Genomic DNA, 72,089 nt, shown 5'->3' with positions numbered 1-72,089 from the left:
TCATCACAGCAGATTCTTTACTGAGAGTGTGAGCCCAACTTTGTAGCTTACAGTATAGACATTTATTGTGTACCCTTGAAAGTGATAGCAGTTTCAAATTAGGCCTATGGCTCTAAAAATGTGAGGTCATCAGTATCCTAATTTCATGTATAAAATTTATATAATAATTACTATTACTGTTTCTATTAATAGTAATAATAATAGTAATTACTATTACTATTACTATTATTTCTTGTTTACACAGTCAGACAGGTGTTATTGACTGGTTTGTTTTATCCAGACATCAAGTCCTTCCCAAGGACTTGGGATGCCATAATTTTATTATCAGTATTGCTGTTATTATTATAGATAGCTTCACAAAATATAGGCTGCTTTCAGTAAAGTTGTTTTTTGTAGTTGGCTGATGGTGATTTCTGTGGCCCCTATGGTGTTGAGGTGCTCTTCAAATTGTTTTGGAATTGCACCTAGGGCGCCAATTACTACTGGGATTATTTTGGTCTTCTTCTGCCACAGCCTTTCAATTTCAATTTGTAGATCTTTGTATTTTGTTATTTTTTCTATTTCTTTTTCTTCTATTCTGCTATCACCTAGTATTGCTATGTCGATTATTTCAACTTTTCTTTCTTCTCGACTACAGTTATATCTGGTGTATTGTGTGGCAGATGTTTGTTTGTAGTTGAAAGTCCCATAATATTTTTGCATCTTCATTTCCTACAACTTTTTCCATTTTATGGTCCCACAGGTAGCTTGTATTTTTTGCAGATGTTCCAGTGTATCATCCCTGCTACCTTGTCATGACTTTGTTTGTAGTCAGTCTTCTTCCTCTTCTTCTCCTCCTCCTCGGCAACCAACAAGAATAAACAACAGGTCCCTACCCAAAAGAAACTCAAAACTTATGCGGGGGGCACTGGGTGGGGGGGAGGATCCTGGAATGTCTGTTTTCTATCTCAGTCCTTAAGGGAGGCCTAGGCTGGCCACACAATTAGTTGCAGGAAAGTCAGAGTATGTCAGAGGTCTTAAACTCTATACATTGGAGGACAGAAGTCTGATATATTGTTAGGGGTGTAGTGAGATTGGAGGGCATCTATGTTCAATAAATGAACCAGCTTCCCCCCCCAATATTTGTGTGTGGCACCCCAAGGCTACTTGAAGACACGCTATGGGGTAAGGAGTTTGTTTTAATCTGGCTTCTGCACCCCACTTTCCTTCTGGACAGGGGAGAGGAACTGGCTTCTGGTCCTGCTCAGACTGTGGCTCCTGTGCCCTTCTCTCTTTTCTCAGGCTGCTGCTCTCTGGGGCTCAGCTCACCCTAGATGTGTGTTATGATACTTTGCACCTGTGGCTGGGTTGCCTGACTGGTGTGGGTGAGAGGCACACCTGTTAGGCTTTTGAACTCTGTCCTGGCCCTGATTAGGGTGGGCAGCTCTGGGGGTGCAGGCCACCTGTAGGCAGCCACCAAAAGGGGCCAGCCTTTGGGCCAGGGACTGAGGGCTCAGGCCAATTTACTGTTTTGGACTCCTTCCCTATGGTACCAGGCTTTCTGTTATTGCCCAGCTACTTACAGCTCTGTGTCAGGGCTCTGGTATAGGTGGGGAAGTAGGGGGCATTTCTGGGGGTTCTGGAGTGGCTATTATAATAGTAGTGGGGAACAGAAGATTTGGTGTTGGTAGGTCAGCAGGCCATTACAGGGGAAGCGAGACCAGAAATTTAATAACTGTTTTCCCATCCAGCTGTCCTGTCAGCTCTCAGGCCACAGTGAGTAGTTCCAACCACCCTCAGAACCTGATCTTGCTCCTTTGCAATGCCAAGTCGGTTCAAAATAAGACTAAAATAATCCATGATTCGATTATAAAGAAAGGAGCCGACTTGGCTTGTATAACTAAGACCTGGTTAGTGGAGGCTAGATTGGGTATTCTATTGGTGTACCAAGCACCCTGTTGCCCTATGGCAGGGGTGGGGAACCTTGGCCCTCCAGCTGTTGTTGAACTACAACTCCCATCATCCCCAGCCACAATTACTGGGGATGGTGGGAGTTGTAGTTCAAAAACAGCTGGAGGGCCAAGGTTCCCCACTCCTGCCCTATGGAGTCCCTAAATGAGCTGACAGAGCTTGTTGCGGAGTTGGTGTTGGAATCACCCAGGCTTTTGGTGTTGGGTGACTTCAATGTTCACTGCAGGGCTGGCTTATCTGGTGCAGCTCAGGAGTTCATAGCGCCCATGACAACTATGGGCCTATCCCAATTGGTCATGGGTTTCAGCAGTGTTACACTGCTGGTAACACTCTTGATTTGGGATTTTTGCTCAGATCAGGATGGTGTTCCATGGGTGGAGACTCCTAGAGTGTCTCCATTGTCGTGGACGGACCACCATTTGGTTAAGGTTGGTTTCCCGGCCACAACCCACCTCTTCAGGGTTGCAGGACCTATTGGAATGACCGCCCTGAGCCATTTTTGGAAGGGCAGTATATAAATTGAATGAATGAATGAATGAATGGTTTGCCGAAGTAGGCTATTGTGTCCTATAGCATTCTAAGAGGCCTTGGAGGGTTTTAGAGTTGGTTCTGCTGGTGATTCTGTTGATGCCCTGGTAGAGACCTGGAACAGGGAGCTTACCAGGGCAATTGACACTAAGCATCTTCTCTGTTCCACTTCTGCATTCCAAAGACCCTAAGCGTCTTTTCCCTTCCACTTCACAATTGGCCCCATGTTACACTGAACAGCTATGGGAACTGGTGGCAAGGGAGAAGACTAGAGTGTAAGTGGAGGAAGACTCGATTTGAACCTGATAAGATATGACATAAAGCCCATCTGAAGGCTTATTCTGTGGCAATACGTGCAGCGAAGAAGCAATTCTATTCTGCATGTATTGTATCCGCAAGTTCACGTCCAGCAGAATTGTTCAGAGTTGTGAAGGGACTGACTCAGGTTCCCTCCTCTCTGAACATAGATTTGTCATCATCCCGCCATGATGCTTTTAACAACTTCTTTGCAGATAAAGTCTCTCACTTTCAAGCTGACTTGGACTCAACGGTTATGGCGGGGTCGATTACAGAGGTAACCTCTCTAAATGCCAGCCTATGGGCAGTAATGGACTGAATAAGGGATAATAAATTGAAACTGAATCCAAACAAGATGGAGGTACTCATGGTAGGGTGTTATCATGTTCAAGGGACATGATAGATCTTCCTGTTCTGGATGGGGTTGCGTTCCTCCCCAAAGAAACAGGTACATAGCTTGAGAGTGCTTCTGGACTGAGGCCTCACTCTGATTACTCAGGTTGAGGTTATGGCCAGGACCGTGTTCCATCAACTTTGGTTGATATGACAGCTGCATCCATTCCTTAAAGACAATGATCTTGGAACTGTGGTGCACTCTCTGGTAACTTCTAGGCTTGACTACTGCAATGCGCTCTATGTCGGGCTGCCTTTGTATGTAGTTCGGAAATTTCAGTTGGTCCAAAATGCAGCAGCTAGACTGGTCTCTGAGGTTTATCAGGGAGACCATCTTAAAACAACTGCATTGGCTGCCAATAGGTTTCTGGACAAAATACAAAGTGCTGGTAATTGTTGGGAGTTGTAATTTTTATCCCCTTGTAAATTAGCAGAGCACTAAATAAGCTACCCACTCCAGTTACAGAGTAGAATGCAGAGTTTAGTTGTTGCAGCTATTTAGAGAAGACACATGGAGATTCTTGCAAAACCAAATACTAAGTATTTATTGGTGAAGTACACTTTGTGATAGGAAAGACCTAATCCTAATCTATAGAACTACATAATGAATAGTTAGGAAGAGGGAGATGTTTCCATCTGCTCTCTAAGAGGAAAGGAAGGGGATCACAGGAAAACCTGAGGAGTCTAATCAGGAGTCATAGAGTAGAGACAGGTAGAACAGTTAGGGAGACCCTTACTAACTATCTCTTCTCCCAATGCCCCTAGTAGTCATTAGGATAGTTGGTGCAAAAGGTCGATGCACTGGAACTCCATCTCCAACAGCCCTAACTGGCTTAGGGCCAAGTTATCTGGGAGAGCACCTTCTTCTGGCTGATCCCCACTGCACATTCAGGTCATTGAGAGAGGTCCATCTCGAGATGCTGCCAGCTCCTCTGGTGGCAACTTGGGAGAGGGCATTCTCTGTAGTCACTCCTGGGAGGTAGAATGCACTCCCTATAGACATTAGTGCTTTGACATTTTTACCAGCCTTTAGAAAGAGCCCTTAAGACACATTTTTTAGCATGGCTTTTAGTAATTGTTGAATGTTTTAAATTGTTTGTTTTAATAGCTGTTTTCTTCTTTTGTTATTGTATTTGTTTGTGTGAATCGCCTTTGGAGTCAGGAAGTATATAGATAAATGGATAAAAGAAAGAAAGAAAGAAAGAAAATTAGGTGCTGCAAAAAAATTTACATTGTATTTTTTGGTGGCGGCAGCAGGAGCACCACTCCGAAGCCTTTGTCTGTCGTTCCTCCTCCTGCACTTGCCTTCACTGGCTCACCTCCATGCTGTTCCCAGTTCTCACCAACCTCCACCCCACTCGCCAACTTGCTCAGGCAGGCTCAGAACCTGCCCTCTCCTGCTTGCTCCTACTCCTATCAAGCAGCTGCCACCCACCTATCAGCTGCTTTGAGCACAGGCTAAAGGCCCCTCCTCTATCCCAGCTGCACTTGCTGCTCGGTTCACCTATGGGGCAAACCTCAGATATACTGCAGAGCTCCTAGCTAGCAGCAACAAGGTGCCCGGCTCCCCCAATTTTCCCAGTGGGTTCATGCTCATGGGACACCAGTGGCTCCACCCCTGTATATTGTGCCAGCCTTCACGAGGAATCAGTGCTCAAGTATAATTTCTCTAGGTCCAGTTCAGTTCAAATTTATATTCTGCTTTTCCACTACCACATCCTCAAAGCAGCTTACAAGATTTAAAAATTCAATGGCCGACATCTTGACCAAGTGTGTACCCATAGCCTGAGAATAAGTGTCCCTGTTGTAGACAGTTTCTTGAGCTCTGTAATGCCTATCACTCAAGGAATGATTTGCACCAGTCTCTCTACCCCACCAAAAACAAAACATGTCCCTGAGGATTATACAGTCCTCAAGGACATTTTTACAGGTGGCACAGGGCATTTCCAAGGGAAGGAGAAATCAGTGAAAATGCCCCCACCGTCTTGTAACCCAAGGTTCAGAACCCCTACTTCACATAATTCACAGCCCTGAGTGTTCAGCATTGCCTTCTCATGCCAGTGCTGTATACAAGGAAATCAGGCATGTGACCAATAAGCATGATGGCATAGGGAATATGACTAACCAGCATATTCACATTTGTCCCCCTCATGCACTGGTGTCCTTGTGTGTTTGAGAAAGCATTATGAAAAATGAGGACATGGCTGTAATAATCTTTCCTCTAAGGCGTACCTGAGCCTAAGCCCATGCATGGCAGCTCTCGCGACAGTTCGCAAGCAGCTGCCAGATAGCCATGGGTACAGGCAAGAAAATGGTGGTGTTGGCAGCAGCTGGCCAGCCGGCGGAGAAAGAGGCAAGCGGGCGAGAAAACTATGGTGGCGGATGGGCAGCGGAGAGGGCAGTGCAGCCTCTCTCTCCAGCCCGCCTGCCAACCAAAAGGAAAGATGGGCGGAAGAAGGCAGCCAGCCAGTGGGGAGGGGGCAGGTGAAACCGGCAGGCGGGCGGTGGAGAGGGTGACACACTCTTTCTTCAGCCTGCTTGCCAGCTAAAAGGAAGGATGGCCTGGCTGCCAGAAGTGGTGGGGAAGAGAAGCTGCGGCCAGGCCGGCCGGCCCCCAGGAGAAACGGGGCAAGGAGAAATGGGGCGGGGGTGGGGGGAGAATGAAAAGAAGATGGCAGGGGGAGAGACAGGGAGAACTAGAGGCATAGATACTCTGTGCCAGGTCAGCTAGTATGGAAATAATTGTGTATTGCTATTGCTCTTTTAAAGCTGAGACACTAGGTTATACCATAGTATGATGGTACTGGTTACTGGTTTAAGACATAATGTAGATTATTACTTAATCTTAAAAAAAAGTCAGTTGAACATCTTCTGTCAATTTAAAAGACCCACACAATTTTTCATGTGCTTTATTTTTCAGGAACAACCTATCACAAATCAGCTATACAAAACCAAATACATGAACATAATGTATAGTATGATATTAGAACAGAAAAATCAGGAAATTAAAAACCTGAAGATCCCATTTCTTGTTGGATATCAAAATGAACAAAGTTACAAAAGAAATGGCTATACCCGTGGGCCTTGTTACCCACAGGGGTTCTGTTCTGCTCTACAGTCATGGATAACGAAACTGCGGATAATGAGTTGAGTGAATGGAAAAGTGGAGGGTTAGGTTCCTGGAAGACCAAAAGAAAAGTCTGAAAAGGTCTCCAGCAATTCCCCCCCTCCAAACCCCAATTTGGCCCATTTTCCACAGAAAATCATGGGTGTGTGTGTGTGTGTGTGTGTGTGTGTGTATTTAAATGGAAGAGCCACAAAATGGCCCCTTTAACCAAAATGGTGGCTGGAAATGACCTCAGAGGTCATTTTCAGCCACCTAGGAACTGAGGATAAGTGGATCTTAACCCTTTGTTTACCCTGTATACTGAGGTTGGGTCTCTACTGCCCAACCACAGATATGCAAAACCACAGGTGTTGGGACCACATTTGATGAGGTCAACCTGTACACAACCTGTAAGGTACAGACATTGCTTTCTTCAAGAAGACCATATGCATCATATGTAGGTACAACCATCAAACTCCTCCACAGGGCTATATGTACAGGCTATTTATGCACTGGTCAGGAGTACCCTGTGCATAAAGCCCTAGTAAGGAGCAGGACTGCTCGACACAGGTGGTATGTCTAAGTCTCCTGTTGCAAGAAGTGTTCTCTGTATTGCAGTGTTCATGCACCTTGTCAATGACTGGTAGAAAAATGCTCTCACTGAGTTCTGTGAGGATTCCTTCCCAGTCACTGCTAAATGTTGCCCCTTCTATACATACAAGTACAAACCTTTATTTTTATATATCATAATGATTCAAGTTAAGCACTTGACATCTTATTGACGTCATGAGAGAGATTTAAGCACATGCTTCACTTTAAGTGGACTGTGCTGCTCTATGTTCTGATGCAACCTCTGCAAAAGTTCAGAATGTTAATTTGTTTGCCTTTGGGGCAAAGAGTAGTGAGATTGACATTGGGAGGGGAACCACTGAAAGCAAGGAGAAGGGACGGGTTACTAAGACACTTTTGGCTTCCTCCAATATGTTTCACTGAAATTAAAATGCTGAAGGGCTACAAGACTTTCAATTAAAGCCAAAATAAATGCAGCCCTTAGGTTAGCAACATTATTACAGCCAGCATTGATTAAAGTATCCATGATATAAGAAAATTATGCTGAAATACAAGTTGCTTGGGTACGAAGTGACTGCCAAGCAAGCCAAATTAAATGCTCTATGATCAGGGCCAAATAAATCATTTGTCCAAAAGGCAAACTATTACAGTGCATTATTTGTGGCATGTATTCTTACTTCTATGAAACAAGATGGCGTCTTGTCAAAACTGTGGGGCGGGGGATGTAGAGCATAAATAAGAGCCGCCTTAAGGGGAAATGCAAAGAGATTCATTTGCTCAAGTCGCCAATCCTGCCCCCCATTCTACCTCCTCCTCCTATCCTAACCAGTGATGCAAATGGCTATTCCAGAGGGCTATGCCTCATAATAAATCCCTCCCCGCATAAATCCAGTTGCAATATGAATCATATCTAGAATAATGGACTTTATTCTGTTGCCTTAGTTCTAAGCAGATAGTTTTATTATGAGCAAGGTGCAATTGGCTCTATTTACATTTCAACTGCTGACCTAGGAATTGATGCTTTTTTTTTAAACCCTCCAATTTTGCAGTATGCTTCCGAACACTCACAGCAGAGGTTGAGAAATGAGAGGTAGGGTTTTGTGCTTTGGGGTGTGTGTGTGTGTGTGTGTGTGTGTGTGTGTGTGTTTCATTTTCCTTGCCTCCCTGCCATTATTGCTGCTCATCACATTTGTATGTAAAGAGTACTCAGGATTATCCCACTTATCCTCACAGGGCTGATCTGAGGCCACAAAATAGTTGGCTGAGGCTATGCAATGAGTTTTTATTAAGGAAAGATTTGTACTCTACTGCCCATGGGCATGGAAATTTCATTTCATTATCATGGTTCTACTGCTGATAGACAAATGGTCTATGAAATTGCCTAGCCCTTTTAAAGAGCTTTCTGAGGCCCAGCTCTAATGTTACAGTTGCAGTGTGCACACTGCTGCTCCATATTCTGTCCCGAACTACACAAGGAATGAGGCATCATCACATGGGTGGGTGTGATGAGATGCTTCCTTCCCACATCACTGGGGCTCACCAGTGTGAGTGGTAAGAATTTGATCCTATGATATTATAAAAGGGGAAGAAAACAGTGACGAGAGAGAGCATCTTGAGCTCTTTGAAGGGCAGGATATAAATGTAATAAGTAAACAAACATAAATAAGTGGTGTGTCTTTACAAACATTATCAGAGTGGAATAAGTTGGACCTGCACCAGTGTGACTCCTGGTCTGCAAATATAATCCTTGGACTGGAGAGGATCTAAACTGGAAGCCAGAATCACATCTTGCTATCAAAGGGTTGCCAGAACCTAAGGGGTATACTCGTGGGTCAAATGGGCCGTAAGCCAGAATTTGGCTTTTTATCAAACATTCTATAAGTGAATAATGCACTGTGTGTCCTAAACTTAATTCCAGTCAATGGCATTGGATCACCCATGACCATATTCACCCATCACACATTCTAATGTTTGGAGAGGAAAACAATTTCTCTCTCTGCCCCATTCACAGTTTTACTTAACACCACATTTATAATGTTACTTCTTCTCATGCTCCCAGTGTTCTCTTGCTTCTTTTAGTCAGCTGGTTAAGCAGTTGAGTAACCTACAGACAGAGCTTGAATAGCTAGTACATCTCATATGCTTTGACATTGTGTTACTGCCACTCCCTTTGGTCATTTGCCTGCTTTTCCTCCTATCTCCTTGTCTGCAGGGAGTGATGGGAGGTGAGTCAACGGAAGGTTCATGGTGCAACTAACATGCAAAAAGAGTTCAGGAAAAAAAGATATTTTTACAAGATGAGTACAATATAGAGCATTTTGGAACCTTGAAAGAAGTTGCTAAAACCAAAATTCCCACTGTAGCCATTATTTGTCTAAAAATTAAACCTCTTTTGGATTATGTTCATTTCATACTCAGAAAATGGGTCAGGTAAAGTAGTGTCTAACGGAGAGGCAGATTGTACCTCAAATGAATACATATGTTCCATAATTTGTTCTGCTAGATTGCAACAGCACAACGAATTGTAATTATTATTTTATCTATATACCATTTTCCAACCCCCCCCCCAAAATGTTTTCAAAGGTTTGCTTAGCAACTCAATGAAAACTCAGAAGTCCAGAATGGAAATCCTGTGTTAGTAGTTTCTAGAGTGAGAATCTATTTCTGTCTGGCTTATTATTTATCCACAGGGGGTCACTAGAGAACAGTGAAATTTCAGCAAAGGTTGCTATCTCTTGGCTGATAATTGTTCACAAGTTACCTAGAGCCTACTTTTATGCTGACTGCAAAATGCCTCTGGTAGGGAGATAGCTTCAGCCTTGTGGTCAAGTTTACACTTGTATGCAAGACATGCCCTAGCCTGTCATCTAAAAAAAAAAGTTAGAACGGCCTATTTTTTATTTTATTCTTTGCCTAAACTTTCAAATAAGGCTGATTGTGCCATCATGGGTGGGGTGGAGTATTGCATCAATACTAACTTTAAACTTATAACATTTATCATCTAAGTTCCTGGGGGAAAGAGAGAGGAGGTGGCCAGGGAGACTATATCTCCCTGGCCAAAAGGGAGAAATATATGCATTAAAGCATGACTGTTAAATGATTTGGACTACATGGGATGCAAAACAAAAAAATAAAATAAAAAGAACAGTGGGAGAATACATACACACACACACACACTGCATTTTGCAACCATAGGTTTGCAGTCGCAACCCGGAATGTATCTTTCTCATAAACTGAAGATTGCTAGAGCACTGGGTTAGGACATCTTGTTCATGTATAGTTTTGGTTACGCACATGGACACATGGCAATTGTTTGCTCCATTATACAAATGGGATTGAGTGTACACATGATCCTGGCTGCTACTGCAAACACTCCACATCCCTAATCTGAGGCTAGTTTGGAACCAGAGTCCATTATTTTATCCCATCAGTTATTTGGCTTGCTCTGTGCTGTTGTGAGGGAGAATTTTTGTTTTGCATTTTAAGGGAAAGCAGTAAAAATGTTGCATTTCCAGACTTTTTTTTAGCAATCAGGGCAAATTTGGACTAGAAAAATAGGAAGCTGCTGTATACCGAGTCAGACCATTGGTCTATCTAGCTCAGGATTATCTACACAGACTGGCAGTGGCTTCTCCAAAGTTGCAGGCAGGAATCTTTCTCAGCCCTATCTTGGAGAAGCCAGAGAGGGAACTTGAAACCTTCTGCCCTTCCCAGAGCGGCTCCATCTCGAGGGGAATATCTTACAGTGCCCACATGTGGTCTCCCATTCAAATGCAACCAGGGTGGACCCTGCTTAGCTACGGGGACAAGTCATGCTTGCTACCACAAGACCAGCTCTCCTCTACATGTGCACTTTAGCTTTCTGTGTATCTTAACAATATTGATACCACAACCAATAAGTAATTGAGGCCCAGCTGCCTTTATATATTAATATAAACTAGTGGGCCCGGGCACAGAGCATCTGTGCCTCTAGCTGGCCTGCCGCTGCCGCACTGGCCGGGCCCGCCGCCTCACCTCCGCGGCCGGGCCCGCCTGGCTCCCCGGCCATGGCCGCCGCCGCTGTTCTCCTGGGTGTGCCAGGACCAATCAGGCGCCCCCGCAGCCCAGCCAATCAGCTGGGCTGCCAGGACGCATTTTTCCTGGGCACACCCAGGAGAAATATATATATATAGATATTGTTTGACATGAACCAATAGCAATAAACTCATCAGTAGTCAGGCCAACTTCATTCAAATAGATAAACAGATGTGTGTGTGTGGGGTGGGGGTTGTGTGTGTGGTTGTGTAAATACAGTTGTCCTTCACCAACCGCGAGGGTTCCGTTCCCGGAAATCCTCGCGGTTGGCGAATTTGGGGTAGATGAGCCATTGAAACCAATAGCAAACAGAGGGTTAGGGGAATCACAGTCCTGGAAAGATCAAAAAGATCTGCGATTGGGAAAACCGTGATTGGTGAGGGACAACTGTATCACCTAAAAACACAATTGCCAGTTCCCACAGTCAGTATCCTGCTAGAGTGAGACACAGAAAACATCAGGAAATTTGCTTCAGAAAAATGCGGTATCAGAGATATTTAGCCTTCCTCCATCCCTTACCAAAGCCAGTTCTTAGGCCTTAGTGGATCCTCTGGCCTGGTTCCTGTCAACAGTCCCTTGTTCCTTCCAATTAAGAACATAAGAACAGCCCTGCTGGATAGGGCTCAAGGCCTATCAGGTCCAGGATCCTGTTTCACACAGTGGCCCACCAGATACCTCTTGCTTGTGGGCTTTCCAGAAGCAAGAGCATGCCCTCTCTCTTGCCATTGCTGGTGTGCAACTGGTATTTAGATGCATCTTGTCTCTGTGGCTGGAGATGGTCTATAACCACCAGACTAGTAGCCATTGATAGATCTGTCCTCCATGAATTTGTCTAAGCCCATTTTAAAGCCACCCAAGCTAGTGGCAATTACCACATCCCATGGCAGAGAATTCCATATGCCCTGTGTGGAAAAGTGCTTCCTTTTGTTGGTCCTACATATCCCAACCTTCAGTTTCATGGGATGCCCCCTGGTGCTAGTCTTGTGAGAGAGGGAGAAAATTTTCTCTGTCTACTCTGTCTATTCCATGAATAATTTTATACACCTCAGTCATGTCTCCCTGTAGTCGCTTCTTTTCCAAACTAAAGAGCCCCAGTAGTTGTAGCCTGGCCTAGGGGTGTGCATGAAACCAGCTGGCCCGGTTTGGTTCATGTCTGAACTGGACCAGGCTAGCTCAGCCCCCCCCCCATCGAAACCCCCAGTTCGGTGGTGGTGGTGGGGGTTTGCAAACATTATTTTTAAAAAAATTCACTTATCCCCTCCAGGTGGGCTTCTCAGAGGCCAAGGGGGGCGTTCTGTGGAGGTTCCCCCTCCCCACTGGCCTCCATTATGCCTTAAATTGCCTGGCTCAGGCAGTTAGTCTTCTGCCCTTTCCAGGCCTTTCTCCCATTGCAGCAGCCATTTTGGAGGCTGTCACACATGCACTATGGGCCCCTGTGTGGCCGGGTCATGACCACACAGGGGTCCATGCAATAATTCCTCCAAGAAAATTATTGAAGTGAGGTAGTATTCACTTTCTCCTTGTGCTGTGTGTCTCCTTTATAACAGGGTCCGCTTGTGTGCCTCCCCACAGAGTTAACTGCCAAACTCCTTCAAAATCTGTTCACAAATTTCTGTTCGCAAAGCTCTGCTGGTGTGCCTCTTGACTTCACAAGAGCTCCTTACAAACTGAGGAACTCAGGAATGCGGCCCCACCCACAAGCTGTGCGATTCACCTGCAGCTAATTCTCACCCCTTGGCTCTCAGGCACAATTGAAACTGAAACTGCTGCCTTGTCAAACACACAGTTGCAGCTGGCTATTCCCCAGCAGATCATTAAAAACAAGGCCACATTGCCAGCTTGCAAAAGAAATAACCAGTGATTGTGTCTTTTTTCTTCACATGGTCAGGCAGCAAAGGTCAAGCCATGCTGGGGCTATCGATGGGTTCCACCCCTTTACTACTGTTCTCTGCTCTCTATCAGATCCCACCCTCCATCCCCACCCATTTTTCAAGGGTTTGTAGCAACAGGCCACACCTTAGAAATCTCAGGTTTTTGCAGGCAGATCTGGCAACCTTACATATATCAAAATGCAGGTACACAATTGCCAGCTAAACTCAACAGTCCTGATACCATGCTTCAGAAATCTTTCTGATCTGATAAGGAGTCCTGGAAATTCCTACTATTGCTGATGATAAGATCACATTTGTCTGGGAAAAGGTAGTATTTTGACATTTCCCTTTTTATAACTAACTGCACAGCAGTTTCTACAAGATGTTTCAATTGCTCAGGGAAAACATTACATTTAAACTATCCTTAACCACGTGACTATTCTGCCACCTAGCTTCCAAGGTCAGGAACAGAAAGCCAAGATATGATCCCTTTTAAAGTAAAGTTGTTAAAACACTGTTAATTTGGTTAGAATTTAAAGGATGAATCTGTGGGGCTATCAAACCAACACAAATAGAGTATACATCGTTATTTATATGGATAGTCTTAAAATAAATTTGAAATTAAATATTCCTCAGAAAGTGCTTTGCTAACTAATCAGATTCCAGGGACCATTGATTCTGGTTAGGACTGAGGACCAGTTCCAAAGCTACAGTCATACATGCATCCAGGGCGAATGCTGATATACTCTCAAATTTGGCCACTTGTAATCTGAAGTTTAACATTTTGTCGTGAATATATTTATATATGAATAGCTGAGTCAATTTCAGTATTATAATAGGAGGTTTTGAATGTACTTGAGATATACAGCAATGTTTACATTCTCGTGGCAAAGATTGAGTTTCACCTGATTAGGCCCTTTTTAGCCTACTTTCCAGCAGGCTTATGAGATCACCCAGCATTCAGTGTGTGTGTGTCCCTATCAACTTCACAATACCTGGATCAATATGAACCAAATTAGGTACAGTTGTGGGGACACATTGGGATACATCAATGGCATAGTCTGTGATGTCATCCACACTCATCCAAGATGGCAGACACAAACTTTTGAGGTGCAAACAGGCTAACTTGTGAACCGCCTGATTTGAACCAAATTCGCTACAGCTGTAGGGACAAAGGGATGTCCAAATGGTGTGGTTTGTGATTATGTCATCCACTCCAATTCAAGATGGTGGCCACATAAACATCTGAGGCACAAGCAGGCTTATTTGTGGACTGTCTAAACAATTTAAACCAAATTAGGTACAGTTGCAGTGAGTGACACACAGGGACACCTCAATGTTGTAGTTTGCGATGGTGTCATCTACCCCAATTTCTTTCAGTGGAAAAGAAAACGAACTCCAGAGACCATAGCCATGGACCTCAGGAATAGGTTGGAAAGGGCATAAATTTTAAATTGTGAAACTGAAACTGTAAATAATTACATATTCATTCAAACCTAAAGAAGATCATCATTGAAAATGAATACATACATTTCCCATTCAGTTTCTGGTCCTCTGGTTGGTTCATTCTCATACTGAATGCTGTTCCCTGCATAATGGGGTAAAGAGGGGTATAAAGAAAGTGGTGGCAGTGATAAAAGAAGAGAAAGTAACATAAGGGGAAGAATGTAAAAGGAAAGGGTTGCAAGTGGTGTGCAACTGTCACAATAGCCATAGCCCCTCTCCAAATAAGATCTAGTGGCACATTAACCCTTCCTAACTGCACCATTTCCTTCCTCAACATCCACCCCGGAAGCTAGTATTTGCCCTGGGGCTTTCTGCTTGGGCATCCCATATAAACAAGGTATCCACTGCACCACACTAGCTTCCCATTCCCATTAAAAACAGCAGAATAGCCCATTAAATGCATGTCTTTTGTAAAGGACTTTGAGAACACTTCTGCTGCTAGGGATATAATAAAAGCAGAACTGTGTTTTCCTTCGAAATCAGGGTGGGGAATGCAGAGCCTTGTCAACTGACCACTATATCTCTCCAAATCTCATCTACTTCCAACTGCCACCTATCAAATTAATAGTCCAATAGTAATTATCCTTTTTAAATTTTTTTTGGATAAAACAGCTTTTATACCCCAGAGAGAATAAGCAGCAGTGGCTGGCAGCCTATGGGTGTAGCCAGCCAACCATTTTTTTTTTCTTCATGGCAGCCTTAACTACGAAGCTACAGCTTGGTTATCTGGACCAGTAATTTCTAGATGTGTGTATTAATCTTGGAACTAATGAGGCCCATTTGGTCAATATTTCATTCATTCTGAGATACATGTAGAAAGGTCCCAAGTGAAATGTATGGCATGCATGCTATTTGCAACCTTTGGGAACCTCATTAATTTTCATAACTGGGGGGGATGGTTTACCTAGTAGCGTGGAGGACTTTCCCCTCTGACAGCTACCATGATTTCTCCCCTATGGCCACTGCCAGCCACCAGAAGGAGCTCTGCCACTCTTTTTCCCTTGTAAATGATCCAAAAATGAAAGAAAAATGTGTGCCATTCTGCCATGCTACAAGACAGCCCTCATTCTGAAAACAGGACACCACAACATTTATCCCTATTCATCACAAAATGGGGGTTGCAGGGTGGGAAGAGAAATATTTTCCACAGCCCTAATTCATTTCTCGGCACGTGCAAGTAGTGCTCTGCAACTGGGAGGAAACTCAAGGGGTGGGTAGTAGTTAATGTATCCTATAAACTCATGTTCCGTGTTTGGAAGCTCATTTGGGATCAGGGGGAAGTGCTGAAATGGTGTTTGGGATAACAGACTAGATGAGGGCCAATAAACTGAAGCTCAGTCCTAATGAGGAGGTACTGTTGATGGGCAGTTTGTCTTTTAATTATTTAAGGACAGAGATGACTTGGCTACCACCTACGTGGAGGAGAAAAGTGCCAGTAGCTGGCAATTCCCTACTGAGAGGTGTAGAGGTTGCTGTGTGTGAGCTAGGCTGCAAAGTGTACTGCTTTCCCCGTGTGTGGATCCTAGGATGTGATGGACAGATTGACATGACTTCTCAAGCCCAAAGATTATCCCTTCTTACTCATCCATGTGGAAATGAATGGCACACTGCCAGATAAAACTATGAACTTACGTCTGACTACAAGGCTGTGGGTAGGAAAGTGAAGGTTCTTGGGGCTCAGGGAGTGCACTTGTCTATCAGTCGAGTAAAAGATAGAGGACTACAAAGACAAACTATCTATGCAGTCTTCTGTCTTAACATATAGAACAGGCTTTGCTGAAGGAGAATCAGCATCATTTCTGCATAGGTAAGTCTTGCCTCACTGAACTGTTCAAGTCCTTTGAGTGTGAACAGGCACGTGGATAGAGATCATCCAGTTGACACAGTATACTTGGACTTGCAAAAAGCTTTTGAAAAAGTTCCCCTCTAAAGGCATAAAAGTATTAGTAAATTTATTAGTCATGGGATAAGCAGACAGGTTCATGTGTGGATTGGTAATTGCTGAAGGACAGGAAACTGAGGATAGGAATAAATGGACAGTTTTCATAATGGAGGGAAGAAAGAAGTGGGATCCCTCAAGGATGTGTAGTAGGACCAGTGCTTTTTAATGTATTCACAAATGATCTAGAAGTTGGGGTAAGCAGCAAGGTGGCCAAGTTTGCCGATCACACTAAATTATTTAGAGTGGTGAAATCCAAAACAGATTGTGAAGAGCTTCAAAAGGATATCTCCAAACAGGATGAGCAAGCATCAAAATGTCAGATGCGGTTCAACGTAAGTGTAAATTGATACACACTCGGGCAAAAAAAATCCCAAACTTCACACATATGTGGATCAGAGCTGTCATTGACTGACCTGGAGAGGGATTTTATGGTCATGGACAGCTCATTGAAAATGTTGACTGTGTAGCAGTTCTGAAAAAGGCAAACCCCTGCTAACTTGGCAAAGAGGCACCTTTTAACGTGGTGATTCTCTTTATTTAGCAGGGGGAGAGTAACTGGCCCTATCCACCCCCAGCACAGGACCTCCAGTGACTGTTGCTGGTGTCTATCTTGTTTCTTTTAGATTATGAGCCCTTTGGGGACAGGGATCCATCTTATTTATTTATTATTTCTTTGTGTAAACTGCTCTGAGCCATTTTTGGAAGGGCAGTATAGAAATCAATCAAATCAATCATTACATGCTCAGTATCAGCAGGAAGGGGATTGAAAATAAAACTGCTAATATTATGCTATTATACAAATCTATGGTGCAGCCATATTTGAAAGACTGTGTACAGTTCTGACCACCATATCTCAAACAGGGGTATTATAGAACTGGAAAAGGTACAGAAGAGGGCAACCAAAAAAGGCCTGGAGCACATTCCTTATGCCATAGGTCTACAATTTTTGCGACTCTTGCTTGGGAAAAAAAGGCAACTAAGGAGAGACATGATAGTGCTTTATACAATTATACGCAGTACAAGCCGAGTCCGCACAGAGCATCTGTGCGCTCTTTGGGGCCGGCTACCTCTCACCCCTCCCCCGCCCAGTCTCCGGTGGGGCCGAGTGTGGCAGCCGCCGCCAGCGGGCCAAGTGCTGCCGCTGCGGCTGCCACCGCCGGAGGGCCGAGTGCCAGTCTTTGCAGCTGGCCACCTCTCCCCCCACCCGCAGTATCGGGGCCCGCCACCATTGCCGCCTCTTCGCCCGTCGGCTGGTCCTCCTCCTCGCCTCCTTGCCCCTCGCACCACCCGTCGCAGCCAGGCCGGGTCTGCCAATTGTCCTTTCTCCTGGGTGCGCCAGCCAATCAGGCGCCTCCGCAGCCCAGCCAATCAGCTGGGCTGCCGGGACGCATTTTCCCTGGCACATCCAGGAGAAATATATATATAGATGGATAGAGTGGACAGGGATAAAAATTTTCCCCCTCTCACAAAACTAGAACCAGGGGTCATCCCATGAAACCAATTGCCAGGAAATTTAAGATTGACAAAAGGAGGCATTTTCCTCACATAGCACATAATCTATGGGATTCTCTGCCATGAGATGTGGTGATGTCTTTCAGCTTGGATCATTTTAAAAAGGGGCTTAGAGAAATTCATGGACAGGTTACTAGTCTTGATGGCTATAGGTTACCTCCAGGTTCATAGGCATGTCACCTCTGAATACCAGTTGCAGGGGAACAGCAGCAGCAGTGGGGCATACCTTTATCTCTTGCTTGTGGGCGTCTAAGCGGAATCTGGTTGGCAACTGTGGGAAACAGATTGCTGGACCAGATAGGCCTTGGGACGGATCCATTACTCATGATAATGCTTTTTTGGCACCAGGCAGACATTTTATTTCCCCAGGCTTTTACATGGAGCTCAAATGCTCTTTGCTGCTTTATTTCACTGTTTTAACATGCACTTGTATCGGTGGTCGTTTTATTAGAGAGTTATTTTAGTTGTTAATCCCTCTAATGGTTTTGATATATGGTATAAGAAGAAGAAAAAGAAATGGGCTAAGAACCTGCTTCCCCACAAGCATGTGTTTTGCTTCACTTTGTAGCCTCCATGGCAGCATGTCAAGGACAAGCTACATGTGACAGTATCTCATGTAGCTTGGTCCCAATAAGCAGCTGCTTAGTCAAAACTAGCTTACATAAACAACTGGCCCTCATCTCAGATGGTACTATTCATAAGCTCTGTTGACTTTACTCTTTTTTGCAGCACTTAGTGAAATCATTGTTCCATTGAGGCTCAGCAAAGACATTAAATACATTTAATAGTAAGAAACAATTGCCAATCAATATAGTAAGAAATTAGGGAGATAAAAACAGAGAAACATTTATTCCTAGTACTTAAGAGTACCAGGAATGAGTGGGTACACTTTAATGAGCACCCACTTAAGACACACCTGTTTTCTCAGGTCTTTTGTTAAATCTATTTTAAATATTGTTTTTTTGTGCTGTATTTTGTTTTAAATTGCTTTGGGTTGTATATAATGGAACTGCTCCAGGGTGATTGGTGAACACCCCTAAATGCATTCGGGCTTTGTGTAGGGAATTAGCAAGCTGCGGGGGGAGCAGTCCCATGTCAGAATAATGTTTGTTCAAAGCTTTGGTTATGGGAAAATGAACTGACAGAGAGGTTGAAGTTCAAAAACAAAGAAAGGTTTTATTTGGGGTTCAGGGGTACAGCGGAGTAAGAAAGTCGATTAAAGCAATATTGCTACCAAAAATGCATTACAAAATGAACCAGGTAACTGCAAAGAGGAAATTTAGCTTAGTGTCCAAATTAAAATGACTTCCAGGCTGGCTAGAGAAGTGAGGCTTGAGAGAAACAGGTTTTTGAATTTAAGAAAAGGAGCAGGGATAGAGAGAGCCCAGAGGGGCGCAGTGATCATCATACAACCTTGCCTTTCCTTTAGTGGTGATTGGACCCTCGTGGCTCTGGCACAATCAAAGGACTTCTTTCCTCAGGGATGGAATCAGGCAATGAAAACCCGAAAGCAGCTTGAGGGTTAAGTAGCAAGGGTAAATCCAAAAGGTGTCTGTTCTCGTGTACCCAGCTTCTCGTGGCAGCAAGGAGAGCTGGATGGATCAGGCCAGTGAGGAAGACCAATCTGGAGGCTGGAATTTTGATTGGCACACAGAACAAGGCATGGCTAGACGTTATAGCAAGTGTCAGGTCTAGCGTCCAAAACATGGGTGACTCCAAGGTGTAGAATCCAAATGAAGCACACTGGTTCAAGGAACCAGGGGCAATTATAGCCCAAAATGTGTCCTGAGGAAACATTCCAGCTGCTCTTCTTTCCTGGGAAGGGCAACTCTGGTGAATCTCAAAAGGATTTGTCTATGTTTGCTGTGTTTGAGTAAAACACAATGATCTGAATGGGTAAAGAACAACCTGGCTATAAATTGAGTGAATGAATGTGCAAGCACAGTATCTCTCCGGTCAGTAAGGACCTAGTCAACCAATCAGTAATTTTAATGAGTACAGTACACCTCTGAGTTCCTATTGCCCACTTAGCTCTTTTGTGAAGGGAAGGGAGTTGCATTCGCTGTGCCGTATCTGACCTTCCTCCTGAGGTGATTTGGCTTGTTTGAGGCAACTGCAAAGGAGGGGAAGTAAAGGGGTCAGTATTAAGACAGACAGACCTTGGAGGTGGTGGCTAACTCGAAAGAGACATTCCAAAATGGAGGGAAAGGTGTGAGGCTAATCCCCTTTCAATTCACTTGGCAGCTGTTGAATCTGGGGGCAACCATCCCACTGCCTGCTAAGTGACTATTCCCCAGTATGCCAAACAGGGAGTCCACAATTCCATGAAACTCCTGAGTATGTTAAAAGTGAGAACCACAAGCCTGTGGTCTCAGACATAAGCAGAGAGGCTTCTGGGAGCCTGCAGAAGAACAGTGCTAGCAACAATGAATAATAAAAAAATGTTTGAAGTGAGTCTGAACATGGGGTCCCCAGCCTTTTTAAACAAGTGTACCCCTTCTTTCACAAAGCTTTAGCCCAGATTCCCCACAAAGACTGAGAGAGAGAGAGAGAGAGAGAGAGAGAGAGAGAGAGAGAGAGAGAGAGAGAGAGAGAGAGAGAGAGAGAGAGAGAGAGATCAAGCCACATCTGAGACAGGCCAGTCAAGAATACACCCACTGATCTTAATGGGAGCATTAAATTTCAATGAGAGTACCCAGTGATAATTTTCTAAAGCCTGACAGTCAGGCTGAGGGGAGGGGTATGCTGAGCTCAGTGGCTGGCTGGTGGTTCCTAGGACTGCCGGGGCGGGGGGGGGGGGTGCACAAGGCAGGGCAGGTGATTCATGGAGCCACAGGTAGTGAGAGGTGGACCCAATTGTTGGCAGCTGCGGAGGCAGAGCAATAACTGGCAAAGTCCAGATTTTGTACCCCTTTAATCAGTGTATGTAGGATCAACACACACACAGATTTCAATTGCTCATCAGAAGAGATACAGAGAAATATGGAAAGAATCAGTTGCTTTATAGTGCTGGACCACAATAGTGTATAGATTTGTATCCAACACTGCATGATCAAAACACAAGCACACAGGGAAAGAACTGTACAAGCCACAAGTAAAGCACAGACCAGCTACAAAAGGCTGCTTCTGTGGAGAACAAATGCATTCTGAAGTCACCAGGGCAGCTCTGTCTGCCTGATTATTCAAAAATGAATGCTACTAACAACAAGAAAGAACTCTGAGCCAGAGTCATACAGTGGTTAGTGTGCTGGACTAGCCTGGGGAAATCCAAGTTCAAATCCCCATTCAGCCATGAAACTCACTGGGTGACTCTGGGACACTTATCTCTCAGCATAACCTACCTCATAGGGCTGTTGGGAGGATAAGTCTAACCATGTGCACCACTCTGGGCTTCTTGGAGGAAGCACAGGCTATATATGCAAAGGTCAATAAATCAATATAAGCCACAGGTAAAGTAGAGAACAGCTATGTAAGTGGAGAACAAATGCTTTCTGAAGTTACAAGGGCAGCTCTGCCTGCTTATTTCAAACTTCAGTACAGGTCACTGACCTTAATAAATCATTTTATTTATGAATAAACCTTAATATTAATCTTTATTATGGTCACTGACAAGCACAGAAAAAATGCATACATAAACAGAAAAACCACAGGTTTTTCAATGATGCTTGCTGCAGCTATGAACCATCTCCTGTAACTTATAGGACACCATGGAAAACAAAGATGCATGGGGACACCCTCTCCCTACTGCATGCCTGTTGAACAGCTGGGTGCCACTCCAGCCACCTTGGGTGCCCACCACTTTGCCTGGGTGTCCATCCTAGCAAGTAACAGTTGTTTTTAATAGAGATCACTTCCTTAATTCTTGCCCAATGAATCATAACCCCCAGTGGACATGTTAATGTTACAGGTACTAGTCACAATCCAGAGAAAAATCTTGGTTAGCTATCTCCATAGCAAATACATTTTAAAAATTATTTTCCTTCCAAAAGAATCCATTTCTTCTTTACACCACAGCCACATGGAAAGCCACTTCTGCCGTTATCTGAAAAGCAGTTTGGACTCAGAAATCCATGCATATGCCATAAAAGAACTTCCTGGCTCTTTCAGCCAGTTTCTAATCTAATTAGTCCAGTCTTATAGTTTGCTGTTCTTTCCAATGTTTTATGGCATGCCATTTTGGGAATGGGCCATAATGCTTTGCATACAGATCATAGAGCAAGGGAGAGAAAGCAGAAGTTGCATCCCCGGCTAACTTGGCAAAGAGGCACCAACTGGCCCTATCCACCCCCAGCAGAGTTTCTCCAGTGACGGTTGCTGGTGTCCATATTATTTTTCTTTTTAGATTGTGAGCCCTTTGGGGACAAGGATCCATCTTATTTATGTATTATTTCTCTGTGTAAACCATCCTGAGCCATTTTTGGAAGGGCGGCATAGAAATTGAATAAATAAATAATAAATTCCTCCCCTCCAAAAGATCAGACTTATCAACAGCCAGACTACCTGCTCTCTAACCAAAATGCAGATTGGATTCTTCTGAGTAGCTAAAAGCAAAAATTCATTTATTTACGGTCAATGACCAAATAAACACTACAGCAAAGCAATACAGTATAATACAATAACATAAGTAAAAATTGAAAAAACACTTTGCAGACACCTTATTTTACATGTCTCCGAACAAAAACAAGCAATCCTGTGAGTAACTTCTTCATGCCCATCTCCTAAAAAACAAACAATAAAGTGTTCCTCAGACCTATCCAAATGTTTCTTTTGATAGGGAATGGGCAATATCATAGAAAGGGCAGTTAAACAAAATATGTGTTAGTGTTTCCACTTCAGCAGCTCCACATGGGCACAAACGTTCTTCCAAGGGGATCCCTCAAATCTGCCCTCCAACACAGCTGAAGGGAGGACCTTAAAACAGGCCTGAGAGAAGAGCTAAAAGTAAAAGACTTCCCCACTTTCTGAGGAGTCAATTAGCCTAGTCCCTCTCCGAATGATTTGTAGGGTGGTCCTAGGGCCATCCACTTTGCAAAACAAAATTGAGAATGCTTATTGGCTCCTGCCTTACCAACATTTTAACACATGTGGGACTTTTCATTTGTTCTTTGAGATTGGTGCTACTGTCACGCACCTCACAACTCTTGAAGCAGAGCAGGTTGCAGGCAAGAGCACCAGGGAACAACCACGGGGGGCAGTAGGCAAACACAACATGGCTCACTGAGAAGTTTAAGGTGAATGCTGCCCACTTTGCCCATAGGTAAGATCGGCCCCAGCTAAACAACCAGGAACCGAGGAGGAGGGACTTCACCCTCCTTCCTGCCCTTCTGCAGTGGACATATCAGCTTCAAGGTGGTGATCTTCAGATGGTGAACAAATAGCAAAGCTGTAGCATGCAAAGGCAAGATGGTTCTGAGTACCCCTGGGAGCCCTTCAAGTAGTCCTAGGGGTACTAGTGCTGTATTTGCATACATTCTGAAAGTGAATCACAGTACAGGTCCTTCAAATGCAGGGACCTGTGTGATAGGAAGTATAATGCTCTACCTGCATTCAACATAACATGTGAACTGTATCTGTGTACACTGTAGAGAGACTGTGTAAGTGTTGAACATAATAGAGCTTAAGTTTTACTTCTAATCCCAAAACCGAATCAATTGGCAGAACTGCAAATGAGGGCTACACACACACACACACACACACACACACACAAAATCCAGACCTGGCACTCAGAATAAGTTGTATGCATTTTGCCAGCCAGCAGACAGAGCTTATCCAGACAATCCATTACTATGTACTTGCACTAGGCTTTACAATCCTGTTTCTGCAAGCATGAGATCAGGAAGACGAAAACAAAAACTCGTGAAACTATAAGCCTGATTGAAAGATCCGCTAGCTCTGTCTTCTTTCCCAGCAAAGGGCCAACAAAGCCACTGGTGCAAGTACATCAAGCAGTGAGTGGAAGCAGTATATATGCAACATTAGAGCAGTACAGAGAGGCCTTTTCAGGTTAAGATGGGGATATAGGAGCACATCTAGAAACTGAGTGAAGAGGGCACCGGGGGCAAAGTTAAAAAAAATTTTTTTTAAGGCTTTCATATGATGTGTCAGTCATGATAAAGGGTTTCGGTTTTAAAAACAACAAAAAAAGATTGTCCAAGGAGAACAATCATTTTTGTAACTTATCTAAGGACCTGTTAACATAGGGGACTGGGCAAACCTTTTAATATGGAGAATTCCAGATGTTTTTCTTGTACAGTAAGGGATTACATTCTCTTTGTATGCAAAATTACATTTTTTGGCACACAAACCCCATTTATTTAAAAAGGAAACCTACATATAAACTGGATTAGCAGCCTTCATCCATGGTTAAAGCAACAAGAGACTTCCCATCTGTGTTTCGTACCAAATACAAAATAATGATTTTGTTTTACACTCTGTTACCATCAGCCCTTCAGAGTTAGTAACAGTTTAGGTGGGGAAGTTTACATTTGTGCTTATTCACATATGTTCATTGAATATGCATTTGTGCATATTTACATAAGTTTCTGCATACTTGTAAATGGGGCTCACACCAATATATACCAACCTTCATCCTAAGACCCCAGGCTAGTTAACAAGATTTTTTAAAATAAAAATAAAAACAGAATGAATACAGAGCAAAGGACAGTTTATTGGCCAAAAGCCTGGATAAGAAGGGCAGTCTTCACTTTCCTCCTAAAGGTCATGTGGGTCTCAACCAAGATAGTTTTGCAGCAGGGGCAACAACTTAGAAGGCCCTATCCCTTGACATATGGGCCTCAGCAGGTGTTGGCATGTGGAACAGAGATTTACCAGCCAATCTAGCCAGGTAGGTAGATTCATTTGGGAGCAGACAGTCCCTAAGGTACCCAGGACCCAAGCCATTTACAGCTTTAAAGGTATCTGGGGCCCCAAGCCATTTAGGCACTTTGAATTGTGCCTGGAAACAGACTGGCAGCCAGTGCAGTGCTTTCAAGACTGGAGATACACAGGTGTGTTTTCAAAAGGGGTCATTTCCCATAAAATGTTCCCCAATATGTTTCCCAAATATAACTTGGCAAAGAGGCACATTTTAACATGGTGATTCTCTTTATTTAGCAGGGGGAGAGTAACTGGCCCTATCCACCCCCAGCACAGTACCTCCAGTGACTGTTGCTGGTGTGTATCTCATGTTTCTTTTTAGATTGTGAGCCCTTTGGGGACAGGGATCCATCTTATTTGTTATTTCTCTGTGTAAACTGCCCTGAGGCATCTTTGGAAGGGCGGTATAGAAACCAAAACAACAACAACAACGAGAAAACTCATCTCATCATGAAAGACCCAGCAAAAGGTGAAGTTCCAAGTAATTATACACTGATAACCTGTCTGCCAACCATGTTCAAATTATTAACTGGAATAATAGCAGATGAAGTGATGCAACACTTATTAACTAACAGCTTCCAGTTGAACAGAAAGGAAATTGCCCGAACACCAGAGGCACAAAAGACCAGCTGCTGATTGACAAAATGATTTTAGAAAATTGCAAGAGAAGAAAAACCAATCTAAGTGTTGCATGGATTGACTACAAGAAAGCCTTTGATTCATTGCCTCACACATGGATACTAAACTGTTTAGAAACAACTGGTGTCAGAAAAAACATTCAGATATTTATTTAAAAAAAGCAATGAGCATGTGGAGTACACAGTTTACAATCAATGGCGAGACACTTGGACAGGTTAGCATTAGAAGAGGCATTTTCCAAGGGGACTCACTATCCCCTCTGTTGTTTGTAATCGCCATGACCCCACTTTCACAAATACTAAACAAAACAGGCCTCGGATTCCAAACATCTAAAACATCAAGTCAAATCAACCATCTGCTGTACATGGACGATCTGAAGTTGTATGGAAAGTCCCAGTCAGAAATCGAATCACTGCTAAACACTGTCCGTATATTCAGTAGCGATATAGCAATGGAGTTTGGACTAGACAAGTGTGCTGCATTAACAATGAGCAGAGGGAAAATAACAAAAACAGAAGGAATAGAACTGCCCAATGGAAGCAACATCAAGAACCTGGAAGAGAAAGAACCTTACAAATACTTGGGCATTCTCCTGGCTGATAACATCGCACACACTGAAGTTAAAAGAAAAATTGGAAGTGAATACATCAGGAGAGTTAGAAAAATCCTCAAGTCCAAACTCAATGGCGGGAACACCATACAAGCCATAAACACCTGGGCTATACCTGTTATCAGATACACTGCAGGAATAATAGACTGGACCCAGGCAGAGCTAGAGACGCTAGATCGTAAGACCAGGAAAATCATGACCATCAATCATGCTCTGCACCCCCGCAGTGATGTCGATAGGCTATACCTCCCTCGCAGCTCAGGTGGAAGAGGAATGCTGCAAGTCCATCAAACAGTAGAGGAGGAGAAAAGAGGCCGTGAAGAATATATCAAGGACAGTGAAGAAGATGCACTTCAGATGGTCAATAACAAGAAACTATTCAACACCAATGAAACAAAGCAGGCCTACAAGAAAGAACAAGTCAAGAACCGAGCAGAAAAATGGAGAAATAAGCCCCTGCATGGTCAATATTTGCACAATGAAAGTGGAAAATCAGACATCATCAAGACCTGGCAATGGCTTAAGAATGGCTACTTGAAGAAAGAAACAGAGGGCTTAATACTGGCTGCACAAGAACAGGCACTAAGAACAAATGCAATAAGAGCAAAAGTCAAAAAATCAACCACAAACAGCAAGTGCCGCCTTTGTAAAGAAGCAGATGAAACCGTGGACCACCTAATCAGCTGTTGTAAGAAGATCGCACAGACTGACTACAAACAAAGGCATGACAAGGTAGCAGGGATGATATACTGGAACATCTGCAAAAAATACAAGCTACCTGTAGCCAAAAATTGGTGGGACCATAACATTGAAAAAGTGGTAGAAAATGAAGATGTAAAAATATTATGGGACTTCCGACTACAAACAGACAAACATCTGCCACACAATACACCAGATATAACTGTAGTCGATAAGAAAGAAAAACAAGTCAAAATAATCGACATAGCAATACCAGGGGATAGCAGAATAGAAGAAAAAGAAATAGAAAAAATCACCAAATACAAAGATCTACAAATGGAAATGCAAAGGCTGTGGCAGAAAAAGACCAAAATAATCCCAGTGGTAATTGGTGCCCTGGGTGCAGTTCCAAAAGACCTTGAAGAGCACCTCAACACCATAGGGGCCACAGAAATCACCATCAGCCAATTACAAAAAGCAGCTTTACTGGGAACAGCCTATATTCTGCGACGATATCTATAACAATTGACAATAAAATTCTGGCATCCCAGGTCCTTGGGAAGGACTCGATGTCTGGATAAAACAAACCAGTCAATAACACCTGTCTGACTGTGTTAATAAATAATAATACTGGACCTCTGGGAATCACATTAAAAAAGATACAGCATTTCACAGAGGTTTATTAATAGATGCTAGCAAGGTTGGCTGGCTCAAGTTAGTTGGTATGGAATGGAACACAACAGAACCATTCTGAAGGTAACCTCCCCTAAGAACTGGTTCATGCTTCAGGTCCAAAGCTGCCCTGGCATTTCTTCAGGAGTGTAAAAAATAAAGACATCCCAGAAAACCACTCGTACCTAATACAAGTTCAAAGACCCTCATCTCCATGATAGGATGGCCTCTGAGATTCTGGCATGTTTTTCTGGATTGCTCAAGTGAACAAACTAATCAGATGAACAAGAGAACTTGAGGATAACCATTCTAATGGAATGGATTAACCATAACTCATTTGGCTTCTGTCTTGAAACAGGGAGAGGAAAAGTATTCCTGACAGTTCTTCATGGTGCATACCTAGATTGTGGTCTACCAAGCCCTTTCCAGCCAGCCCAATATTGTAGTAAGTGCTTCTTTGGATGTGGGGGCTGAAATCTTTTCTGCCTTCACTTGTACCGCCCCCCACCCCTGCTTGCTCATCACAGGCAAGAAGACCAACTACAAACTAGTGGTAGGCAGCTTTTAGATCTACCTTCTTAATCCCTGGTGGCAGAGCCTAATGCAACACTGAATATCCTGCTGCCTACTGAGAGGAGAAAGTAAAGTTTTCAAAGGATGGAACTTCCTTGCATGAGCTCCTAAAGGACACAAATCTGGATTTATTTTGTGGAACAATCAGCAGAGGTCATCTAGTCTATGCACCACCACAAGAACACAACATTTCCTCTGTTGATTTAGTGTGTCATAACTATTGCAAAAATGCAACTGCATACCTTCATAACCCCTTTTCACCCAAACCATTAATAAAAGGAGTGACAAAACCAAAGAAGGCTACTTTTTAGAGCGTATATTTCGCTGCCTTTATAATACAGACCATTTTTCCAGGATTCATTGCGTAACTGTATAAAAATTCAGCAGCAGAATTAGTACAACCTGTGCAACAGCAATAAGGGTCAGGCTTTTTGGCAACTACACATAATTAACTCAAATGTCTTTTTAAAAGAAGGATACATTATAAATACATGAAAAGACTGCCCACCTTCATTATTTTAATTCTGTCGTCCTCAAAACTTCCAGCAAAATTGTAGCAAGTGTTCAGGAATGCATCTTCAAATCTTGACATTATGATACACAACAGCAGTAGCTCATGACAGAGAGGAAACACTGACACAATCCACCAGAAATACTTCCTGGACAAAACCCTTACATTTGCATAATTAAAATTCATTTGACTTGAAAGCGTACAGAAAGTTAAAGGTGTACTGTCCTCTTAATAGACAAATCACCCTTCCATTTTAAATGAGATTGACTCAAACTCACTAGATCTGACAGTATGGGCCCTCATTTTTAAGAAGTATACAGAGGAAGAATATAGCAATTTCTACAGCTCCAGTACATGAATACAAAATACTGTAATGCCAGAAACAGAATTTGCAAGATTTGGAAAAGAAGTCTATTATTTGGCAGGTAGATTGGAGTCACACTCAATGTGATAAACTAGGAACACCACCAAATAAAAAAAATACCTAGTCTAAATTTGTTTACCCCAATAAAGTGTTGAACTAAAAATGGAGAACAAGCTGGAACTTAAACTTGACAGAATACAGATTACAGGCTCAATTCAAGAATACTGCAGCGATGATTCAGAAACACACACACTGTTGGGTCCTTGCTTTTGAATGATAAAATCCTGATAGCATCCATCCAGTCTGTTGGCAAAAATAGTGATTTGACAGAATCTTTATATAGTTGTGTGCAAATTTCAGACATCTCAATGTGTTTAATTTTCCCTTTTTAAAACAATGGCTAAAGGCCTAGACCTTCATAGAAGCACCAAAACTGAAGCCAGGTAGGAAAGGCAGAAAACTTTGGTTGAACTTGAACAAGAACTAGCCACTTTGTAGAGGGAGTGTCAACTTTAGGAGCAATATCAGGAGATTTCAGAGTGACCATGCCACTATCAGGTCAAGAGCAGATGGCCCAAACAACATGTGCTGGCAAATTTTTTTAGCCCCGATAGTTGCTTTCAAGAATCATCCATTTCAGTATATAGGGATTTGACGACCTCTAACCAATTCTTAAGCCAAATTTTGCATTTTCAAAAATGCTATTGCATGATTGGGAAAACTTATTGGATCCAGCTTTCCTTTCATAAATCCAGTCCTCTACCTTTAGTAGTAAATGTCTTGTTAGTTCCACAGCCTACATGTATAGTTCCTAAAGGTCACAATAAGCAACATCTCCCTTTAAAACCAGAGTTCTTTCTGCTTGGCTTGCCATTCTTGTCTTTGTTTTTGTTTTCTGACATCTTCTTGGCTTTAATCTCTCTCATCAGATCAAAGAATACCTAGAAATGAGAAACTGGTATCAATAGAAAGATTTGTAATGGGCATGTAATACAGAGAAATAGACCTTCACACTGCTGCAACTAAACAAGATATCCAACAGATTCTCAACGCTATTGCAGGGTTTTTCCATAATGAAGATAATTTTAGCAACTAGTAAATCAACTCTCTTAAATTCTAGTTTGTTACATAAAGTTTGGAGCTTAATGTAGCATTCACAGTGTCTAAGGCTCTAGAAAAATTGAACAGGAAAGGTTTCCAAGGGACTAATGATAAGTTAGTTGGAGGCAGAGTCTATACATGTACCAGTGTTAAACTTTGGTACTCTTATTTAAAAATGAAGAACTCAGACATATAGCAATTCAATACTATTAAGTTACTTGCGACGAGGTTCACTCAAAAGATTCTCAAACAAGAGTAAAGTGATAAAAAGTGACAGAGGAAAACTGTATACAGTCGGTAGATCCATTACCAAGAGCTATCAGATGGAAAAATTTGAAGTACACATCATCCTGAAGTATTACATCATAAACTATTTCAGAAGTTTTGGTGATGAGCAAGCAGTCATTAAAAAACTGGAAAGCCCATCTTTGGCAAGTGTTTAGCAAATTACCAATTCTTTATGTAACTGCAAGGAGAAATGAGGTACCTCAATTACTGCTACTACTATCACAAATAGAATGACAAATCTTTACCACTTCATTAGTACACTGTAAGAGATACTTCTAGTAGGTTTATTAGCTGAGTCTTGCTGCACTGCACAATTTATGGTCAGGAATAAGAAAGCAGACAACTAAAGTGAGTCCAATCATTCTTGTAGAACAGTAGCAAGCATTTATTAGTTCTCTATGAGATCAGACAACCCATGAACCAGGGACCCACAATTTTTTATTAGCCTTGATAGCCAGCCATTATTTGTGGTCTTTTTTGGTCTCTTCCCTCAAGTCCTTTGCAACATGCAGAGGACATCACAAATGGCAACTGTCTCATGTCTGTTCACATGCACAGTTGCCTCAAAGAGTTGCCAACCACAACTTGGCAGCCATGTTTGTAGAATGCTACTCTGGATGAGCTGTTACTTTACCTTATCTACATTTGCCCTGGTTTTTGCTGAAGTCTCTACATACTGTACACCCCACTCCTCTGCTTTACTTCTAGCAGCTTCCACAGGCACTTGTCGACGGTCCTCCAAGTCAGATTTGTTTCCCACTACAAGTAAAGGTATTTTGTCCTCCTCAGCTTTCACACGCAGGATCTGCTCCCTAGTAGGGCACATAAACACAAGGAGCTGAAGTGTCTACTACAAGAGGGTCATAAACATGTTCATGCAAGAAATGATAAATCATCACCCATGGCATATCAAGGAACTACATAAGCTCTTCTTAGAGAAGAGTAGCTTTGAAGTTGGCTCAGGTGAGCACACTTGCTACAAGAAGTCCAAGGACAGACCAACACATTTTCATTAGTCAATTTTATTTGACAAGTCAAGATCGTCACTATGTGGAAATAAATGTTGGTTCTGCCTTATCTGTTCAGTCCCATAATGGAAGCTGAAAAAGCAGCAGTACAAGAAGTCAACTACTACTACAACAAATATTTATGTACCGCTCTTCAACCAAAGGTCTCAAAGCAGTTTACATAGGAAAAAACGTTAATAAGATGGTTGCCTGTCCCCAAAGGGGTCACAATCTAAGCATAAGAGACACCAGCAACAGCCACTGGAGGGATGCGGTGCTGGGGTTGGATAGGACCAGTTGCTCTCCCCCTGCTAAATATAAGATAATCACCACTTTAGAAGGTGTCTCTTTGCTCAGTTAGAAGGGGTAAAGTGACAAGTTTTTCTTATCCACAAGTTCAAAACTGAACTAGTATTAAAGGGATGTCTCTCTTGCCAACACACACACACGAGAGAGAATGATTCCTGGTCTTATACCTTCAAGTTCTGAGACTTGAGAATAGCAATAGCACTTACATTTATATACCGCTTTATAGCTGGAGCTCTCTAAGCGGAGCTCTCTAAGAACATTGCTCTCTAAGTGGAGCTCTCTAAGAACATTGTTACTTTGTACTTCCGCAGAGTAATTTAGTCTGAAGACCTCAAGGTTTGCAGAATGCAGCATCATACACAGTCTTTTATTACAAGTCAAAGTGAAGATAGACAATGGGTCCCTCAGCTAGGATGAAAATCTGTCTTCAACGTTTTGGGGATGGGACTGTAGCTCAGTGGTAGAGCATTCACTTTGCATGCAGAAGGTCCCAGCTTCACTCTCTGGTCTCTTCAGGTAGGGCTGGAAAAGACTGCCTGAAACCTTGGAGAGCTGCTGCCAGTCAGTGTAGACAATATTAAGCTAGATGAATCAAGGGTCGGATTCAGTATAAAGCAGCTTCCTATGTCCCAGTGATGAAGACAGACCAGTGAATCAAACAGTGGCTCAGCCATCAGACTTGGTCCTGCCCCCATACTTCAGAGAGGCTGCCTTTAAAGAAAGGCTACATAAAATATCTGTTGTCACTTTAATAAAAAAGGAATTCTTTTAAAGCACAAGACTTTTCCAGGGATCAGAGGAAGTTTCTTGGTGACACCACAGGTCTCAATCAGCCAATGCTGTTCACCGCTAGCATCAGCTGCACACTTGCAGAACCTCTTCCCCAAGTTAGATGCTGATAAGGAAAGGTATACTGGACTGAATACAGTGAGGGTGCTCTCAAGAAATCCCACTGCAGTTAATTGTTTCTACTCGTGGTTTATTCTCAATTAGTAAAATGCAGTTAAGAGCATCCGTACATACAAAGTACAAAAGAATGGGCATCATCCAGATCTTTAACTAAGTAGTGCTCTATCAGCAGAAATTTCTTTCATTCACAGAAGGAACTTCTGCTGACAAAGTCTGGGTGCTACCCTATGCAATTACCTTATTTCACTTCATTATGCAATACACTACTCTAAAAGTGAACATATCATCAGTTTATTGAAGATTAAGTACCAAAATACTTGACAAACTGTTTGCTTGTACCTTGTGTAAAAGTGACATCTGCATATTTTACTGACAATTCTCAAGTACATATGATCCCCTGCTTAATGAGCAAAGAGCCACCTTTTAAAAGTGATGATTCTTTATTTAGCAGGGGAGAGCAACTGTCCCTGTCCATCCCCAGCACAACATCTCTCCAGTGGCTGCTGCTGGTGTCTATCTTATATTTCTCTTTTAGGGGACAGAGAACCACTTTATATATATTTATGTAAACTGCTTTTGGAACTTTTGTTGAAAAGAGGTATATAAATATTTGTCATATTCATATGATTCATCAAAACCCCATACTTGCCACTGGAAAAACAATGTTCCCCATTGGAAACTACTATGTTATTAGGGCCAAATAAGTTTATTCTTTTTAATCTCACTATTAGCTACCTGCGAACCCCTGCTAACTTGGCGAAGAGGCACCTTTTAATGCACTGATTCTCTTTTTTTAGCAGAGGGAGATTAACTGGCCCTATCCACCCCCAGCACAGTACCTCTAGTGACTGTTGCTGGTGTCTATCTTATGTTTCTGTTTAGATTGTGAGCCCTTTGGGGACAGGGTTCCATCTTATTTATTTATTTATTTATTTATTTATTTATTTTTATTCCTCTGTGTAAACCGCCCTGAGCCATTTTTGGAAGTGTGGTATAGAAAACCAATCAATCACTCAACCCTTGCCAACATTTGTTCATTCTGTATACTATGTAGCTTACTGTATACCACATTTCTTTTTGATACACAGTATGTTGGCCATGATCAAACCTGTAACACACACAAAGCTTGTAGAAGGGTTTTGTCTAGACAGATTAGTACTTACCTAAACTCTACTGTTGCTGTGAAGGATTCATGCTCAGTTATGGAGAAAACGAGGAGAAAACCCTCTCCGCTACGGAAATAGTTGTCTCGAATAGCTGCATAATCTTCTTGTCCTGCTGTATCCAAAATATCTATCTGGACTTCCTCACCATCCAGAACTACTTTTTTCCTGTAACTATCAGCCTTTGTAGGTTCATAGTCTTCAACAAACTAAGGAGCATAAAAGGAGCAATCAATTTTGAAGTATGCCTACTCTGCTTCTACTACTAAAGACAACAGGGTGCTATAATTGTGTCCCCTTAGTAAATATTTTGGAAGCCACTTGCCAGATGCAGAACGTCATGCAGAACGTCTGCATAAAATATTATTTTCCATCAGCTATTTTATTTATTTATTGTTAAATTTATATACCACCTTTCATTAAAACAATCCCAAGGATTTTTAAGGATTTAGATACCACCTTTCATTAGAACAATCCCTATCTTAAGACCTAATCATAAAATGAATTATCTGAGTATGTACAACACAGAGATTTAAAATGCCTTCCCAACAAGAACACTGGAGATCTGTAATATGACATTAAAGGTCAATAGAGGAGGAATTAAAACATGGTATTCTTAGAAGTGGCACAGCGGGGAAATGCTTGACTAACAAGCTGAAGGTTGCTGGTTCAAATCCCCGCTGGTACCATATCAGGCAGCAGCGATATAGGCAGGTGCTGAAAGGCCATCTCACCTGGCGCAAGTGATGGCAATGATAAACCCCTCCTATATTCTACCAAAGAAAACCACAGGGCTCTGTGGGTGCCAGGAGTCGAAATACGACTTGAAGGCATACTTTACGTACTTTTTTCTTTAAAATCCATTTAAAAAAGGAAAATGCTTTACAAATATTACTTCTAGTGGAAACTTTAGAAGCATTGCAGGGCATGGGGCTTCATTCCAGCATAGCTTGTTGGTCCTCATGATTTGCACAAAGAGAACTCTGAGGAATGCCAAACCTATGTTTGCAGACATAAGGGTCATACCTGTGCCCACTTAAGAGCTGAAATTCTGACCCAATGCTATGTTTTACACTTGCATGGAGTCCAGACACGTATCACCCAGACATGTGTCTTATGGAAAATAAGAGGCATTTTGTACAAAACCATCTTACCTCATCATACATGAACTGAAGCGTAAGTGCCGACTTGCCAACGCCACCACTACCCACCATGATTACTTTGTGAAGGGCCAGAGAACTCTGGTTTTTTGTCTTGCTAGCGGCCATCTCTCTGTAAAGTTGTCAAGTATCACCAGAGCACAATGATGAGCTAGAAGCAAAGAAACAGAAATTGTGTTTGGCTATACAAATCAAGTATTATTTTGATCTTAAGCATCAGTATACAAATTGTCTCACAGTATCCCTCGATGCCAAAGAGGAAGAGCATGACACAATGCATTAAGTACTAAAGAAAAGAATATGTATATTCTAGTGCCAATTTCACTATCTCTTCCTTTTCACTCCTTCCTGTAATTCTGTCACTCAAAAAAGGAGGAACTGACAGGCACACAGCAACAAAGATTAGGAGTCCAAGAGTAAGTTTTGCAGCCTTGCCATAATTAGCGTGCACACACACTTCCCCACAATTCTAGGTAAAAAGGACTGAGAAGCCCCTCCCTTTGCCGATCCCAACCATAAAGCTAGGCAAATCACTGAAGATAATTGACCCAATTAACTTCAAACCTTGTTAGAAGGTTTGGTTTACACAGGTTTAAATTATCTCCCCCTCCCCCCTCCTCTCCCTCACTTTGGGAACTTTTGTCGAGAAGTGTATACAAATATTAGTCATACCACCCAGATATTCTATATAGGGTGGTATACAGTGTTCCCTCTAAGAGGGATTCCCAAATGCTATTTACTACAACTCCCAGCATACCCAGCTGCAATAGCTTTTACTTGGGGATTGTGGGAAGTGTTGTCAACAACAACTAGGAATCCCTCTTAGACGGAACAATGGCGGTATTTAAATACAAAAAAGCAACAACACCCAAACAAACTCAGGAGTAGCAATGTTTCTTATATTGCACATCACGTTATCCAAAAAAATTCTTACAGTAAGACACTTGAGCTAAATTGCTTTTCAACCACAAAAATTACTCTGAAATTATTCCAAGTATGTATTTTCCTTAATGAACAGGATTTTCATTAAGCACCTCACATTTGTAGTGAGCGGTATACTGCCAGGCAGCTTTTATATGGCAAAACATAAAAGCTGAGTAGGTGCTGGCCTTGTAGGCCATCTGGTTCAACCCCCTGCTTGATTACTATGTTGTATGGCATAATTACGTTATCACTGAAGGATTGCTACAGCATTTCAGTACAGCTTTAAGACGGAGTTGTATTCCTCCACTTCTGAAGAAGTGTGTTCAGATTTTTTTAAGCAACACATTATTCAACAGCATTCTGATTTAGAACTCAAATCTACCACCATCTTCTCATTAACATGACTTCATGCTCAATACCAAACCATTGAGATCCTGAAGTAGCCACTGTGTCAAATACTTATGACTATAATACATTCAAAACAGCTTAACACTTTTCTTTTGGCTTATTAAAACAAAATAAAGAGATGTGTATCATTTTAATAATTGACATGGCTTAAAAAACAAGAAAATGTTAAGAAAGAAAATGTTAAGAAAATGTTAATGTTACTTCCGAACATTATTTGTTGTCCCTGAATATAGTTAAGCAGGCAAGCTTGATCTCCCTTTACTTCACTTGCCATGCAGCTGGTGTTCACTGTCTTTCTCCAGCTTAGATGCAGCTGAAAGCAGTCATTCTTTTAAAATAGGAACCCAAGCCTTTGCATTTGTATAGGCTAAATAGAACTCTTGTTAGTTCTCTGAAGACCCAAGTTTTAAATAGCTTAAGTTTTAAACTAAAAAGATCATCAGTTGCAATAGCAATATCTATTGCAAGGATCTTTTACATCCTTGCTTTATTTATACTAAAATATTCACTGATCATATGAATAACTAATCTACTTAAAACACTAATCTTGTGATGTCATGGAGATCCAGTTTATGCCACAGTTCATTCAGCTTTTGTATCATAAAGCCTCAATGATTTTGCAAAAGGCAATAAGAAAGAGAAACCCCTGAGATCCTAGATACAATCACCAGGGAGTCAGTGGCAAACAAGTCTTTCCATTGACCAACTCTTAGAGTTGACCATCACAAAGCAAAAGCTCCGTCCCCTCCTTCCCAACTAGTCCATGTACTGCAGAGACAGGAGAGGTCTTCAAGCTGGACACTGCCCTTACCCATCTCTCAAGTACTCTGGCACATGCAGAAAACATGAAGCCAACCACCTCTGTCCAATTCATGCTGCACTTTGAAGACTTCAGCTTACCACTGCTTATAAATTGGTCCATTGTTTAGCACTATGAGAACAAGCTATGGTGAGCCTCAGGCTCACACACTTCCCCACTACTTTCCTTGAGGGAAGAAATTTCCATTTTTCTTTTAATAAACCACAACTTCCCATTATGTCCGTGGAATATCCTAACCGGGGTTAGTGCAAATAAACCAGGATCTGAAACCAGTCAAATGACTGATGTTCCAGCCTTAAGTTGCAACACCAATACTCTAATTTTGACTACCTGCTATAAAAATCCTGGGAAACATATACTAGCAAGTACTCATCCAGAGCATGTTTCCTGTATTTAGAAACACTGCCTTTGCAAACTGGGAGAAGCAATACAATGGTGGAGGGGCACTGCTGAATCATTCAAGGGTACATTTATCCAAGTGAAACATTCCGAGATAGACTATAAGACTTGGGCCAGGTTGTAAGTACCAAATGATTTAGGTAAGCCATGGGATTGCTATTTATATTATGATTTGTTACGTAATTTTGTGCAGGAGACATTTCAACTGCTCATATACTACCTTCTCTCTCTACCACTTAGCCTTGAATAATAAGTCAGAACATTCAGAAAGTCTAGAGGCAATCATTAATGCACACACAAGATAGCAATGAACTAAACTAGAACAGAGTAAGCATTCAACACTCACCTTAAGATTTAGCAGGAAGAGGATACTTTGCCTTTCAGTACTGAGACTCACCTAAAGCCTCCTCTGCTGTTAAATACCCAGAGCTCAACTACAGCTTATGAAGAAGACACAACCATTGTCCACACACACACACACACACACACACACACACACACACACACACTTACTTAACATGCTCTGGACAGCACTGTATACCCATCGAGAACCAACTCTTATTTAGATGTGTAATAAACTATGCCTGAGTCACTTCTGGTTGTTGGAGGATGGGAGTTATTTGGACGTTAGGTAAGAGGGAGGGAGGGAGGGAGGGAGGGAGGGAGGGAGGGAGGGGTGCTGCTGCTGCTAAGAAGGAGTACTGGGCTAGAAGTGGTGAGATTGTTTTCAGGGGGGGGTTGGAATGGTGAGAGAGGGGCAGTTGAGTTGTAGATTAGGAATAAGTATACTGAAACTGAAATTTGAGGAAGTAAACCTCTACATATTTATTAATTTTTCCTGATGTGCAAATAAACCTCAGTTCACTTTATATGGTCTGCTTTGAACTTCATGTACTTGGGGTTGAGCACCTGCCCCAAAGAGAAGCAATAGTGGAGTCCATGCCAGATGAAAATTTGTTCCTTAACCTATTCGATGAAAAATGTAATGGTGTTAAGGATACCTGCATCCTCCTACATTAAGATGCCCACACACAAAGTGTTGTTGCCATGGCTACATGGCATATTTTTGCCTTATATCTTGGGACCTCTATTATTCAGTGAAGCTAAAGAAAACATTCTAGGTTTTTTTTTGTGGGCACGAAGAGTCAAGCTTGCACAGTGACCAAGCCTAGAAATCTTTGGAGATTTCCTCTTGGATTTTATGGAGGTTTTTCCACAGACTCGCGGCCACTTCATGCATCCCCACCGCCTCTGCAGGGGATAGCGATTTTATCTGCTGGGGTGGGGATGGGCTTTATAGTCATGGGGGGACCTTCAGAAAGGGAACCCGCAAGTAAAAAACTCAAAGGGCTAAGCCAAATTGGTCAAATCCTAACAAAGACTTTTTGAGGGATTTTTTTCAATTAAAAAATGGGTCTAGGTCACTCCTTTCCCGCCCTGGCACTATCTAAGGGGAACAGGGGGGAAGATAGGAGCTGAAATAAATACAAGACCTGAAGGCTTAAATTTGCAAGAGATCTCTCCATATGCTGTGTTCTGAGCAAATGGGTGGTGGGCCACCGTGCGAAACAGGATGCTGGACTAGATGGGCCTTGGGCCTAATCCAGCAGGGCTGTTCTTATGAAGACAGGACTGAACTGGTGTCTAGGTGCCTCCAGTCGGCAGCGAGTTAAAACTACAATGACGTCAGTCCTGTCTAATGAGCATAGTCTGTATTTAACCCATAATGATGAATTCCCGCACAGGGCGGAGGCGTGTGTGTGTGTGTGTGTGTGTGTGTGTGTGTGTGTAGTGAGCGTTCAGCCCAACGGAACCTCCAAATTAAATGCACCAGGGAAGGGGCAATTTCTAACTCCTTCCCCTCCCTCAGGAAGCCCTATGTGCAACTTTAAAATATTCCCCTGAGGGCTGCGCAGCCCTATTTTTGGGTGGCATAGAGGGCTTCTTGGGAAAGGGGAGGGCATCAAAAATTGCCAGTGCACCAGTGCAGTTAGTTTGGAAGTTCTATTAGGCTGCTTTCTCACCGCACTGGCACTTCCTTACTTAGAATGTCAGCCACTTACTTGGAAATTAGCTCCACTGAACTCAGTGGAATGTTTTTCTGTGCAAATATGTACTGGGGAAGGCTGCAGGTGTCATTACTGTAGAGAGTTCCCAACTATGAACCTATTTTATATCCTACTCCATTCCATATATATATATATATATATATATATATATATATATATATATATATCTCCTTGAAAATGTTAGTGTAGGTCAAATGTCTTCACCTAATCAGAATCAGTATCAAAAATCCATAGCTCCTACTTCTGACCTTTCACTTTGAGCTACACAGACATCAGAAAATGGAGTATCTGCATGAACTGTAACAAGCGTCTCAACTCTCGCAAATATTCATATTTGTTCAGTTTTTATACCACCTTTCATAAGGCATCCCAAGGCTACAGTTTACAAAAGTTAAAATACAATAAAACTCCATAAAAATCACATTCAAAGCCTTAAAAATCAGTTAAACAGTAAACACCACCACCCACCCACCCACCCACCCCCCGCTGCCAAATACCTGGAGATGTGCTGTATCCTGAAACATATGAAAAGGTTTTCCCTTTCCAGCATCAAGTCCCTAGAATGTCAGTTCTAGTCAAAAGCAGCAACAGTGCTATCATCTAGACCAGTGTTTCTCAACCACCGGTCCCTGGACCGCTGCCGGTCCCCGAAGGGTTGAGTGCCGGTCCCTGACTGGGAGTCAACCCCCCCTCAACTGAAATCAAGGCACTCACTTCCTCAATTTTGCACATGGCACGGAAGAGGAAGAGTATCACGGAGGCATGGGACCCTTCTTGTGCCTTGCTTCCACGTGCTGCTGAGATCTTCCTACAGCTATCTTATTCCCTATCTTTACAGCTTCAAACTGTATGCGGTGCAGGGGCATGGAGGAAAAAGTATGGCAGTGGGCGCCACTTGAAGGGCTGCTGGTTCTTGCACGCTCATTGTTTGCAGCCAAAGGTTGGTTGATTGAAACCCAGCTGCCTGTTGTGGTCGAGGCGCCTTGAGAGGGGACACTCTTTCCCTCTTGCATCAGTGGGGCTTGCTTGTATGTTGTTTTCATTGGCCCCATGTAGCTTTTGAATTTTTCTAATGGCCCAACATCCCCTCTCCATTGAGTAATCACAAGCACCTCCACTCCAGACATACTGGAGACAAATGTGTTCACCCAGGCTTTTAGATTCAGGGGTTCTCAACCTTGGGTACCCAGACGTTGGTGGACTTCTACTCCCATAATCCCCAGCCATAATGGCCAAATGCCATTGTTGTTGGGGGTTATAGGAGTTTAACTGAGGGACCCAAGGTTAAGAACCCCTAATATTCCATGTTTGCAAAAGATTCCAAATTTAATTATTTTAATGCTTATATTATTTTCATTCTAAACTGCCCAGAGATGCAAGTTTTGGGCAGTATAGAAGTCTGAGAGATAGATAGATAGATAGATAGATAGATAGATAGATAGATAGATAGATAGATAGATAGACTTGAAACCCCTTTACTAACTGCTGGTCCGGGAAACTGCGCATGAAGAATGTAGCGGTCCTTGAAACTCTGCACGAAGAATTTAGCGGTCCTTGACTCCAAAAAGTTTGAGAAACACTGATCTAGACTTACTTGCTTTGAATCTTGGTTCCAAAATGTTTGCTGCAGCAGGAATTGGTTGTAACAATGTTATTTTACACACTGGTGTAAGTGTGCCACTCTTTCTAAAACAGAAGAGAGGTATTTTTTTTTAAAGATTTCAATTTTTCCATTGTAAATTAAGTCCTCAGCCACCATACCCATTTTTCCCCAGGCCTTCCTATCTTTACTTATACACTAGACAAGTTCAGACAGCATGCAAAACACCAGATCTCCAGTTCCCAGAGTTTGGTGGCAAGCCCATCTTCTTTGTGGAGGAGGAAGGGGGGGTGATATGGCAATACTGGTCATGTTGTTGGCGTAGTCAGCTGTACCTCCAGTTCTGGAGCCAATGTCTGTAAATGACTTCAACTTTTGAATGCAGATGTAGGCTCCAGAACTACAAGACGGAGATTCAGCTTTTTGCATATTGTCTGAATCTGCCCATTGAATGCTACCTCCTTTTTCAAGTGAGTGATCAAGTGAATCTTTATTCCGGTCATTGGCCAGAACAAATCTCCCTTCTCTATATACAGACTTCAGTTGCAGGAACACCCAAACACAATCACCCCTATAGTCATTTATATTCTTGTAAGTATGACGATGGTATTTGGGCAGCAGAGGCAAAGCTGGACTGATTTTCATTGCTCTAATTAGATTCTCTTCCACAGGAAACAGTGGCAAATGGCCAGACTGTCACTCTCCATGCCTAAAAAGTCTACTCGATAAACTATGAGGCCAGTACAGTGTTTGTGCATTCAGACTATTCTGTCAAGAGGCATTCCTTTGTGAATCACTGCCAGCTGGCTTAAATTACATCCCTGGATCTGCTGTAATAAGGAAGTGCTCCACTTTTTTTACTCCAGGTAATAGATAATATAGGCGGTTATGACTCCTTCCAGACATTTGTATTTTAAGTGAATCAACTATTTAAGAGTAACAACCTACCATCTTTCTAAAACAATCTACTGTGTTAATCCAATTTCTTCCATTAATGTGCCATACTTTGAGCATGATATTCCAGACTATGCTTTTCTGTGCTTCTCAATATATGACATGGAACAAATTCTATTGTTGCTATCATGGGGTATTTAAGTATCTCATTCATTCACATTGGGTAGTTGTCTACTCCACTGATTGTTCTTTGTATCACAAGAGCCATAAAAGCTCATTTATATGCCAAGGATGGGAGGGGGGCATTTGACAATCTAGGTCATCCCCTCTCAAAGGACAAATGTGAGGTAGGGATGAGATGGCATGACCCTGGAAACAAGGGTCACCAAAGGTTTATCTTGAAATAATGTTGCAAAAGCAGAACATGAGATGGGACCATCAAAATAATACCAAGGACCAGTGTTCTAATTTTTTTCATCTGTGTGCGGAATGAGTTTTGTTTTAAGTGGCAGTATCAAGGCAGTTTGTGTGCACCTGCATTCAGAATGGGGCCTTCCTGATTCAACCTGAGCGGGATCTAAAATTAACTGAGCGGACATCAGAAAATGTGTGAGCGCAAGCACATGCGCACACCTTAGAGGAAACAGTGCCAAGGACATCAGAACAGGTATGAATGTTTGAATCCACCCTGAAGTACATTTGCAGACTCCATTCAAACATATCCAGTCAAGTCCTATAAGCAGGCATCAAGCCATTTATGACAGATAGGGCAGGAGTGCCTTTGCATCCAAATAGGAAAAACCAATTCACACCAGGGATACAAACGTACCCTGGCACTTTTCCCAGCCACAGAGACCAAATCTATCATCATGTAGATGATGATATTTGGATGTAGTGGGGTACCAGTGACCATGTCCTAAAAGGACAACACTACAGAATTAAAAACCTTTGAGTTATTGCACAAATTTCTCAACAGGGGCTGAAATTTGCCCCAGACTGCTTTAGAGGGTTAAAGTAGGTGTTTTTTTTTTTTAAGTTATTCTGACGAGGCCATTTTTTAACATAAATTAGACACCAGTTTGTACCCATCCTATCTTGAATGGAAGCCTGGAAAGTCTCTAGAAATTCAAAATGCTTTTGCTCAAATTGGTGATATCAAAGAGCAGGTTGCCTATAGGCACATCAGAGGGGCATGTGGCCAACGATTCTGTTTAAAAACCCGTTGCTAATGGCAGCCAACTTATCACACACCTATCAGGAATGAAAAATAAAAGTCACTGGAAGCTTCACTTGTAATCTATAGTCATAGTACAGTAATTGGTTATTTTTTCCAGTAACCCACTAACCTGAATCCTACATGACACAGCATTAAGGATGCAGTGTGCATTGTATGAAGGTGCATGCAGTTCAGAACCAAGGCTGGCAGCACAGGACTGCCTAACTATTTTGAAGCTACAACTCAAGAACCTATCCCCTGGCTAAAGGTCCCTTGAAGGCTTTAGAACCTTTCACATTGTTAGGTGGCCTTCCCAATGCTGCTTCTATGTTTCCAAGTTTGTGTTGTATAAGGCAACTGTGAGGGCAACTGCAGCAATCAGGGAGAGCTTTTTTAAAAAAATCTGTAATCCGTATCTGCTATAGCTTCACTCACCCCATCTAAATCAAGGCTTTTCTCTCTCTTTGCAAAAGCATATTTGAAAGGCTATGAAAGCCCTTCTTTCCAGCACTTGATCGTGACAACTGCCACACCAGTGCAGCTTGTGTTACATGACAAAGCCAAAGCATAAGAGTTTATGAGGTTTTAAGTTTCAATTACAGTGCCTCTAAAAAAACAGTCTAGTTTAAAAGAAATGCTGGATCTCATACAAACTTCTGTTAAAGCCTCTATAGTTTCAAACTGAATCAAGGCCATCTAACATTAAGATGAGAGCCAGCGTGGTGTAGTGGTTAGAGTGCTGGACTAGGACCGGGGAGACCCGAGTTCAAATCCCCATTCAGCCATGAAACTAGCGGGGTGACTCTGGGCCAGTCACTTCTCTCTCAGCCTAACCTACTTCACAGGGTTGTTGTGAGGAGAAACCTAAGTATGTAGTACACCGCTCTGGGCTCCTTGGAGGAAGAGCAGGATATAAAATGTAAAATACATAAAATAAAATAAATTAATGACTGCAACTAACCATGCATCAACATTTAGCAAAAGAAATTACGATCATACAGTTTCCTACTGGACCCAGGGATAAGTCAGGCAGAGACACCTGATCCTGATCATACCAGACTCATCAGCCAAGCCCACATCTTGTGCTCCAATTTTATGCCTCCAGCTACCCATGCTCTGTAATGTTTTTAGTTTCAAATAGTTATTACTCTATTGAACAATACAGCTGTTTACTTTCCATTTCACTGAGAAATACCATTTTGCCAAGTAACTGCCATTCTTGCATCTTGAAAGTTATGGACACCAGTCTTCCCGCTAAGGCATGTGCGCACGGACAAAAAGGTTTTTGATGTCTGCTCAGTTAATTTTAGATCCCGCTCAGGTTGAATCTGGAAGGCCCCACTCTGCACATGCACACACAATACCTTGATACTGCTGCAGAGAATAAAACTCATTCTGCACAAAAACGAAAAAAATTAGAGGAAACACTGGCGGACACTTATTGCCCAATCCTCTATCTGTTTATATAACAGTAAGTTTCACTTTGTTCAAGAGAGTTTATTTGAAGTATGTCCACAGGAGTGCAGCCTTTGCCTTGAAGTAAACCTGCTTAGTATCCCTGAATATGAATACAGAGATACAAGCAGAAGTCTGTCTTTTAACATATATAATTCTGCAGTGTAAAAAGGCATGTGGGCTGTACAGCTAAAGGTTTTGGATTATGCTTCTACTAGTTAAAACCAGTATGTTTTGTTACAACTATTTATGTGCATGTTCAGGAAATATATGAATTTCAAAATGGGAAACTTGATTTAAACCAATCCATCCTTCATAGCTATAGGGCAATACCTCACTAATGTTGGGGCCTATCAGAACGAACAAGATATAAATCAAATAAATAATGTTGCATTAGACAACTGCCATCACCTCACATTGTGAGCACTGCTATGGCAAGTGAGTCACAGTATCTGAAGCATTTTCACATGTACACTACCACCACTCACCTCTTCGATAAATTCAGTAGACAAAAGCATGACATTTAGAAAACATTTGCATTAATACTGAATTCAAGAATTGTTCTAGAAACCGACAGTGTCAATAGTTTAATCTTACCCACTAAATTACTACAAGTAGAGAAGGCAGTAGCAACGAGAAAGAGGGGGGTAGTAAGTTTTGGATTTGCTCCACTTTTTCCTTCTCTAGCCTAATGCATGTGTTAGCTAAACTGAGCAATGATCAGACGCAAATAACCTCAGCTACAACTCCCAGTGAGGGTTTATAGGGCAGTAGAGAAGTAGCAGGGGGTGGGGGTGGGGACTGTACATATTTCACTGCAGCAGAATAAACTACTTATTCAATACCGTAGTTTAGTAAGAAAAATTAATTCACTATTTTGGGATGCATTTGCAGTGCAACTACTAAGCTTCTAATTAGCAATGACTCAACATTTAGCTCCCATCACATGTTCAGTCTGTATGCATCATGCACAAAACAGGATCTGAAGTCAGCATGGCAGAATTCAGATTTACTGGCAATAGGTAATCCCTAGTCTAGCAAGAAACCATCTCACAGTCGTATTTTTTACTGGCACAGTATGATTCTCCCGAATGTCCTTCAGGGTAGCTACTTCTTCAGAAGTACTACTCCAACCCTTCAGGGAAGTTACCTCATCCTTATGCTGCTGCCTTCCCCAAACAGGCTGAACATCTATAAAGATAAGATTCATTGGCATACTACAGCACTCAGCTAACTGGACAAGGCCAACTATGATTGTTGGCCATCAAACCAAGATACAGGCCAAAAGCCAGCGGGGTGTAGTGGTTAGAGTGCTGGACTAGGACCAGGGAAACCCGAGTTCAAATCCCCATTCAGCCATGATACTAGCTGGGTGACTCTGGGCCAGTCACTTCTCTCTCAGCCTAATCTACTTCACAGGGTTGTTGTGAAAGAGAAACTCAAGTATGTAGTACACCACTCTGGTCTCCTTGGAAGAAGAGCGGGATATAAATGTAATAATAAATATAATAATAATAATAATTATTATTATTATGAAGCCAGAATTACACAACACAGGCAGAATCTCCAATTCCAGTCGAATCAGAGACGTTTCTACTAAAGTATAGAAGGAGAAACTGCAAGAAACCTAGAAACACCGAATAAAGAAGAAACAGTGTAATTCTGGGGGAAATTATGGGACAATCCAATAGATTATAATAAAAAAGCAGGCTGGATGAAAGAGGTCAAAAATGTAACCAACAAATGCAAGATCTAATAATAACACCAGAATTAATAAGTGAAAGAGCAAAGAAAATTAAAAATTGGACTACGCCAGGCGACGATGAACTGCATGGCTTTTGGCTTAAACACCTAACAAGCCTTCATAAACAACTATCAAAACAGTTCAATCACATTTTGTAAGGAGGTGATATTGAACAATGGCTAACAACTTTGAAAACTCATCTCATCATGAAAGACCCAGCAAAAGGTGCAGTTCCAAGTAATTACAGACCGATAACCTGCCTGCCAACAATGTTCAAATTATTAACTGGAATAACAGCAGATGAAGTGATGCAACACTTATTAACTAACAAACAGCTTCAAGTTGAACAGAAAGGAAATTGCCCGAACACCAGAGGCACAAAAGACCAGCTGCTGATTGACAAAATGATTTTAGAAAATTGCAAGAGAAGAAAAACCAACCTAAGTGTTGCATGGATTGACTACAAGAAAGCCTTTGATTCATTGCCTCACACATGGATACTAAACTGTTTAGAAACAACTGGTGTCAGAAAAAACATTCAGATATTTATAAAAAAAGCAATGAGCATGTGGAGTACACAGTCAACAATCAATGGCGAGACACTTGGACAGGTTAGCATTAGAAGAGGCATTTTCCAAGGGGACTCACTATCCCCTCTGTTGTTTGTAATCGCCATGACCCTACTTTCACAAATACTAAACAGAACAGGCCTCGAATACCAAACATCTAAAACATCAAGTCAAATCAACCATCTGTTGTACATGGACGATCTGAAGTTGTATGGAAAGTCCCAGTCAGAAATCGAATCACTGCTAAACACTGTCCGTATATTCAGTAGAGATATAGCAATGGAGTTTGGACTAGACAAGTGTGCTGCATTAATAATGAACAGAGGGAAAATAACAAAAACAGAAGGAATAGAACTGCCCAATGGAAGCAAGATCAAGAACCTGGAAGAGAGAAAAAAGAAAAATGGGAAGTGAATACATCAGGAGAGTTCGAAAAATCCTCAAGTCCAAACTCAATGGGGGGAACACCATACAAGCCATAAACACCTGGGCTATACCTATTATCAGATACACTGCAGGAATAATAGACTGGACCCAGGCAGAGCTAGAGACGCTAGATCGTAAGACCAGGAAAATCATGACCATCAATCATGCTCTGCAACCCCCACAGTGATGTCGATAGGCTATACCTCCCTCGCAGCTCAGGTGGAAGAGGAATGCTGCAAGTCCATCAAACAGTAGAGGAGGAGAAAAGAGGCCTTGAAGAATATATCAAGGACAGTGAAGAAGATGCACTTCAAATGGTCAATAACGCAAAACTATTCAACACCAATGAAAGAAAGCAGGCCTACAAGAAAGAACAAGTCAAGAACCGAGCAGAAAAATGGAGAAATAAGCCCCTGCATGGTCAATATTTGCACAATATAAGTGGAAAATCAGACATCACCAAGACCTGGCAATGGCTTAAGAATGGCAACTTGAAGAAAGAAACAGAGGGTTTAATACTGGCTGCGCAAGAACAGGCACTAAGAACAAATGCAATAAGAGCAAAAGTCGAAAAATCAACCACAAACAGCAAGTGCCGCCTTTGTAAAGAAGCAGATGAAACCGTGGACCACCTAATCAGCTGTTGTAAAAAGATCGCACAGACTGACTACAAACAAAGGCATGACAAGGTAGCAGGGATGATACACTGGAACATCTGCAAAAAATACAAGCTACCTACCTACAAGCTATCTGCAAAAAATACAAGCTACCATCTGGCAACCGTAACTGGACATCTCCAGAAGACTGTAACAGGTGGCAGGGTGCATGACAAAGGAGACGCTCTCTTAAATAGCCTAGACTCAAGCCATAAAGGGCTTCATAGGTAATAAACAGCACTGTATTTCACCCAGAAACAGACTGGCAGCCAGTACAGGTTTTTTCAAAACCAGTGTTATGTGGTCCCTTTGTTTTGTCCCAGAGACCAATCTGCCTGCTGCATTCTGTACCAATTGTAGTTCCTGGATTATGTACAAAGGCAGCCCCACACAGAGGGCATTACAGTAGTCAAACCTGGAGGTTACCAGCATGTGTACCACTGGTTTTAAGGTCATTCAGCTCTAGAAATGGACGTAGCTGACGTATCAGCCAAAGCTGATAAAAAGCGCTCCTGGCCACAGTCTCAACCTGAGAAACCAGGGAGAGCTTTGGGTCCAAGAGCAGTCCCAAGCTACATACCTGATCTTTCCAGGGAAGTGTAACCCCATCCAGAACAGGCAGATCTAAACCATCTCCCAGGTCCCACCCCCACAGTCAGTACCTCCATTTTATTTGGATTCAACTTGAGTTTGTTATCCCTCATCCAGCGCATTACCGCCTCCAGGCAGGCATTTAAGAGAGATATGCCATTTCCTGATAAGGGTGACATGGAGAAGGAGAGCTGGGTGTCATCAGCATATTGATAACACCCTGCACCAAATCTCCTGATGATCTCACCCAGTGGTTTCATGCAGATATTAAAGAGCATTGGAGACAATATGGAGCCTTGTGAAACTCCACATTTTAGTTCTCACTTAGCAGAACAACAGTCTCCAAGTGACACCATCTGGAATCTACCAGAGAGGTAGGAGCGGAACCACTTTCATACACATGAAAGAACTGGAACTAAGAACTGGTGTTTGGGGAATTCTATAGTCTGAGGAACGTATGTTCTTTTGTCACATGAGCATGATAAGTCTGTTGATCCAGATAACTATAGCCATGCTAGTCTGAAAGAGTTTTCAGTAAGTCTGCTCCATTTTTATAGTCAAATTTCTACTGACCCACCATGTTCTGTATTCTTGAGGAGCCATTGGAACCACCTTCACAGGTCAAAGAGTACTTTTGCTTAAGCAGCTTGCTTCACAATGTCCCCCAACTGCTCAAAAAAAAGGATTACCCTTCTTTCCACAGACCACTAACCGGAATGGGAGAGGAAGGAAAAAAAGAAGAATGATCTACCCATACTTTAAGAAGAGTATTGTAGTCACTACTCCCCTTTTCCCAATTCACTACTTTGCCTGAAAGCATCCCAGACTCCAGAACCAAGAATGGCAGTCATAAGAAGTATCCTGATGATCAGATCAATGACCCACCTTCCAGCACCTATCTATAGTCCAGCATCTTGCTTCCAGGAAACTCACTTACAGGGCAGAAAGTCAACAGACCTCTCCAGGATACACTACTTCTGAACGTGGAGGCCCCATTCAGCTATCACAATCAGCAACTAGTCTCTCCCCATCCCAAACCACCACCCTACGACAAGACAAGAAGACAACACACGTCTACCATCCTGAAGAAGAAAAAGATCTCTCTCCGCTTTTGTCCCGAAGTCACAATGTCCCTTGCAACCATAATACCCAAGAAAACACTCCTGAACCTTAACTCAGGAGAGTGCATGTGCACAAGGCAAAAGCATTCAGAAGGGCAACGTTTATCCCCTAGGAAACATGAGGAAAAAGTTAATGAAACCCGTGAAAGGAAGAGGAGAAGGATCTCCCATCTCTCCTCGGCCCAGAAACACCCGAACAGGTACAGGGCAACGGTGAACGAACATGAGCGCAGAGCGTAGGACCTCTTTTAATGCTACCATGACGGGGCGGGAATAGGAAAGGCAAGGAACAGAGGAAGCTGCCTTTTACCGAGCCAGACCACTGGTTCCATTTAGCTCAGAGCTGTCTACTCTGGTTGGCAGCGACTCTCCAACAGTTTAGACAGGAATCTTTCCCAGATCTCACGGGAGATGCCAGGGTGTGAACCGGGGACCTTCCGTATGCCAAGCAGGTGCTATGCCACTGACTGAGCCACAAAAGAGAGAACGCTCTGAATGAGTTGATGCCCCTCGAAGGTTCCCTGCTTACTACTCAGTAGTACTTGGGGAGAGTCTTCCCCTGACTCAAATGACAACTTTCTCCGGTCAGCGGCCTTTTGCACTCGATAGTACTGCAGCCCCATGAAAGGAGGAAGAGGAGGAGGAGGAAAGGGCGCCGCACTTTTTTCCTCCCCCCTTCCCCTTTGGGTCAGCAGAAGCAGCCGCAGCCTTCTTCTTTTTCTCTCCTTCGCCCCCTCGAAGGGCAAGCCCAGTAATGACACCTCTCCGGTTCCCTCGCACTTCTACAGGCAGAAGGAAGGAAGCCTTCCGGCGCGCCTCCAAGGTCCCCCCGCCTACCTACCTACCTCAGAGGACGAAGCTGCAGGGTCTCCCTCACCCGGGGCTGCTCGCTTTCCACGCCACTGCCTTCCCTTCCTTTGGGGCGGCTGCCGGTGCCGCCGCCGCCGCCACCGCGCGCGCACACACGCTCCCTCTCAAAACCCTCCTAGAGGTGAGCGCGTTCGCGTACTCGCTCGCGCACGCTCATCCCGCCCACATTATCCGCCTGAGCGCGGGCGCGCACGCAACTCTTACTTTTTGTTGTTGCTGCTGCTGTTTTTAATTTCCCACTTTCTACGCTACAAACGCGACGCGTGCACGCAGGCTTGCTTTCAAACCAAAGCGACCTTCTCCTTCCCCACGCTCCTGCTGCCCCGCCCTTTCAGTGAGCATCCCGAGATCTCTTCCAGCATCCGCCCTCACACACAAAAAAGCTAATTACAGCCCACGTGTTCATGCCCAGGCCAATTGGAGGTGGCACATATGCCTTCACTCGTGATTGGCTGGAGTTGAACAGAATATTTTGGAATGAGTGGTTGGGCGGGGGTGGAGGAGGAGGATAGTGTTGCTGCTTGTCCTAGTCAGGGAGGGAAAGAAAGTAGTCCGGAGGTCTCCTTAATACCTTTGAGTGGGATTGTTCCTCTTGGCATATCTTTCGGAGGTGGTTCTAAAATGAGTAATCTTTCATGTTTTGTTGTTAAGAAATTTGTCCCAGTGGGGATCCTGTAGAGAGAATGGGGGTGGAGTCAGGAACAGGGACAGAGAGGGAGGGAAAGGAGGAGAAAATGGAGTTTTTTCTGAATAAACTTAGTTAAACCTTAAATGTTACTTTGTGTTTGAGAGGGAAGCAGCTATAAAACATTTGGTGATGAGATCTTGAACCAGCTAAGTGTGTGAGCCTGCAAAGCATGTGAATGTTCCTGCAAGTTCATTTCATTTCATTATAGGGCCTACTGAACTGCTTTCTACTATCACTGATTGTTTCTCTGGCTTCCTGACCTGTACAATATTGAAAATGCAGCTCCTGATGGCATTGACTTTTAGCACCAGCAGCCCTATTGACCATTAGCAAAGGAATCCCCTCTCTGACTATGCTTTCTCTACTCCTCCTTTGTTAGCCTGATGGTTTGAGATTTCATTCTCTCACCTGGAGAGAGAGAGAGACTAACTTCTTCTCCCTTCCCTTGTGTGCAGCTAGCAGCAAGGCATGTAGGCCTTATCTATCTCCCTGAAAGATTTTATAAATAAACTACTTGATTTAAAACTTTAACTCCATGTCTCCAAACAATATTAATTAGTAGTGCTCTCTTTACCTGTGCACTTCCACTGCTGCTGGGGTAAGTAAAGAAATCTTCCCTCCAAGCTCTCAAACCCCTGAAGGTACTCTTTTTTTAATCAGTCCAGAAATCTGTTGTTCACTGGATGCCTACTGCAGCATGGCTTATATCCCACCACCAACTTTTTTCTTGTCCACCCCGGGAGAACTTGCTCTCCCTTGGAAGCAATGGAGGTCCTATTTCTTCAATTAACTCCTCACTATACAGACCCTTGATTTTACTCCAGCAAAGCAGAATAATATTTTGCTTCATTGCATGGGCCCTAGAGGCCAAACAACATATAATCATTTGCCCTTTCCTGCCACCTTGGAAAAGGAAAGGAAAGACTGTGGTATCGAGTCGGTGTCAACTCCTAGCAATCATGTTCCATGGGATTTTCTTGGTAGAGTACAGGAGTAGTTTACCAGTGCCACCTTGCACACTGGCGGGGATTTGAACTTGCACTCTAGGCAAGCTGCTTCCCCGCTGTGTCACCGCAGCTGGTGGGGGTGCCAATTCTTACGAAGCTGCTCTTCAAGCCTTAGGTGATCATGTCAAGCCTACTTTGAATATGACTGCTGAATGTTACAAGTTATATTCTAGATCCCAACTGCCTGGTGAATCTATAGATCAGTATGTCACAGCATTGCGTGCCTTGAGTGTAATCTGTTAGTTTTGCCAACTTTACTGATGAAATAATCAGGGATTGGATTGTTTTTGTTTTATTTGTAATCCACTTCTGGCTCTGGGTGGAGTTTACAACAACATAAATTAAAAATGAAAACCTTAAAACCACTGAAAATCACTTTTAAAGTTTAAAAAGCTTTTTAACTTTTAAGTCAAGTTAAAAAGATTGGGTGGGGGAAAAGAGTCTTTAGGGACTTTTAAAAAATTGTCAGAGATGGGGTGGCTCTTAATTTCAGCAAAGAGCACATTCCAGAGTCTCAGGATAGCAACTGAGAAGGTCCGTTCCTGAGTAGGCACCGGACGAGCCAATGGCAACTTCAGACAAACTTCTACAGATGATCTCCATGGGTGGTGGGGCCCATGGTGAAGAAGATGTTATCTTAAATACTCAAGGCCTAAGGCTTTATAGGTTATAACTAGCACCTTGTATTTTGCCCCAAAACATATTGCTAGCCAGTATAGCTTTTTTAGTATAGGAGTAATATGAGCTCTCAAAGATGACCCAGAGACCAACTTGGCTGCCACATTCTGAACCAAACGCAGTTTCCGGGCTACATACAAAGGCAGCCCCACATAGAGCGCATTGCAGTAACCCAGTCTGGAGGTTCCCAGCATATGTACCACTGTCCTGAGGTTGTTTATCTCAAACGGATGCAGCTGATGTATCAGCTGAAGCGGATAGAAAGCACCTCTGGCCACTACCTCAATGTGGGACACCAGGGAGAGGTTTTGATCCAAAAGCACTCTCAGACTGCATACCTGTTCCTTCTGGGAAAGTGTGACCCCATCCAAAAAAGGGAGATCAAAATTGTCTACCAAGTTTTGACCCCGCACAATAAGTATCTCTGTCTTTTCTGGATTCAGTCTCAGCTTGTTATCCTTCATCCAGCCCATCACTGCCTCCAGGCAGGCATTTAGGGAGGTTACGCTTTCTCCTGATAATGTTGACATGGAGAAATCGACCTGGGTGTCATCAGCATATTGATAATACCCTGCACCAAATCTTTTGATGATCTCTCCCAGCGGTTTCATGTAGATGTTAAGAAGCATTGGAGACAGTATGGAGCCCTGGGGGACACCATACAAAAGTTCAGATTTTGAAGAGCAACCATCTCCAAGGGACACCATCTGGAATCTGCCCGAGGAGTAGGAGCAGAACCACTGCAAAGTAGTGCCTCCCACCTCCAGAAGGATACTATGGTCAATAGTATCAAAAGCTGCCAAGAGATCCAAAAGGACCAACAAAGTCACACTCTGTCAATTCTTTCTTGCAGATCATCCATCAAGCTGACCAAGGCAGTCTCCACCCCATAGCTGCACCCAAACCAGTTTGAAATGGGTCTAGACTAATCAGTTTCCTCCAAGATTGTCTGGAGCTGGGAGACTACCAATGTTTCAATGACCTTGCCCAGCCACGGAAGGCTGGAGACAGGCCTGTCATTGCTTACTCTGAGGGATCCAATGCAGGCTTCTTCAGAAGAGATCTAATGATTGCCTTCCTAAAACAAGGAGACATCCTGCCCTCTTCGGAGAAAACAAACTGCTCCAAACTGTTTGAAAACTGCTATTGGAGCAGAAACTTACCTTGCATAAAGTTATAGAGATGGCTAGGAAGTAGTGTTCCCTCTAACAGGGATTCCCGGGTTATTGACTACAACCCCCAGCTTCCCCAGCTGCAAAAGCCTTTACTTGGGGATTATGGGAGTTGTAGTCAACATCATCTGGGAATTCCTGTTAGAGGGAACACTGCTAGGAGGGTGGGACATGCTCTTCACTGTGCCAGATTGCTCTCTTTGGTACCCCCCAAACCAGCCTCCTGAAATCCAGGCTGTTCAGTCTAAATCAAGCCCAATCCTATATGGCACAGCCCCAGAAAGTAGCAGCACAAGAAAGGAAGAGCTACCACTGCTAGTAGTGTGTCCGAACCGGTCCGGCAGCCATTCCAAAGAATGGCCGAACTGCCGGACCGGTCCAGCCCTGCCTGGTTCGGGTCCGGGTGGGGGGTATGCCTTTAAGGGTGGGAGGGCTTGCTTAGCCCTCCCGCCTCCTTGGCCCTGCCAGCGCCCGTATTTTCCAGTATAGGGGCGCTGGAAACCAGCCGCGCTCCCGCCGCTGCCGCGGCGGCGGCGAAAGAACTCCCAATGGTACTGCCAGCCCTCCCGCCCTCCCTCCCTCCCTCCCAGCTAGCTGCCCGCCCGCCCGCTCACCCGCTCACCGCTCACCCGATAGGAAACGAGAGGAGCTCCGGCACAGAGCTCCTCTCGTTTGGAAGGCCTCCGGCATAATGGTGTTTTGCGCGCGCGCGCATGCGCGCACCACAAAGCACACCGTTCGCCGGAGGCCCGGTCTACCCGCCAGGAAAGGGCCGGGTAGACCGGGCCTCCGATCGCTGGGTAGACCGGGCCTCCGAGAGTTTTTTCTGAGGTGTGAATTCTCATTCTATCATAGCAAATGAGATATTTTTCAATTAAACAACTCTCATGACCCCACTTTCACTTTTTCACACTTTCCTTTACTATGAATAATATGAGGAAGTAATCAATTTAGCACACTTCACCTTATGAAGACAAACCTCATACAAATAAATTCATCAAAATTCACCCCTCTGCCCAATCACTCTGAAATTGGGGATGGGTGGTAGCCTCCACCCATTAGGCACTATCTACCAGCCCACCCCACTCCTTTGGGGCAGATCCACTTTCTGCCCCCAATCTGCCCCAAAGACACCCAAACTTCAAAAATTCTCAAAAAATCAGCCCTCTGCCCAATCCCCCTGAAATTGGGGTGGTAGCCTCCGCCCATTAGGCACTACCACCCCACCCCACTATTTTGGGGCAGATCCACTTTCTGCCCCCAAACTGCCCCAAAGTCACTAAAACTTCAAAAATTCTCAAAAAATCAGCCCTTTGTCCAAACCCCCTGAAATTGGGGTGGTAGCCTCCACCCATTAGGCACTACCACCCCACCCCACTATTCTGCCCCAGGCCCCACTTTCTGCCCCAATATGCCCCAATCTGCCCCAAAGACATGAAATTTTCAGAAATTTACCAAAAATCAGCCCTTTGCCCAATCCCCCTGAAATTAGGGTGGTAGCCTGCACCCATTAGGCACTACCACCCCACCCCACTCCTTTTGCCCAGTTCCCATGCTATGCCCCCGAACTGCCCCAAAGTCACTAAAACTTTAAAAAATCACCAAAAATCAACCGTGAACTGAATCACCCGAATTTTTTGTGCCCAAAATTCGGGTGATTCGGCTCGTGCCCGAAAAATATCGGGGGACATCGGGGGTGATTCGGTTCGGCCCCGAATCACCCGAAATTGTTCGTTTCGGGCACAGATCGTTCTGTGCCCGAAATTTTTTGCACATCCCTAAAAGAGGCCTCAAGAATGTTCACAACTCTGGATTTGTCTGCAGCCTATCATCAAAACATTCCTCTGCTCAAAGGTACTCATAAATACATAGTCCTCATTACCCTGGAGGGTCTTTGTCAATACAAAAGACTGCCCTTTGGATTAGCTTTTGCAGCTTTGGTATTTCAAATAATAGTGTATGCATTTTTTGGGACCACAGATGGCATCACTTACTTTCAGGATGACATTTTAGTGAATGGCAAAACCATTGAGGAGCATGATGCTAAAGTGACAGGAGCCACAAACCTACTTACTTAAATCAGATAGAATTGGTGGTAGCTGTGACCAGGAATGAAAGAGGCTGCTTTAAAAAAATATTATAAATGTGTATCTATCTATTATATTAATCCTCTTAGGAGGATTCTAATGTGTCCTCCTGGATTTGGTGGCGGAACTCTCGTGAGACTTCCTAGCATTGGGCGAGAGTTGGGGCAAAGAAAAAATGGCGGCCGCTTGGAGGCGGCGGCAGGACAACCTGGCCTGGCCAGGCCATGCTGTCCGGGGTAAGGGGGGGAGGTGACAGCAGCAGCAGCAGCAAAGCCCAGCCTGTCCATGGGAGGCGGGAGGCAGCGGCGAGACGTCTGTCCTGGCTGTCCAAGGTAAGGGGAAGGCGGCGGCGGCGGCGGCAAAGCCCGGTCTGCCAGTGGGAGGCAGTGGCGGGACGGCCGTCCCAGGTAAGGGAGAGGCGGAAGCGGCAAAGCCCAGCCTGCCTGCGGGAAGCGGGAGGCAGTGGCAGAATGGCCGTCCCAGCAGTACCAGGCAAAGGGGAGGTGGCGGCAGTTGTGACGAAGCCTGGCCTGGCCGCCGGGGGCGAGAGGCGGCATGTCAAGCCAGTAAGACAAGAAAGCGGCAGGGAAGCAGCAAAGAGACTACAAAGGGGGTGAGTGGGAAAGAGAGTGTGGGGCAGGAGGGAGGGGGAGGGAGCAAGAGAGAGTGGGGGAGGAGGGAGGGGGAGGGAGCAAGAGAGTGGGGCAGGAGGGAGGGGGGAACAGCCAGCCCCAAATAGTGCACAGATGCTCTGTGCGGGTAGGCTAGTTATTATTTAATTCATTTAACTATTTAGGATCATATCTAACCCTGATAAAAATACAGAAAATAAGTACATCTCCCTTTTTTCCTAATGTGAGACACTTTGTGCTCAGTTCATTCATCTGTTCAAAAGAACTGAATTGTCTTGCGGTGTTTCAGATTTTATTCTCTTGTGTTTCTGTCTTTAGGGTTTTACTCAGGGCATCAAGATCCCTTAGACCCCAGTTAAATCTTAATGGACAAAATGGAACTACACCAAAGTATTGGGAGGGAGTTTTAAAATATCCCACCTTGAGTGTACAAAAAAGTTTGGATTTAGCACCTCAATAGCTAATGCTGCATTTCTAGCACAGCACGGTGCAGGAAAGACTCAAGCTTGGGTTTGAACATGAAGTGTAGAACTATGTGAATCCTTTTTCATTACGAAAGCTCAATTTTCAGTGCATATGTTGCATTACAATATAGTTTGTATTTTTCCATAGACACCTCTAGAAAATAGATGCAGTTATTGAGCAAGTGTTTGAACTTCAAAAGGAGAACTATGTCATAAGTGCACATATCATGCTTCATTATGATTCCTTAATTTTGGGGACAGATATTGTACTGTGTTGTGTTTTATACATGTTTCCTGGCTCGCTTGAAACTGGGTGAAGGGATTGAGGGGAGGTTTTGAACTTGAAATGGTGTTCTTAGACATTTCATTCCAATGCCTTAATCGTAAAGGGAGTTCACATTGAGCCAGTTAAAATAATATTTGTCCAACCAGCCTGAGTATATGCCCTGAACCCCCCCACCACCACTTCTGACCCTCGCAACACTAGGAAAAACTGCCATGGCACACCAGGAGGAAGAAAGATTGTGCGCACACATGGAGCATACGTACCTGGATTGTGTATGCTTGGGCTGGTTGGGAAAGCATGTGATTGGCTGAACATAGGAAGCTATCTTGGTTCTGAGTCAGCCCATTGGTCCATCTAGCTCAGTACTGTCTACAGTGACTGGCAGTGGCTCTCCAGGGTTCAGACAGGGATCATTCTCAGCCTTATCTGGAGATGCCTGGACTGAGTTGCTCTGAACATGAGCTATGGCCCTATCTCTAACTTCAGCTTCATTTCATCCCGTCCCTACTTCAGTTGCACGTAATTCAGCATAATTACTATGGGCAGAGTATAGGGGACGAAATGGTTTTACCAGTATTTTTCATGTCTCCAGAATTTAGAGGTTTCTGATTGGATGAAAGCAGAGCATGAATAAGGAATTTAGGATGTGAACAGGGTGTAGCTATAATTGGGCAAAGAGGCACCTTTTACCGTGGTGATTCTCTTTATTTAGCAGGGGGAGAGTAACTGGCCCTATCCACGCCCAGCACAGTACTTCCAGTGACTGTTGCTGGTGTCTGTCTTATTTTTCGTTTTAGAATGTAAGCCCTTTGGGGACAGGGAGCCATTTTATTTATTTATTTATTTATTTCTCTGTGTAAACCGCCCTGAGCTATTTTTGGAAGGGCAGTATAGAAATTGAAATAATAATAATAATAATAATAATAATAATAATAATAATAATAATAATAATAGAGCAGATGGGTTCAAAGAATCCAGGGCCCCCAGCTCCACCCTCCTTATTTTCTTCATTATCTCCCTCACTCTGAGGGGCCACCAGAGATTGGGACGAACATGGACCCCCTCTCCCCTAGCTATGCCTTTCGATGTGAAAGACCTCTCGATGTGAAGGAAATGTAATTAACGCCTCTCGATGTGAAGGAAATGTAATTAACACTGAGGGCCTTCATAGACCCCAGCTATCATCCTTATACTGTTTTCTCTGTATTGTAAAATTGATCCTTAATACAAGTTCTTCCCCCTCCCACTTTTTTTAATTACATTGAACTTCTTGTCAAATACATCTTACTTCTCAAATACATCTCTTTTTAACTATGACTTATTGTGGCCTATTATTCCCCAATATTGGATTAGTAAAGTGTTTTGAATGTGCATGGGGAATGCACATAAAAATAAATGGTGCCTTTGGCAAAGTCGGGGGTTGGAAGCGAGCAAGGAGAATGTCTGCACCTGGCAAATGGGGAGGGGGCAGAGAGGAAAACTCCCAACTAGCATTGCTCTTACTCTTTCAAAAGCATACAGTGAAATCTACAGCTGCCTTATGCCAAACCATCCAAGAGAAGCCCAGCACATATGAAAGACATCTTGAAGGTGATATCACAGCATGTGATACACAGTCTTTCCTTTACATATTAAAATAAAACGGCTACACTGTGTTTTAGGGCTGAGAAAGGTGAGAGGGAGATGTAAAAGAAAGCATGCTCCATAGTACACAAATATTGTATATCAGCTCCTATATCTTCTTAATCAGTTACAGCTAATAGATAAGAACTTGTCAGCAGGAGCTGAAATTATCTTTTCATTAGAAGCCTAACCGCTGCTGGCAGCTAATGATGCCAGTGGTAAATAATAGCACACCACTGCGTATAATGGCCTCACTCAGGTTTTCAATTAACTCCACTCATTAATGAGCCATTTAAGTGCTTCTCAGTGTACAACAGTTATCTTGTGAGTGGCCCAATATTCATGTTCTGTGATGCTGAATTTTAACATGCCACCTTGTTGAATGACTTGTGCTGTATTGGGTTACAATTCTGAGCCAAGGAAGGTAGGCCTTTAAGGCTGCAGTTCTGTGACACTTACTTGAAAGTGAACCCCATTAAGCACTTCTGGGTAATATTTATTTATTGTTAGGGTTAGGGGTTAGCAGTGTACATGGTTATGTTTGTCTTCACAACAACCCTTTGAGGTAGGTTAGGCTGAGAGATATGCAACTGGCCCAGAGTCACCCAGTGAGTTTCATGGGTGAATTGGGATCTGAATTCAGGTCTCCCCAGTCCTAGTCCAACACTCTAACCACTGCACCACAATAAGCATATGATTAAAAGGCTACATCGTATGCATACCTCTCTTGGAGAATACATCCCATTGGAATTCTTAGTAAATATGAATAGGATTGAAATGCAAAAAAGACATGAAGGCTTCTGCAAAGCTAACAGAAAGACAGGTAGCGAAAGCAGGTACTTGAGTGCAATTCCAATTTACTGTGCACTGAAAACATTATCCTGTTGTATGGATTGCTTAGCCTGGGGAGATCCTCTTGTCAGCCTCTGATTGAAGATGGGCAGGGATATCTGAGGAAATCCACAAATCCTCTCATAAACACTAAACACGCCTTAAGAAGACATGGGAACCCAGCATGTAGTGTGTTGGTTACAATCAAGTTACTGCCATATTGAAATAGCTGAGTCTGTGCAATCTGTTCATGTCCTATGCAAATTCTTCAACAGCAAGTGAAAGTGAAGCTGATAAATGGTTGTGGGAAACATCTCTTTGTTGGGATTGGCAAATGATTCCACCCCCCACCCCACTCCACCCCCTCCTTCACTCAATCTTGCTTTCTATCCTCTAGAAGCAGGCATCAGCACAATGTTCTAACATCTTCTGACAAGCAAATCAGCATGCATTTTTCCGATCAAAAAATGAATGAAAAGGTCAGTTGTGCCCAAAAGTGAAATAACATACAAATTACTGGCTAAGTCAGGAATCTACCCCGATCTGCTTCTTCAGTTTTGACACTGACCAATATCAACTGAGAATTTTGAGTGTGAGAGCCAGGGGGATTGGCAAAAAACAGAATGTTTTGTTCAGAATTTAGAGGAATCTTGCCTATAATGTTGGTGTGGGGTAGAAGTGGGGAAAACAATTTGGATTAGAGTTGCTACTTTCATTTCTTTCTTTCTTTCTTTCTTTCTTTCTTTCTTTCTTTCTTTCTTTCTTTCTTTCTTTCTTTCACAGGTCTGTTCCTGATCCTAATAACCAAAGTGCAGGAAATAGGGTTAAACTTCTCTTGGGAGTTATTCGCACATGGCTTCATGCTTCGGGGTAAATGTTGCATGAAGCCACTTCGAACTACACTCACGGCATTGAGAGAAGCAACCCCTCCCCTCTGCTCTCAGGTTTCGTTTTGAAACAAGTTCACATGGCATGCGTCCATGTTTTCCTTCTAGCCAATGGCGGGCGGGGGGGGGAGCTTCCTAAAGAGCAATATCTGCATTTCTATAGAGAGCATTCCTCTTATCATGCTAATGATTCTATGTCAGTGCCTCTCCCTAGTTGCTCCAGCATTTTCAGAAAAAGTAGCTTAAAACTAGCATTTTAAAAATCTGGAAATACATCGAGATAAGCTAGAATTTGCATCACAAAGCCCGATTTATGTGTGGGGTGGATCTAAGAATCTCAAAGGGACTTTGGGGGAAAGTTTGGCTGGTGTGTGAACACACACACACTCTCTTCTGATGGAGATTCGTGGTAGAAGCTCTGTGTGTAAAGCCTCCTGGAGTTGAAGTTTAAGTGTGAGAGAATCCTTCCTTGCTGCATTCTATCTTCTATCTCACGAGAAAGAAAAACGTACACTTGCCCATTTCTGGATGTTTCCTGTGTTTCCACTTTAGTGTTGAAGTGGCTAATTGATATCTTCGGAGGGGGGAAGCTGCCACATGGATGCACCTCAGGATTGTAAGCAATCTATGAACTGTTAAAATGGTGCCCCTGGGATTCTCTCTGCATGCAGAAAATCTGGCTGGTGCTATTTAAAGGGCACATTCCTTCTGTCCCTTCACACTCCAGATATCAGGTAAAGGAGAAAGCAGCATGGGGTAGGATGGAGTGGGGGAGCAGGGAGAGAGAATGGGGAGAGGATAAATATAGTGTGGAAGGTTGACCCTGCTCCCACCAGTATATTTTACATTCCCCATGTAATCATGTTTCCTTTATGTTACAGACATTCTAGCTACTTTCTTTTACACTTGAGATACTTCTTACAATTAAAATAAAAGCCTACGACCTGAATACAGAGTGGTGGCATCTGCTATTCCCCTTCCTTCCCCTTTTCTCCTTTCCCACATCCCACAACTCAAAACCTTTACATGCCATTTTGGAAATGAAGTTGCTCCTGGCTGCTTTTCTTGGTGTGAGATCCACAAATGTCTTGTACTGTATGTCTTGGATCCAGCAGTTCTGCTCTACCTTCCAAAGAAGACATGTTGCTGCATCTCTTCATTTGTATTAGCAACTGAAAGAATGTGTTGGTGGCATCAACTGCAACCAACTGAGTCTCCTTCAGGAAGTTTATTGCTGCTACTTCTCCTCCAATTCCCCTGGAAGGTTCCCATTCATCACTTCAGGAACATGCAATTCAGGAGAGAATGCATTTAAGAATCAGATCTGTTGTTGCTCTTACTTTATTAGGATGCATTTCAATCAACTGACTATTAGTAATATGGACCTGAATTGCCAATTTTTCAGATTAAATTAGGAGAAGACTAAGAATGATTGCATTAAGCCCGCAATGCAGTCAATGGGAAAGATGCCTCCCTATAGCCTACTGCTTGTTTTCACATGCATACCAAACACCTTCCTTCCTTCATTCCATCCCACCTGCAAATGGGTATGGGTGAATTGGACTGGGGACATCAAACACAAAGAGACATATTGCTGGCATCCTCAGAGGGTCACCACGGGCATGGAAACTGATGTAGGCATATAGAAGAGATTGGACACATCATTTCAGGTTCTTGAGTGCATTACAAAAGTGTTTACTTGGAAAGCTTAACAGCTAATACAGTATAGTGGAAGCTCCCAGGATTGCCTTGTGCAGGTCACTGGGCTAGTTCAGATGAAATGTTGTCCGTCAGCCCCAGCACATACAATATGGATATGTATGCACCATGAATGCACATGTCCTTCCCCCTCCTTGCCTTGCCCTAATTGTGTAGGAAGGGCTGGTTCACTGTGCTACAAACAGGAACATTTGTATGTTTTCCTCTCTGCAGCTAATAGCAGCTTTGTGGGGGAGGTGATCTGGATCAGGGAATCCATGTGTGGGGGAAAATATAAATCCCCTCCCTCATACCACAGCCCCAATCCTAATGGAATCCCTCCCACCATGACTGCTTTCCTGAAAACAAGCAAACCCTAGTCCTGTTCAGATAGTATGCATATGCATTCAGGTGTCTGTACACATGTTTGTGTTCTTGTGTGAATGACTGTACATGTCTTCTTTTTTAAAGTAAGCTTCACAAAAATACTACTATACATGCATATACTGAACATAATGTGCAAATAGGGCTCTTGGGAGATCCATTTATACATCTAACATAACTTGTTTGACCCTTCGCATAAAATTGTGAGGATAAAAAGGAGTAAATCAATGTATGCTACCTTAAACTTATTAGAGAGAAAGTTTGAGATATTCCTACTACAAAACATGAATATTTTTATACCACTTCCTAACAAAAGTTCTCAAAATGGTTTATATAAAAAATGAATAATAAATAAACCAGATGTGTCCCTATTCCAAAAAGGTACACAATATTTAAAGTGAGATAAAATTATGGTCCTGGTCCAAATTTTCTAGAAGTTTGCCATGTTCTTTATCAGCAACCATGCATGAATATTTTAAATTAATTCTGAAATAACAATCGACTCAAGGAGTGACATTCTTAGCTGTGTTTTTTCATCCCATTGCCCACATTAACCACCACTGAAAACATTTTTACAGAGTACCTTGTCAATTGCACTGAGTTCTCACTGCTGCCTAGGGAAGTTTTACATCTCTAAATTAAAAAGGCATTCATTATTCTGTACATGTTTGTGACATCTCTCCAGTTCATTCTTGCTTTCATTCCAGTTTATGTATTCAACTATGATCTCATTTATGCTAGCAAGTGTTAGTGAAACAAAAACAAAATATATTAATAAGCTGCAAAAGACAAACAATCATCACTCCCAGCTCTTCGGGATGCTTCACACATTGATGTAACGTTGACTCCTATTCTGCTGTTGCTATCTAAAAGGTAACCGGTGTCCTAGGATTAGGACACTAGTTTTGTTTTGATTCTATACCCATATACATCTTGGTTTTATTCTTTCTGCATTAAATAGAAATGAGAAGCCATATCCAATTCCAGCTTGCAAATCCAAGCCTAAAAACAGTTAGGGGTTTTGGCATGTTTTCACCCTTCCATCAAACTCTACAGAGGCATCGGTTTTACCTCTGGCAAAAAGGTAAAGGGCTTCTAGGCACATCTTTCAAATGAAAGTAGTTGCAATTAATCACTCACAACAAACATTTCAGCTACAAGCCAACCACTGCATGTTCTCATAAGATTCAAGATCACAGATGTAATGCATAAAGCCATGGAACATTTCCCCCCAGAAAGAGCTCTCAACCCTCATAAATATCTATGCAAATCTATCACTGCAGAAATAGTGGGCCAGACACAAAAGAGTCCCCATATACTGTACTGGCTTAATACATTACATTCTATATAAATTTACTTGGCAGCATGCCCCATTTATCAAATGGGACTAAGTTGCTTCTGAGCAAGGATGTTTTTATTCTTGTCCCATTAGGACTGGACTGCATGGCTGCAATTCTATGCACACTTGGAAGTAGGTCCCACTGAACAAACTAACATCTTAGTAAATACACATCTGAATGGTCCATAGCTATGTTGTTGCATTTGCCACTTTTGTTAATGAAGATCTTGCAAACTCTGTTACCTGATTTCTTCTGAGGCTTTGAGAAGTACCTGTGAACATTAGGATACTGGACTTGGCAATCCTAGAAACTCTTGTACAGTTTGGTAGCTGCAGCATAATCATTAGGAGGGGAGGCCATATAATATTAAAGGCTGTCCCAGAGCCTGCTATTAGGGGTAAAAGTAAGTAATGGTAAACCCCTCCTGGATTCTACCAAAGACAACCACGGGGCTCTGTGGTTGCTAGGAGTTGACACCGACTCGACGGCACACTTTACCTTTACCATCTCCCGTGCAGTATGAAATGATGCCTTTCAGCATCTTCCTATATTTTTGCTGCCCAATATAGGTGGCTATTAGAGGTACTACACTCCATTGTGTCTTGTGACCTAGGCAATCTCTGTGCCAGGATGATGTTAAATCTATGCATTGCTTATGAACTCTCCGCATCCTGTATCTAGGGCCTGGATCTCATGCATGACCCAAGCGGCACTCCACCTTTTCATGCCCCCTGATGCCTCCACTACCCAGTGATCCCATAAATGCTTCAAATGTTGAGTCTGTAAGTACCGTTGCCATGTATACTGTATCCATATATTGCACCTCTGTGATGGGCTGCTTAATTAAAAGGAAAACAGCACACCAGAACAAGGAACGATAGCCTCAAGAAGAAGCAGGGAGGGAGGAAATACTTTCCCCCATATTCCCTTCAGACTGAGTTTCTTTGCTGACCCTGACATCCTTCTGTAAAAGCCACAGAAGTCTTGCGATCACCGCTCTGCAGATATTTACAAGGCTGCCCCCCCCCCCCCGCTCCCACAGAGCTGACAACCACTGGGAACAAAAGGAAATATGGAAGCATGTTCTCTGACCTGGCAGATTTAGAGAAACGACAAGAGGACCAGACATCTCATCGCCTTTCCCTCCCCCCCGCCCATTTCCTCTATATGTTCCTGGGCAGTTCAGCTTATGTTAGGATAAAGCTATATCACAAGGCTTCGCTTGAGCCTGCGTTTATCAGGACCAAATTCAACGTTGAAGGGAGTGACACGAAAGAAGGGAGAATCTCCAGGCATATGTGAAGGCATCTTTCCCTCACTGAGTAGCCTAGCCACAGTTTGTGGGCCACATTATGTTAAGCACATAATTAGGGCTGGCACAATCAGTCTTTCTGTACTGTGGGAGCTGTGGGGTGCAATCTGAATTGAGACCATGGTATGGGGGAGAGGGATTTAACGCTATGCCCCTGCCCCAGTCCCAGGCTGTATCAGAGGCACCTGCAGCAGCAGCAGCTGTTTCTCCCAAGCAGGCTTGACTTTATCCTTGTGTGCTTTCCCACAGCTCCTGAAAACAATGCGTACCATTTGGATTGCCATTTTCAGCCACTGATTTGTAGGCTTGCCACCTTTCCCCCCAATGTCACTCTGTACGTTTAACAGCGGCCTGATAGGCAGAAGTTTGCAGGTACAGCCCTGAATTCTACACAGAATCCCGAGATCGTGGAATGCGCTCCCTGCTGAGATACAATCCTCCCCCCCATCTCTGGCAATTTTCAAAAAAACACCTGAAAACCCATCTTTTCACCCAAGCTTTCTCAGCTTCCTAAATTGTGGGTTTTTTTTTTGAAATATCTGGTTTATTTTAAAATTAAAAACCCGATTTTGAGGGTTTTAATCACTGTAATTGTTTAATTGTTGTTTTAAAATGTTTTAAAATGGTTAATTGTTATATTGTTATATTGTTATCTACTCTTTTGACTCCTTACCTCTGGATTTGTTCACAGATGTAAGTGTTCTATCTGGGGTGGAACCAAGCCTAAAGCCTCTAATTAACAAAGAACTTTTTCTGCGTCTTTGAGGAGCTGCTGCTTATACAGTATCACAGTTAGGATAGGCATAGTGGTTGCAGTTGGAAATTCATAGCAAATACAAGAATAAGCTAGGAAGCCTTTCATGACAGTATGATTCTGCTCCTCTGCGCATGCTAACCTGAAGTGGGTTTGTTGATTTTTGAACAGCAAAACTAAGGGATGAACCAGATGTTGTAAGGCATGTGAAAGAGCTCACAGCCTCTTGAAAGATTAGCTCACTGCATTGCCATGCTGGTATAAACCGTCATGTAAACAAGATTAGAACTGTTGTCTTTGTTGGGAGGAATTCACAATTTCATCGAGATAGGAGAGCTCTCACATACTGCTCCCTCTGATCCCAATTATGTTTCAGGGAACACTAGTTCATTGCAAAGGTGTGTATCCTGCAAAATCAATCTAGCATGTTCATTGCATCCACCACTTTATTCTGCCTGTGTGCAGCATTGTTTGTTCTGGGCTGACCCTAGATGCTCTGGGCATAGAGTGTCTTCAGCACTTGCCCCCTATGGTTATTTTTTCATACTGCCAAGTTGTATGACTTGTGTAGGATTGCATAGCCTAGTAATGTAACAGGCCCTGCTACTTTCTCAGCAACGTCCATGAAAAGGACATTGCTACTTCTCTAGAGCGACCTATCAACAATTTGCTGCTTTGCTGCCCGCATTCTTCTGCTCCAGTTCTAGGATCGCACTGAAGTCGACTGACAGGTCTTCTGCAACTTCTTCTTCCCTCTTTCTCCATAGCTGACCGCAGACAGCACACTTAGCAAACAGCAAGCTATCAAGCTCAGCTCAGCTCAGCACCTCCTGCAGGTAGGCTCCCTGGCTGACTGCCTTGCTCACCTATGCCTAAGGCCAGCCCTGATTCCAATACAAAGATAGCAGCAGTGTCCCACGGGAGGGAGTAAAGATTTGCATTGAGATTCCTTGACACAATCCTTATAACAGCTGTAGGGGAATCCCATGAGCATCACTGACTCTTGTCCATAAAACACAGTCCCATTCCTGAACCCTGATTGACTGGGCAAGGGATGCTGGGTGGCGATATTGAATGGACTACTCTGCAGCTGCATGGAAAATGCCTACTCGTTTGGGGAGCTAGTTGAGAACATATAAGTGGAAGAGAGGGCCTTCCATTTTAATCAAGAAAAAAAGGTACATCCCAGGTATCAAAGGCCTGGGGAACACTTATATTCTTCCATTGATGCTATGCCCTGACATCATCATAAATGTTTCTCTGCTTTCATAGGCTATGATGTAGAGCTGGGATGGGGAAATGTACAGCATGTTAAGAACATAAGAACAGGATGGACTGAACATAAGAACTGGACTGAACATAAGAACATAAGAACTGGAAAAATAAATAAAATGGGCCCAAAGCCCACCTAGTCCAGCATCCTGTTTCACACAGTGGCCCACCAGATGCCACTAGAAGCCTACAGGCAGGAGTTGAGGGCATGCCCTCTCTCCTGCTGTTACTCTCCTGCAACTGGTAACTTGCATCCTGCCTTTGAGGCTGGAGGTGGCCTATAGCCCTCCGACTAGTAGGCCTTGATAGACCTCTCCTCCATGAAGTTATCCAAACCCCTCTTAAAGCCATCCAGGTTGTTGGCTGTCACCACATCTTGTGGCAGAGAATTCCACAAGTTGATTATGCATTGTGTGAAAAAGTACTTCCATTCGTTGGTCCTAGATTTCCTGGCAATCAATTTCACGTTGATATCAAGACACGGAATAAGCCAGTCATGTATCTCTCAGCCTAACCTGCCTCACAGGGTTGTTGTGAGGATAAAAATAAGCATGTCCACCGCTCTGAGCTCCTTGGAGGAAAAGCGGGTTATAAATGTAGATAGATAGATAGATAGATAGATAGATAGATAGATAGATAGATAGATAGATAAAATGAGGATGCCATTTTGGCAGTGGCCTCTTGTTATGTATAATGTGTAGTCCTGTCCTCAGTGATTTATGAGAAACCCAAGTTGATCAGCAGGAAGGTGGAGCTAAAAATCCTGAAATCCCCTTTTTATGTAGATAAGAAAATCACAAGGTTGGTGTGATGTTGTAAAGAGGGAAAGGCAGACAGCAGCAAAAGCAAAGGAGAAGACAAACGCCAACAGACAATAAGGCTGTTGTTTAGGTCTGACAAGAGGAAGTACTTTTTCACACAGCACATAATTAATCTATGGAATTCCTTGCCATGGGATGTGGTGATGGCCACCAGCTTGGATGGCTTTAAAAGGGGCTTAGACAGATTCATGGTGGACAAGTCTATCTATGGCTACTAGTCTGGTGGCTGTGAGCATCTCCAGCCTCAGAGGCACGATGCCTCTCAATACCAGTTGCAAGGGAGCAACAGCAGGAGAGAAGGCTTGCCCTCACTTCTTGCCAGTGGGCTCCCCAGAGGCATCTGGAGGGCCACTGTGTGAAACAGGATGTTGGACTAGATGGGCCTTGGGCCTAATCAAGCAGGGCTGTTCTTATTCACATGAGCAGCCCTACCTGGGCTTCCGTAGTCCTACCAAAATAGGACAACTTGTGTGAAGTGCCGGGATCGAGCCCTATCTGGGCTTGCACAGTCCTACCAGGGTAGGGCTGCTTGTGTGAAGGACCAGGAAGAAAGCCGATCCCGGTGCTGCCCCGCTGCGTACCCCGAGGTTTTACCACGGGCTATTACCTAGGTAGAAGAGCGTGATGCACCCTTCTACCCAGGTACCCAGTCATCTGTGCTCGGGCAGGCAGCCCAGGCACACACAGAGCCGGGCCAGAAGGGGAATCTCTCAGTGCACCATGCTCCTGGCGTGGTGCATTGAGGGGTGCCAGAGGACTTCCTCCTCGGGCTCCCTGCTCTGCTGCTCACTGCAGTGTGGCTCGTGTTGTGTGATCAGCAGAGCCGGCTTCAAACTCATTTTGATCATGTGTGGGGAGGCAGGTAGGCGCCTGCCTCCCTCCTCTCCAGCCCTCCCCACCACCAGCCGTTTTTGGCCATGTGAATGACCTCTATATGTGGGGTTTATGGTGGAAGTGATGAGTCATGACGAAGCACCACTGAACTAAGTGAGGCAGGTCAGTTCTGAATAAAGCCCCATTAATTTCAATGGGACTTCCTCTGGATCTGGTCCATAATCTTTATATGCCCAACACATTTTACTCATCAACCTTTATCAGAGGCACAAAGAGACTCCTTATGTGGCATGAATTCCCATAGAAGAGGGGGATGTTTGCAGGTCTGTTGCCTCAGATTTGCCAGATTTGTAATGTGGGCATCATGCCACTAAAGGGAAATTTTTTGTGCTCCTGGTAAAGGCTCATCAGCAAAATGCATTGAGCATATAGCATTAATATATCTACCATAAATCCCACATACTGTTCAGTATGCTGTTGGAGTTTGTCTTTTATTTTTCCTCCCCCTGCCCTTTATATAAACCAACTAGTACCATGATTTGCCGTCCTAGGAGCCATTTCTGAATCACTTTGTGAAAACAAGCCAAAAATATTCCTGATCATGTAACTGGCTCCGATACAGGTTGGGAATCATTTTTTCCATGTTCTTTAGATATGCCTTAGCTTAGAGAGGAAATTACAGTTATTTTCCTTCCATCTAGAGTTAACCTTGCTCTGGTGATTGATTAAGCAAGCTTCCTCTGAAATTGCTATTCAGCAACAGGAAGTGTTCTCTCCCAACTGTATGTTAACCATTCCCTTTCCCCCTGCCTAGATCTGTTGTCAGAACTATGTCCTGACCAAATGGCAGTATGAGTAATTATGTCTGCTTGGGGAGGCAGGGCAGGGGGAGGGGAGTTCTTGCATTGGGGCATCTATATTTTTCTTGGCTGATGCTGATGAAACAATTCACTGTGCCTATACATGTCACAGTGTAATGAAAAATCTGGCCTTTTTCTTTTTAATATAGACAGAGGTTTGTAGGCAGAACTGTGCATAGTGTAAACAAAACAAAACAAGAAGTCAGCATTAAATTGATCCAAGGATTTATAATTTCTCCATCTTGTCTTCACTGTGGCTTGTCTAGGGAGCTAGATAGCTACCTTTGCAAAGCCCTGATCGTGGCTTGATCATAATCAACAGATGTTAAGCTGTTTTATACTGAATTAGACAATTGGTCCACCTAGCCCAGTACTGCCTGTTAAGGGGCATCCTTTGAGCTACTTTGGTTTTAGATTGTGAGCCCTCTTGGGACAATCTATTGTATTCATTCATTCATTCATCTATGTAAACTCTTTGAGAACCTTTGTTGAAAAGTGGTATACAAATATTTGTAATAATAGGCCTTTCCTAATCCTGTGACCTGATATCCTTTATAACCAGAGTCACCAAGGACTGAATTTGTATGCACAACTTTCTAGCCTAGATCATGACTTAGTACCTGATACTGCCATCTGTACTGTGTGACACAACTAAAGAGAGAATGTAAACCTATTCAGTTTCTAGTCAGCTGCGGAGTGTACTCCTTGACTCTACTTCCAGGATGACCTTTCCCCCAGTCTGTAAACAAAAGGATGCTTGAGATGTGTTCAAGGGTAACTAATCCATATTAAATGGCTATGCATATACACCCCTTGCATGGAGGGTGATCACAGGCAAAGAAGGACAGAGCTCCTATTCCTTTAACAGTTGCAGAGATGATGGCATTCCAGCATGTACAGGTTTCCTGGCTCCTGCCTGACAAGCTGTACCTTCCAAAATTCCCCCACTACACAACTATTAAAGCTACAAGAGCCTGTGCAAGACTTGGTGATTTAGGAACCAAGAAGAAAGAGTAAAGTTCCCTGCTCATGGAGTACTTTTGATCCCACAGTCACAAGCATTCAAAATATTTAATTTTTAGTTGACATATATACACACATAATATTTATTTGGTCATTTGACCAACAGTTTTACAAATACAAACATTTCAAACATGAACTAAACATTAGAACGTGTTTTGCAGATAATATAATTAATATTTTGCCACAGTTCTAATTTTAACTTCATTGCATAAAGAAAATAAAAACCTCAATAAGACATCATCTTCTCTTCCATTAAGATTTATCAAGAGAGGAGAAAGTAAGTTTCCTCTGGCTTCATCATAAAGACTACAGTGTAAAAAGGCATGTGCTATTGTTTCAACACAGCCCATGTCACAAGGACAAACACGATTTGCCAGAGGAATTCCTGCATATCTGCCAAACCGGACTGCAGACGGAAGAACATCTAACCTGGCCAGCATCATGGCTTGTCTATATTCAGGAATCGTAACTACCCAAAGATAGAAGGCCAAATTAAATCCACTCAGTTGATCACCCAAGAACAGTCTTTTGGGTATCTGGGAGATTTCATACTGCAGCTCAATATCCATTAGGCGTTGAATAATTTGGGTACGAGCTCTGTCGTAACCGAGCTCCTGTATAACCTCTAATGAGTATCCACTGCGGGCCAGCTTATCAATGGCCTCAGTATGCCATCTGAATTTAAAGGAGTCCTGTTTTATGAAAGCAACCAAACCCTCCTGCAAAAAATAAGTTTTTAACCAGTAAAGGATAATAACTCTCCATAGGCATGTCTGGAGCCTAACCATTCCGACCTCTCTTCTCAGAGCCACCGTGGGGGCAAATCTAGGAACAGCCAGTACAGCTCTTAAAAATTTAGACAGCAGTGCCTCCAATGGATCAAGGTTTTTAACTATGCCCAATTGAGCTCCACAAAAAAGTTGAGGCAAAATCTTTGCCGAGAATAGTTTAACCACAGCCGGGACATAGGATGCACCCTTAGTATAATAATAAGAGAGTATTGATTTAACTACTGGTTTAGCCTTTAAAATTGCTTAGTCGAGGTGAGGTTTGCGTGAACAGGAA

General features: G+C 43.2%; 1 protein-coding gene across 6 annotated transcripts; it reads right to left on the bottom strand.

The window, feature by feature from the left end:
• Positions 1-22,287: 22,287 nt before the first annotated feature.
• On the bottom strand, positions 22,288-50,740 carry RALB (RAS like proto-oncogene B). Of its 6 annotated transcripts, none has more exons than XM_053276454.1 (6): positions 50,576-50,740; positions 40,824-40,915; positions 34,604-34,760; positions 33,450-33,658; positions 30,696-30,873; positions 22,288-29,613 (listed from the first exon to the last, which is right to left on the bottom strand). In XM_053276454.1, the coding sequence occupies exons 3-6, from the start codon at positions 34,715-34,717 to the stop codon at positions 29,491-29,493; spliced, it is 624 nt and encodes a 207-aa protein (XP_053132429.1). In that variant the 5' UTR covers positions 34,718-34,760; positions 40,824-40,915; positions 50,576-50,740; the 3' UTR covers positions 22,288-29,490. The 6 variants fall into 6 exon arrangements, with proteins under 6 accessions (XP_053132429.1, XP_053132446.1, XP_053132422.1 ...); XM_053276471.1 differs by lacking the exon at positions 50,576-50,740 and adding an exon at positions 50,347-50,544; XM_053276447.1 differs by lacking the exon at positions 40,824-40,915 and having other exon boundaries at positions 50,576-50,739.
• Positions 50,741-72,089: the final 21,349 nt, after the last annotated feature.

Source organism: Hemicordylus capensis, chromosome 1, assembly GCF_027244095.1.
Source record: "Hemicordylus capensis ecotype Gifberg chromosome 1, rHemCap1.1.pri, whole genome shotgun sequence".
NCBI lineage: Eukaryota > Metazoa > Chordata > Lepidosauria > Squamata > Cordylidae > Hemicordylus > Hemicordylus capensis.
Note: the sequence above shows the minus strand (reverse complement) of the source record. Positions and strands in the feature narration are given on the sequence as shown.

Coding starts and splice junctions, on each gene's coding strand:
- RALB (XM_053276454.1), bottom strand. CDS start 34,717: ATGGCCGCTAGCAAGACAAAAAACCAGAGTTCTCTGGCCCTTCACAAA. Junction 33,659..34,603: donor TTCAGTTCATGTATGATGAG/GTAAGATGGTTT, acceptor TATGCTCCTTAG/TTTGTTGAAGACTATGAACC. Junction 29,614..30,695: donor CCAGGGCAAATGTAGATAAG/GTAAAGTAACAG, acceptor TCTCATTTCTAG/GTATTCTTTGATCTGATGAG.